Genomic DNA, 52,753 nt, shown 5'->3' with positions numbered 1-52,753 from the left:
ATTAGCAGCAATACAATATCTTGTCAATTTTAAGTGGCTTTTCCATATTATAATTAAGTGTTTTGTCTAGAGTGACTTTTTCTATTAGTGGCAGGTAGGATATTGCTTCGTGAATTTGTAACAACCACAACACATGGGTTTATTTGAAGATAGGAATCAAATGAGCATCAAAGTAATCATGGTTCATGTTTTATCGTTTGCCTTATGCTCTCACTTGTGACTCCAATCATCAAGGTTAAGCGCCAATGTAGTCACCATTGGCAAATAAGAAAATGATATGACATTTCAAAGAACATACCACAATGTTAATTCATCATGCATATATCCATACAACAATTCATAGGCTAACTCAATTTTGTCCTTAGTTAATATGACATCCGTCCATTCATCCATTTCTATGATTGATTCTGGCATCGATTGATATTCAACATATCTGTTTGTCTAAATTTGGCCTATACTTACTCACTAGAGGTGAGTGATGAGGCGATCACGGTGACAAGGATCATTGTGAGGGGTGTCATCTCAGACTCTAGTAAATCTGTGTTGATGAGTAGGTCATTGGGGGTGAATGTTAGGGTTCTACCGAGTAGCAAGCCAGCAGAGTGCACAAGAAGGATGCTAGGGTGGACTCATTGTTGAGGTGGCCGGTGCCTTGAGGTTTGGGTAGGCAAGTATGTAGGCTAGGAGAGCATGGGAGACACTAAGCATGGTGTGTTGAGCAGAACATGTTTACATGGAGGTTGTTTCAAGAATAGGCCAATATGGCACATGAGAATGTGTTAGATATCTAGAGTAACCTTAGGGAGAACAGGTAATGCTTTGGTGACAAGGTAGTGCTTGTAACCCAACACACTAACAACAGGAGATTTCCAAATATCACAATGTATTAAATCAAAAGGTTTACGCACACGAGTATTTGACATGCTAAAAGAAAGACATAGATGATGACCTAACTGATAGGCATGAGCATGACATATATGATCAAAGGTGTGTTTATTACAAGTAATAGCATTGGAATTGGTAGCTTGGACAAGGCCTCGTGACTGATATGACCGATATGACGGTACCAAAGAGTGGTGAAGGACGTGGTGGCGGTGAGGGAGGGAGTGTTGCTTGCTGGCAAAAAGAACAAGTAGAGGTCAAGGCCAAATGGGTCAAACTCAATTGGAACAATTGTTATTAGTGGTAAAATGACAAATAGAAATCAAGTTCTTAATAATGCTAGGTGCGACTAAATCATTAGAAAGAACCAGGGGTCATTATGCGCATGGAAAAGGAGGATGACCCAAAGGTAACAGAAAGCAAGGCCATGTTCCCAATAATGATAGATAAACTAAAGGACCAAATGAAGAAGGATGCACTATTAGTAGTGGCGTCAAGGACATGGTGTTGAAGTTGTTGATCAATGACTGCTGATCCCAAGAGCCACCCAACATTTCCATCTAAGAGGGATGGGACGGCTGCTAGAGAGGCGTAGCGGTGTAGGCAGGCGTTGAGATGGGCACACCCCCATAGACAAACCTAGGGGAGCACCGAGGTGGGCGGTGAGGCCCTGTGTGTCGCGTAGTAGGACAAAAACTCCTGGGGCACCATGGTGAACACCTCATATGGCTCGAATGTCTAGAAGGAAGGCGCGATGCCAACCTAGATGGGGCGCCGGTGCCATAGGGGTGTGGCCATAGCTAGATGGTGCTCTCCCAAGGGTTAGGGGTTAGGGCAAGCAGAGGCGTGGCTCTGAGATTGGTTCTCTAGAGTTATAACCCTAGGTACTAGGAGCAGTGGATTTTTCGCCATTTCTACAGTGCACGGTTGTTGGAGCACTGGTGGGAACCGCCACCAGGATTGCCACTTGGGCCACCGGGCGCACCACCCGGAACACTGCTAGGACCACCATTAGCAGATCCGTCTGGTGGGCACTAGGGAGCAGGAGGCGCAGCAATGAAGGTAGGCGGTGGAGAATCCTTGTTAGCGAAATTGATGTCCATCTCTTTGCGAAGGAGCAGGGTGTGGGCCTCCTCAAAGGTCGGGAAGGTGTTGCATCTTCAAGTTACAAATTGTATGACAAAACTTCCCATTAAGCCCATGAAGGAGGGTCAGTATCAGGATCCCCGAACTCGGTGAGGGCGCTGTCCATTATCTCGAATCAACGATAGAAGTCAGCAAATGGGCATTGCCCCCTACTTGATTGCATGGAACTCGATGAAGAGGAGGAGTGCGTGCTATTCACGCTAGCCAAAGAACTCAAATTCGAGGACCGACCTGATGATGCGGGCGTTCGGGTTGCGAAGCATCACCGTCTATTGAAGATCGCCGGTGATGGTACTGTAGATCCAGGTGGCGATGGTGCAGTGCATCTGCACCCACACCGAGTGGTCGAGGTTGGCTTCATTGGATAGGATGTGATCTGTGAGGGCGTACTTACTGAGGATGACGAGGAAGAGGGTGCGCCATTGGCTGTAGTTGCTGGCGGCGCGATCCAACGTCATAGGGTCAAGATGTTGAGGATGATGAAGGCCTATGCGTGCATAACGGTGTATTTGGTCTCGTAATTCGAGGGCGGCGACCTTGGCTTCGGCCTCGCGCTAGAGGCACAGATGTTTAGTGACAACCGTTGTAGTGGTGTCGAGATTGGGCAGCGTCATGGAGACCCGGCGTGATCTTTGCGGCGGGGGCACAAAAGAAGATGCGCACGCAATCGGCAAGATCAGATGGCAGCAGGAGGAGGATGCTGGCAAGAGGTGAGCGATGGTGAACTGGCCAGCGAGGGTCTTAGCGGTGGTGGTAGGGTTTGCAGAAGTGGTAAAGGCCGCAGGAGCGAAACATAGTCTCGTTTATACCAGGAGAGTATTAGGGTTTGAATAATTCTAAATTAACATTGATTAGTGACAATTATTGAGTATATATAGGGATGATGTAGAGCCTAAGTCGGCAGGCCCATGGACCATGGGCTTACACTCTAATGGGGATACTTATGATGTGAAGAGATGCCAAGGAATGGCTAGGAACGGAGATGAAAGACGACAAGTTTCCCCGATGAATGCCGAGTGATGGTGACGAAACGGAGATTGATGGCGACGCCAACGATAGACGAATATGATGGATGGCAAGCAGTGGTAGGTGTCGTGATGACGAACGATGACAGAGTGTTGGTGACGAACACCGAGTGACGCAGTGGGAAAGCCGAACAGACGCACTGATTTCCTTCACAACACCTGGATTGCAATCATGGTTGCAGACGTGGAGTCACCGCGCCTCACGTGCCCCGGCGCCCCAATCACCAATGGTGCTCTTTGAAAAGGTCGGTAATCAGAAACAATATAGCACTGACATGATGTGCAGCATGCCCTGCTGACAATTTGGGTGAGGATGAGGACGGGTCTCCGCAGTCCGTGAAGACGAAGACGAGGTCGACGCCGATGTTGACGACGAAGTTCGCCTTGGTGTTCAAGCACGCAGATGCAGTGGACGTGGCGCTAATGGTGGTGGGCTTAGTGGGCGCCATTGGCGACGGCATGTCCACGCCGGTGATGCTGGCCATCACCAGCCGCGTCTTCGACGACGCTGGCAGCGGCCCTGATCATCTCCAGCAGTTCGTCCCCAAGATGAATGAGGTGCGATCATCGAGTTCGTTCCATCTCTGATCTCCAATCTCCATCCAAATCCTAGCAGGCAATGTTAATTACATGAACAACAACACTGACGCATCCACCTGGTCTCTATGTTCAGAACGTGAGGTACACCCTCTACTTGGCTGCCGCACACGGGATCACGGCGTTCCTAGGTGAGCGTGCACAGCGCAAGCAAACATGCCGCCGACGGTCCGGCCGGCCGGCCGGCTGCTGGCGCTCAGCCTCTCACATCGTAGATTTTACCGCTCTTCTTCGTGCAGAGGGATACTGCTGGACGCGGACGGCGGAGCGGCAGGCAAAGCGGATGCGGCTGCGATACCTTCGGGCGGTGCTCCGGCAGGACGTGGAGTACTTCGACCTCAAGACCGGCGGCTCCACGTCGTCGGAGGTGATCACCAGCGTCTCCAACGACAGCCTCGCCGTGCAGGACGTGCTGAGCGAGAAGCTGCCCAACTTCTTGACGAACGTCGCCGCGTTCGTGGCCAGCTACGCCGTCGCGTTCCTCCTGATGTGGCGGCTCACGCTGGTGGCGCTGCCATCCGTGCTGCTGCTCATCATCCCCGGCTTCCTCTACAGCCGCGTCCTCATCAGCCTGGCGCGCCGGATCAGGGAGCTGCACACGCGCCCGGGCGCCATCGCCGAGCAGGCGATCTCGTCGGTGCGCACCGTCTACTCGTTCGTCGCGGAGAGATCCACCGCGGCGCGGTTCGCCGCCGCGCTGGACGAGTCGGTGCGGCTCGGGCTCAAGCAGGGGCTCGCCAAGGGCGTCGCCCTCGGCACCGGTGGCATCCGCATCGCCATCTTGGCCTTCACCGTCTGGTACGGCAGCCGCCTCGTCATGTACCATGGCTACAGAGGCGGCACCGTCTACAACGTCGCCCTCATCATCGTATTCGGAGGCGGGTACGTCGGCGAAGCTAGCTGTAAATTCTGTTTCGATGATACTAGAGACGCCGACACCATTGACGATCGAACCACTGCACGCAGAGCACTGGGGACGGCGCTGTCAAACATCAAGTACTTGTCAGAGGCGACCTCGGCGGCGGAGAGGATCATGGAGCTGATCAGGCGGGTGCCCAAGATAGACTCAGAGAGTAGCGCCGGCGACGTGCTGGACAACGTCGCCGGCGAGGTGGAGTTCAGGAACGTGGAGTTCTGCTACCCGTCGCGACCCAAGAGCCCCATCTTCGTCAACTTCAACCTGCACGTGCCGGCCGGGCGCACGGTGGCGCTGGTCGGCGAGAGTGGGTCAGGGAAGTCGACGGTGATCGCGCTGCTTGAGCGCTTCTACGACCCGTCGGCCGGGGAGGTGACCCTGGACGGCGTGGACATCCGGCGGCTGCGGCTCAAGTGGCTGCGCGCGCAGATGGGGCTCGTCAGCCAGGAGCCGGCGCTGTTCGCGACGTCGATCCGGGAGAACATCCTGCTCGGCAAGGAGGACGCCACGGAGGAGGAGGTCGTCGCCGCGGCAAACGCGGCCAACGCCCACAGCTTCATCTCGCAGTTGCCGCGGGGATACGACACGCAGGTAGCATCCTCTCCTTGATTGAACTAGCGCTTTCTCCTTTTTTTTATAAAAGCCTACTTTATTACCTTACGAAAAGCCAAAGCATTATTCATAGAATTTTGTATCTCTTATGTTACTTTATAATTATGTCCTAAACTATCATCTATCAAACTAACGACTAAAAATCGATAATTTATTTTTTTCAATATAAGTTATGATGTCTGTTGTGACCCTTAGTTTAACTTAAAAATCAACTGGTATCTCATTAACACGTCCAACAATAACAACAAAGTCTTTCACTCCCAAGCACGATAGGGTTGTCTAGAGTTAAAACCCAATATAAGCCTCATGGTTCAGGCACGTCAATATCTACTTTCGAAGCACTCTATCCAAATACAGATCTATAGGTATAACACAACCTTTCAGGTCTATTTTTATTGTCTATTAAAATAGTTGATAGTAATTTGAATTGAAAATTATTGTAGAGGTTATCCAAACACAAGTCTTACATGCTATAGTAATTTAGACTTAATGTTAAAACTATAACGTTAATGTGGCTCGCCATGTAACCGGATGATATATATCAAAGAAAAATTACAAATAAACAAGAAGAGTAGTTGCATCAAAGTCAATATTATTGCAAGCTATGCGTAAATAATGCACACAAAAAGTTAGAATGTTCACAAAGAAGGTGACGAGACCTATCATCATCTTTAAAGATGGGTAACCTTAGCATCTTTCCATTGTGACAAAAGCACACACTTATTGAGTAGAATGATCACTTCAAATTTCAAACAATCACATATTGAGCCAATATGCTTAATTTATTGAGGTTTTAATCATTGATTTTTTTTATAAAAAAAAGGCATATACGGGCCCTTGGCAACTTATATATTTAGTTCATGACAATGGGAAAGTAAATGCATATAAATTAGATATGTAAAACTCGTTAAAACAATATACCATTGAGCAAAAGTTTCAAGAGACAAACTGAACAGACATATCAATTTGCATATGTGTCTATATTACATAACTTCAAAATATACATATGCTTCTAACCAGGGGATGTCTTGACCATTTTTCAATAGTCGTGTATCGTGCAATGTATACACTTACTATTAAAAAAGTTTTTAAATGGAACAAAGAATGTTGTACAAACAAAAGTTTGTTGCGGCAATTAGCTAGCACCAAACATGCCGAAATTGCTAAAGTAATTAACAAAGTCAAATCTCTATATTCATGCCACAACAAACTTCGGTTAACCTTTTTGTTTCAAGAAACTACATATGGTTACAAGTGTTAGATCAACATGAAACGAGTTCATTTTATTTGTATACATTTTCCAAATCCTAGGAACATTGACCTTTCAATTAAATATAAGTTTTTTTTACTTGGACACTAATGAAATACATAATAAAAACAGGTAGGTGAGCGTGGAATCCAAATGTCTGGAGGGCAGAAGCAAAGGATTGCTATTGCTAGAGCAATCCTAAAGTCACCCAAGATCCTTCTCCTTGATGAAGCTACTAGTGCATTAGACACTAATTCAGAGCATGTGGTCCAGGAGGCACTTGACCTGGCCTCCATGGGTCGAACTACTATTATCATTGCACATCGGCTCTCTACCATACGAAATGCTCATTTGATTGCTTTCATGAAGTCTGGTGAGGTTAAGGAGTTGGGCTCCCATGATGACCTCATTGCCAATGAGAATGGCCTTTACTCAACTCTTGTCCACCTTCAACAGACCAGAGATCCAACTGAGACTACCGAGGTTTGTGAGACTAGGAATGCATATGTTATGTTGCAATCAAACAAGCAAAGTAGGGGTTTCTCTACAGCAAGTAGGTCGATCACAACAAGGTCAATGGGTGATACAAAAGACAATGGTAACATAGAGAATCCAAAGCTTCCTGTGCCATCCTTCAAGAGGCTACTAATGCTCAATGCACCAGAGTGGAAGCAGGGGTTGTTGGGGAGCTTTAGTGCAATTGTCTCTGGAGGCATACAACCTGCGTTTTGCTATATCATGGGCAGCATGATTTCGATCTACTTCTCTACAGATCATGAAGAGATCAAGGAGAAAACAAGGACTTATGCACTTATCTCCATCGGCCTTGCAATGCTCACGTTCATGGTTAATATTGGGCAACACTACAATTTTGCTTCCACGGGGGAATACCTCACCAAGAGGGTCAGAGAACAAATGCTCGCTAAATATCTCACTTTCGAGATTGGGTGGTTTGACCAAGATGACAACTCTAGTAGTTCCATATGCTCACGGCTTACCACTGATGCCAACATTGTAAGTACAAAATAAAGCTAGAAATATTTAGAAGAGAATAATACTTGACCAAACATAACATTTGTGTTGCAGGTGAGGTCGCTTGTGGGTGATCGAATGTCTCTAGTGATCCATACAGTTTCAGCTGTTCTAACTGCCTACATCATGGGTCTGGTGATTGCTTGGCGTTTAGCAATTTTGATGATTGCAGTGCAGCCATTTAGCATTATCTGCTATTATACTCGCTATGTCTTATTAAAGAGCATGTCTGAGAAATCAACACAAGCACAAGCTGAATGTAGTAAGCTAGCTGCTGAGGCCGTCTCTAATCTTCGAACCATAAGTGCTTTCTCATCCCAGAATCGCATCATGTGCCTATTTGACCAAGCACAAGAAGGCCCATGCAAGGAAAGCATAAGACAGTCCTGGTTTGCAGGTATTGGCCTTGGCACCTCCACAAGCCTTTTGAGATGCACATGGGCACTCACCTTCTGGTATACTGGCATACTCCTAGATGGGCACCACATTACTGCAAAGGCCTTTTTCCAAACCTTTCTAATTCTAATAAGCACAACATTGGTGATAGCAGATGCAGGCAGTATGACAGCAGATCTTGCTAAGGGTGCTGATGCAGTTGCTTCAGTGTTTGCCATTCTTGACAGGGAAACGAAAATAGATCCTGACAACCCTGAGGGATATAAACCAGAAAAGCTCAAAGGCGAAGTGGACATTAGAGGAGTTGATTTTGCATATCCATCAAGACCAGATGTGATCATCTTTAAGAGATTCTCCTTGAGCATCCAACCAGCTAAGTCAACAGCACTTGTTGGGCAAAGTGGTTCAGGCAAATCAACCATCATTGGGCTTATAGAGAGGTTCTATGACCCAACTAGTGGGGTAGTAGAGATCGATTGTAAAGACATCAAAGCATACAATCTTCGGTCCTTACGACAGCACATTGGGCTAGTTAGCCAAGAGCCAACACTGTTTGCAGGTACCATTAGAGAGAACATTGTGTATGGCACAGAAGCAGCTAGTGAGGAAGAAATTGAGAATGCGGCAAGGTCAGCAAATGCACATGGCTTCATTAGCAACCTCAAGGATGGATATGAGACAAGGTGTGGTGAGCAAGGTGTTCAATTGTCTGGAGGACAGAAGCAGCGCATTGCAATCGCTCGTGCAATATTGAAGAACCCTGCTATCTTGCTACTAGATGAAGCTACTAGTGCATTGGACAGCCAGTCTGAGAATGTGGTCCAAGAGGCATTGGACCGACTCATGGTCGGCAGGACAAGTATAGTGGTGGCACACAGGCTGAGCACTATTCAAAACTGCAACATGATTGTTGTGCTTGAGAAAGGAGTTGTTGTGGAGACAGGAACACATGCATCCCTCATGACCAAGGGTCCTGCCGGAACATACTTTGGATTAGTTAATTTGCAGCAAGGAGGCAACCAGGTGAACAACGCTATGGCTTTGCAAGAGAACCCATCAATTCCAGATTTGCAGCCTAAAATCACCACTTTGGATTAACCAGAGGAGGTGGCAAGAGTGATCGGCAAAAAATTAAAATATCACTCAACAATGAGCTATCTTCCTTTGATCAATTAATAGACATAGTATAGTAGTGTGTCAACCTTGTTATAGCTGTTGGTGGATATGTATTTGCAGTTGCAGCTCTGTGAAGAGGTCAAGGACAGCAGATTGTTGCATTTAATCTTATTTTTCTGCGACTTGTTTGATGAAATATGAACCCTCTTTGGCCAAACAGATTACTAGATATTTTAATTCCATGAACTCCATCAATATAACAGATAGCAAAATGGAAAGCTACAAGAGAAAAACACTGCCAAAGCAGCAAAAGTGGGGCAGAACTTTTCATTAAAAAAGTGGAGCAGAACTTGTTTCTTTCAAGTGTTACTGGCTTATGATTTGCAAGTGTGTCTCATGCAACGATCAACAAATTTAGGGAGATCAGGAGATCAACCATAATTAAGCGTACTCACGGCAAACATGCATTGATATGCGTGCAACTTCTAAGCTCTACTGGCAGTGCTTCTTTGCTGAAAATCTTCAAAGGAAGATTTAGCAAAGAGCAGACAATTCATGGAGCATTACCAAATTCCCATCAGCAACTCTACCAACCATCGATCCATGATATTTGAACCTCAACAGTGCAGTTGAATAGGTCAGATTAATTCTGAGAGCATCCCAACAGCTCCATACATGACTGGTATCAACAATCCACTACTATATATATATATATATATATATATATATGTTAGAATTAGGGTTTCATTAATGGGCTTACCCTAAACCAGGGTGGCCATATAATTATGGATACATGGGCCTCATGGGCCTAGCCTCATGGGCCTCATACACATATACTCTAACATCCCCCCGCAGTCTGAACTACCGTCGCAGCGGAGTTTACAGACTGGACACGAAAGAAAAGAAGTACAACACACGAGCCCCCCCACAGACACAACTAGCCACTGGTGATGTTGAGGCTGGTGCGGAACTCGGTGAAGGTCGAGGACGGGAGACCCTTGGTGAAGATGTCGGCGAACTGGGAGGTGGTCGGGACGTGGAGGACCCGAACATCGCCGACAGCGACCCGGTCCCGGACGAAGTGTAGATCAATCTCCACGTGCTTGGTCCTCTGGTGCTGCACAGGGTTGGTGGAGAGGTACACCGCACTGACGTTGTCGCAGTAGACCAGTGCGCTCCGGGAGAGAGGGCTGTGGAGCTCGGCGAGGAGCTGACGGAGCCAGGAAGCCTCGGCCACGCCGTTGGCGACAGCACGGTACTCCGCCTCGGCACTGGAGCGGGAGACGACCGGCTGGCGCTTGGACGACCAAGACACCAGGTTGCCGCCTAAGAAGACGGCGTAGCCAGAGGTGGAGCGGCGGGTGTCCGGGCACCCGGCCCAGTCGGCGTCGGTGTAGACGACGAGCTCGGTGGAGGGCGACCGTCGGTGAAGGAGAAGACCGAGGTCGACTGTGCCGCGGAGGTACCGTAGGATCCGCTTGAGAGCGGTGAGGTGTGGCTCCCTGGGATCATGCATATGAAGGCAGATCTGCTGAACTGCATAGGTGATATCCGGCCGGGTGAAGGTGAGGTACTGAAGTGCCCCGGCAAGACTCCGATATGCAGTAGGATCTGTCACTGGTATACCCTCAGCCTCTGAGATCTTGCCCTGTGTGTCAACTGGAGTGGAGCAGGGCTTGCAGTCAGTCATCCCAACTCTCTCCAGGATATCAAGAGTGTACTGCCGCTGGTGAAGGAGTAATCCAGCAGGGTGAGGCTGAACAGTGACCCCGAGGAAGTGATGTAGAGCACCCAGATCCTTCATGGCAAACTCCTGCTGAAGAGAGGCGATGATCCGCCGAAGGAGTGACTCAGTGGAGGCTGTGAGGACAATGTCATCAACATAGAGCAGCAGATAAGCAGTCTGAGTCCCATGGTGATAGATGAACAGAGAGGTATCTGACTTGGCCTCCACAAACCCCAGAGTCCGTAGAAAAGCAGCAAACCGATGGTTCCACGCCCGGGGGGCCTGCTTGAGGCCGTAGAGAGACTTGTTGAGCCGACACACCATGTCAGGACAAGCAGAGTCAACAAATCCCGCCGGCTGACTGCAGTAGACTGTCTCAGTAAGAACGCCATGCAGGAAGGCATTCTTGACGTCCAGCTGATGCACGGGCCATCCGCGCGTGAGAGCCAGTGAGAGCACCGTGCGGACGGTGGCCGGCTTCACCACCGGGCTGAAGGTCTCGTCGTAGTCGACACCGGGCCGCTGAGTGAAGCCCCGGAGAACCCAGCGAGCCTTGTACCGCTCAAGGGTGCCGTCAGCCCGGCGCTTGTGGGTCCAAATCCACTTGCCGGTGACGATGTTGGAGCCCGGCGGTCGTGGCACCAGATCCCATGTCTGGTTGGCGAGGAGGGCCGCGTACTCCTCTTCCATCGCGCGGCGCCAGTGAGGGTCCAGCAAGGCCTCGCGCACGGAAGAGGGTACCGGTGAGACCTGCGAGTCCCCGGGCATCGCCGCAAGAGCCCGGGGCTGCAGGGTCCCAGCCGCGTGTCGCGTCACCATCGGGTGAACATGACGCGGGTGTCGGTGAAGGAGCGGTGGGTGGTACACCGGCGTCGCGGCCCGAGTAGCTGGATGCCGCGGCGGCGGGGTCGGTGTCGCCGGCGGAGAAGACGTCGCCGGTGGCGCAGGTGACCCCGGCGGAGAGGGGGCCACCGGCGCCGCCGGAGGCAGCGGCGCCAGCCGGGCACGTCGCTGGTAGACGCGCACCGGCTGGGCGTAACGTGCCGGTGGTGGGGCCGGAGTCGGAGACGCCGGCCCGGGGCCCACGTCGGGAGCACGTCGCTGGTAGACACGCACCGGCTGGGCGAAGCGTACCGGTGGCGAAGGTGCCGACCCGGGACCCGCGTCAGGCGCAGGGGCCGGGCCGGAAGGTGGCACCTCGGGACCCGGGCAGGGTAGAGGCCCCGAGGTGTCACGGGCGACAGGCGACGTAGCAGTACCTGCAGGAAACACCGGAAACGGTGGCTGGACCACCGGGTCAGTAGGAAACACAGAGGAGAGGTCATGCTCCGAGGTGGAAGCAGGAGTGGCAGTGGTGGAAAAGGGGAAGATCGACTCGTCGAACACCACATGGCGAGATATGAGGACTCGACGAGAGGTAAGGTCGTAGCATCGGTACCCCTTGTGATCCGGGGAGTACCCAAGGAAGACACAGAGAGTCGAACGGGGTGCCAGCTTATGAGGAGCGGTGGCGGTGGTGTTGGGATAACACGCACACCCAAAGACTCGAAGGTGATCATAGCGAGGAGGGGTACCAAAGAGAGCGTGGTGAGGTGTGGGAGCTGGACAAGCAGCGGAAGGAAGGCGGTTAAGGAGGTAAGTGGAGGTGTGCAAGCTCTCGGCCCAGAAGCGAGCAGGAAGAGAGGCCTGGAGCAGGAGAGTGCGCACGGTGTCGTTGGTGGTGCGAATCATGCGCTCAGCCTTGCCGTTTTGAGAGGATGTATACGGGCAAGACATGCGCAACTGGACACCGTGAGAGAGAAAGAAGGCACGGGAGGCGGAGTTGTCGAACTCCCGACCATTGTCACACTGGATAGCCTTGATAGGGAGGCCAAACTGAGTGGACACCCAAGCGAAAAAGTGGACAAGCGCGGGGAAAGCATCAGACTTTGCACGTAAAGGAAAAGTCCAGGAATAATGAGAATACTCATCCACCACCACAAGATAGTACTTGTATCCAGAAATACTGATGACAGGAGAGGTCCATAAGTCACAATGTACAAGGTCAAAAATGCGGGCCGCATGAGAAGAAGAACTAGAAAAAGGAAGACGAACATGTCGGCCCAGTTGGCACGCATGACACAAATGCTCATCGTGAGCCCGAGTACATCGAATATCGGAACTACGACTAAGCTGCATCAAAGCATCACGTCCAGGATGGCCGAGACGCCGGTGCCAAGTAGTGGAGGTGGTGGTGGCGAAGGCAGCTGACAAAACCGGCGAAGGAGGCGAGGCAGATGCCGGAAAGCGAAGAGTGTAAAGGGGCCCCGTGCTGTCACATCGGAGCAGAGGACGCCGGGAAGCCAAATCCTTCACAGTAAGACCAGAAGAGTCAAACTCGACAGAACAAGAATTGTCAGCTGTAAAACGACGAATAGAAAGAAGATTGTGAACCATAGAAGGAGCAACAAGAACATCAGGAAGACGAAAGGAACCATGGGGGCCGGCAGCACCCACAGAGGTGACAGGAAGACAAGACCCATTAGCGACCATAATGGACGAAGGGAGAGATGGAGAAGGAGGGCGAACAGAAGAAAGTATACCGGGGTTAGGAGTGGTGTGGTAAGTAGCCCCAGAGTCGGCGACCCACTCCGGCCCGACTGGGGGTGTCAGGGCCATGGTGCTGAAGGAGTGCGCCAAGGCCGCCTGGTCCCAGCCAGCAGACCCGGGCAAGGTCGCCGGTGGAGTAGCCCACGAGTGCGCGGGGAACGGGGCCGCCCACGGGGTCACTGAGGGGAACCCCGGGGGAGCACCCGCAAGCATGGCCGCCGGCGGGCGAGGCTCGCCACCGGAAGCCTGGAACGGCCACATGGAGATGCGCCCTGACCATGGGTTGTTGTAGGATGGCCAGGGTGCACCCCGTGGAGGTGGCGGCGTCGTCGTGTTGCCCCCACGACCTGCTCCACGTCCCCCACCACGACGACGGCGGCCGCCCCGACCCCCCCCACCCCCGCTCGGCCCGGGGGGAAGGGGACCAAGAAGAGACGACTGTGGTGGGGTGGCGGGACGGGGCGGAGTGGCAGCGAGAGCAGTCGAGGAGGAGGACGAGGACCCCGAAGCGGAGGTGGACCCAGGCTGTAGGCCCTGAGTAAGCTCCTCCATGACAAGGTCGTCACGGACCTGCAGGAAGGTGGGGAAGGGCCGCTGCCTGGTGATCCACGTCCGGAGGTAGGAGTACCGGTCACTGAGCCCGCGGAGAACGTTGAGGACCAAGATGCGGTCCTCCACGGGCCAGCCGAGGTCGCCGAGGGAGTCCGCCATACCCTTCATCTGGCGGCAGTACTCGCTGACGGAGAGGTCTCCCTGGACGAAGGTGCGGAAGCTCGCGTCGAGCCGCAGAGCCCGGGCTTCGGCGTTGCCCAGGAACTGGCCCTCGAGCGCCAGCCAGGCCCCGCGAGCGCTCGGGGTGTTGCGGACGAGGTCGTGGAGATCCAGGGAGATCGTCCCCAGAATCCAGGAGAGGACGACGCTGTCGAGGCGAAGCCACGAGGGGGTCGGGACCGCCCCCGCGGCGTCGAGGAGGACGTGGTCGTCGAGGGCGTAGCGGCGGAGGGTGAGGAGGACCAAGTCCCTCCAGCGAGCGTAGGAGGGCGACTCGGGCTCGAGGACGACCGGGACGAGGAGGCGTATGTTCTGGACGCCCCCTGCCTGGTAGTGGAGCTGCACCACGTGGGGGTCGGTCGGATCGTGCCAGACGACCGGAGCTGATGCCGAGGACGTGGTCCCGACGTCAGGCGAGGCCGGAAGGCCGAGGAACTGCTCCGCGTCGGCAATCTGGCGGGCCAAGGCGTCGGCCGCGTCACGCTCGCGCTCCCAAGCGAGAGCGGCCTCACGCACGCGGGCCCGGCCCTCCGCAGCTGCAGCACGAGCAGTGGCGAGAGCGGCGAGGAGGGTGGAGTCCGGACGATGCATCACGGGCGGCGGAGGCGGTGCAGGGAAGGGAGCCGTGCCCACGGCAGGAAGCCCCCTGGACAGGGCGCCCCCGGCTGTGAGGAGTGTCCTGGGCAGAGTCTCCATGTCCAGGGGCATGCCAAGCCCTGCAGCAATGGCGGCAGCAGCTCCCCGGGCGTAGGCTGCTGCGCTCGAGCCGTCGTCTGCTGCAGGCGCGCGCTCCCCTCGCGCCGCACGCGCTGCAGCCGCGAGCGCTGCCGTGTCCGCGAGCGCTGGAGCATCCGGGCGCACGTCTGCGTCCGCGCGTGCTGCGTCCGCGCCCGCGCGCGCCTCTGCCGCCGCACGCGCCGCTGCGTCCGCGCCCGCGCGCGCCTCTGCCGCCGCACGCGCCGCGGCTTCCGCGGCAGCCGCCGGCTCCGCGCTCGCGACGGCCGCCAGGAGGAGAGGAGGGCGGGTCGCGGCCGGCAGGGGAGGTCGGGCGGCGGCGGCGGCGGCTTGGGCCCAAGTCGGGTAGGGCAGCGCCGGGAATTGCTGGAAATAGGGAGGAGGAGGAGAGGGAGGAGGGTCCCGGCCTGCCATGGCGGCGGCGGCGGCGCCCAGGCAGCTGGCCGGCCGGCGGCGGCGGCTGCTGGCCTGGAGGCGGCTGGGAAGGGGAGGAGGAGGAAAACCTAGGCTGATACCATGTTAGAATTAGGGTTTCATTAATGGGCTTACCCTAAACCAGGGTGGCCATATAATTATGGATACATGGGCCTCATGGGCCTAGCCTCATGGGCCTCATACACATATACTCTAACAATATATATATATATATATGCAACTAACCAAAGAGTGAAAATCAGTTACTCCGCGTTGTCGAACGTCAAGTACTTCGCGGAAGCGAGCGCAGCGGCCGCCGCGGCAAAGGCGGCCAACGCGCACAACTTCATCGCCCAGCTGCCGAAGGGCTATGACACGCAGGTACTGTGGTGGCTTTCCCTACACTTGTGCAGACGCTTCTTTGTCCTCCAAGTCCAAATCTAACAGTAGCTTCTTTTAATTGAACCTGAAAACAAAAGCGTAAAAGACAAAGTTGAATGGTTAAAACTGAAATGTAAGCAGATTTCGATTGACGATCAAAGAACAGTCCAAGAATAGTAGTGGCATCAAACTCCACAGTAATGCCGTGTAAATACTGAACAAATATTTTTTCTAAAAAAAATGTTCTCAAATGCTCACTTCTAACAATCTAATATCAATCCAAGATGTTTACTAATTCCTTTGCTTATATCAGCTAAATTTGATGTTCGTCCCCAACAAACAGAGGCATTGACAGCTTCTGTACTCGGTTTTTGAGGCAACCTAAATAGGGAAGGCAAATTTGTGTACATATGCCTAAACACTAGAATAATTGAGATAAATGATCAAAGTTGCCTTCAACATTGAAACGGCAGAAATACATGCCAGATATATATTATTCTGAATTTCTAACCAGGGGAGGTCTTGACCAGTTCGCAGTTTTTTTTTTGAAACGAACAGTTCGCAGTTTATAACAGTTGTTGATTATGTAATGTAGATGTTAGCTGCTATAAGCAAGTTTTTATAAAACACAAAAAAGAGGGAGACATACAAAGGAAAATTTTCAGATGAAAGTAATGCTCAATTCCTTATCTACTTACTACAGCAAACTTGAATTATGTTTTTTGAAACACGAAGTTACAGACTAACAGGTGTTAGCTCATCAAAAAAAAACTGTATCATTTTAATAATCAGTTGAAATAGCCCAAATCAATGACCTTGGAACTAGAATTTTCTCTAATTCTACAAAATGTATGCCATCCTTAGTAATTTGTCACACAAAATTATAGACTTTTACAGGTGTTGGCTCGTCGAGAAACTGTTTCGTTTTGATCTATTGAAATTGCCTAAATCAATGACCTTGGAACTAAGTTTTTCTTTATGAAATGTAAGCCATCCTTTAGTAATCTGACACTAACCATGTCTGGAACAAAAAACAGGTGGGTGAGCATGGTGTCCACATGTCTGGAGGGCAGAAACAAAGGATTGCAATTGCCAGAGCAATCATAAAGTCACCCAAGATCCTCCTCCTTGATGAAGCCACCCGTGCATTGGACACTAACTCAGAGCATGTTGTACAGGAGGCGCTTGACCTGGCCTCCCTGGGCCCAACTACTATTGTCATTGCACATCGGCTCTCCACCGTCCGAAATGCTCATTTGATTGCTGCCATGAAGTCTGGTGACATCGTGGTTTGTGGAGTTGGGCTCCCATGATGAGCTCACTGCAAATGAGAATGGTCTCTACTCATCTCTTGTCCAACTTCAACAAACCAGATATTCAAGGGAGGCTACAGAGGTCAGTGGAACTGAAAGTACATCTAATATGGGACAATACAGCAGCCACAATGTGAGAAGGAGACTCTCTGCAACTTGCTGCTCAAGCTCAAGGAGGTCAGCGGACAATGCAAAAGATGACTACGACATAGACAAACGAAAGATACCCGTGCCATTTTTTAGAAGGCTACTTATGCTTAATGCACCAGAGTGGAGGCAGGCACTGATAGGAGGCTCTAGTGCAATCGTGTTTGGCGGCATACAACCTGCGTACTCATACGCCATGGTCAGCATGATCTCTATCTACTTCTTGACAGATCATGAAGAGATCAAGGACAAAACAAGGACACATGCACTTTTCTTTGCCGCCCTTGCAGTGCTCACATTCCTGATCAATATTGGGCAGCATTACAACTTTGATGCTATGGGAGAATGCCTTACCAAGAGAATTAGGGAATATATGCTTGAGAAAATTCTCACTTTCGAGATTGGGTGGTTTGATCATGATGATAACTCAAGTGGTGTCATATGCTCACAGCTTGCCAAGGACACCAATGTTGTAAGTATAAATATTTTGATTGAAGCTTATGAGTATATAGAAAACAAGAGTAACTTACAGGACATAATATTTGTGCTGTAGGTGAGGTCACTAGTGGGTGATAGGAATAGGATGTCTCTGGTGATACAAACAATTTTTGCGGTTCTCATTGCCTGTATCATGGGTCTGATAATTGCCTGGCGTTTGGCCCTTGTGATGATAGCAGTCCAGCCTCTTATCATCATCTGCTTCTATGCCCGTCGTGTCTTACTAAAGACCATGTCAAAGCAATCTATACAGGCACAATCTGAATGTAGTAAGCTAGCAATTGAGGCTGTCTCTAATCTTCGCACCATCACTGCTTTCTCATCCCAGGAACGCATCTTGCGCCTCTTTGACCAAGCACAGGATGGACCACACAATGAAAGCATTCGGCAATCATGGTTTGCTGGTCTTGGCCTCGGCACGTCCATGAGTCTTTTGAGATGCACTACAGCCCTCGACTTCTGGTATGGTGGCAAGCTCATTGTTGAACATCACATTACTGCTAAGGCCCTCTACCAAACCTTCACAATTCTAGTAGGCACAGGACGTGTAATTGCAGATGCAGGTAGCGTGACAACAGACCTTGCTAAGGGTGCTGATGCAGTAGCTTCAGTGTTTGCTATTCTTGACCGGGAATCAGAAATTAACCCTGACAGCCCTGAGGGACACAAACCAGAGAAACTCATGGGTGAGGTCAACATTAAAGAAGTTGATTTTGCATACCCATCAAGGCCAAATGTGGTCATCTTCAAAGATTCAACTTAAGCATACAGCCAGGCATGTCGACAGCCCTTGTTGGGCAAAGTGGCTCAGGCAAATCAACAATCATTGGACTTATAGAGCGGTTCTACGAGCCACTAAAGGGGGTGGTAGAGGTCGATGGTAGAGACATCAAAACATACAATCTCCGAGCCCTGTGACGGCACATTGGCCTAGTCAGCCAGGAGCCAACATTATTTGCAGGTACCATTAGAGAGAACATTATGTATGGAACAGAAAGAGCAAGTGAGGCAGAAATTGAGAATGCAGCAAGGTCCGCCAATGCACATGACTTTATTAGCAACCTAAAGGAAGGATATAACACATGGTGTGGTGAGCGGGGTGTTCAGCTGTCAGGAGGTCAGAAGCAGCGTATTGCAATTGCCTGTGCAATCTTGAAGAACCCTGCTATCTTGCTACTGGATGAAGCAGCTACAAGTGCACTGGACAGCCAGTCAGAGAAGGTGGTGCAAGAAGCATTGGACTGAGTATCAATTGGCAGGACTAGTGTAGTTGTGGCACATAGGCTAAGCACTATCCAGAACTGTGATCAGATCACCGTGCTTGAGAAAGGAATTGTCGTGGAGACAGGTACACATGCATCCCTCATGGCCAAGGGTCATGCTGGAACATACTTTGGACTGGTTAATTTGCAAGAAGGAAGCGACCATCACTGAGATTTTGCATTTTGCATGATAACTAGGCACTACTTTCCAAATTTGCAGCCCCGTTCAAATAAGTCGCTGATTTGCAATAAACAGGCAAGCAAGAATGCTCGACAGACGACTGAAGGTTTTTTTTTCCCCCTTTACCATCGTGATATCACTAGTTCAGCACCTAGCAATGTGTAAAAGTTGTAGTTCCTCAGTAGTGCTATTTCATATGTATTGCAGTGATGCAAAGATCAGGTTATATGAGAGGACATGTACAATTTTCTGCTTAATGAAATACATGCCCTAGGGGACGGGCGTGATCGCAAAAGAGAGGACATGTACAAGGTTGAATTCTTATCATTCTGTGACTTTTGAAATTATGAAGCCTACTTGCTAAGCAAATAAGTAAATTTTTTAAACCACAAACTGAGTATCCCAGGTAGCAGAAGGGACACCAACAAGAAAATAAGTAACACAGAAAACAGTATCTAAGGAGAAGTTATGTTTCCATGTATTAATTGTAGTTTCTGGGTTTAAATCTGAATATGCAAGTATCACTACACTCTGAATGAACTGTATTTAAGCTGTTGGTGCGTCAAAAATACATTTCGACTCTTGACTCCTGCGGGTTGGTGCATTTTGGATGAGAAGCCTAAAAAGTGGCAATGGCAAATCATAAGCAAATAGCCTCTCAAGTTTGTGCCCTGAAAATCAGCAGTGACTCCATAGGCACAAGATGTCCAGATGGATAACCAGTTAAACAGGTAATTTATCAAAGTTCATTGCCAAAAATCATGTCCATGATTGGGGTCAGCAATTCACAACTGCATCTTTGCACGATTAAGATGTCCATGCGTCTATCTACTTGAGGAAGTTTTTTTTTACCAGTGGCATTATTTCTCAGGAGTTGGGATCTTAATACTAGTATGTATTTATGTAACCCTACAATTTCACTAAGGGCGCTACTGAAATCTGATGCTGCTCTGAATCTACTCGCACGGGAACTGAAAACAAGATAACTAGTACGTATTCTATTTGTTAGCGTAGTAGATATGGAGTCCGCACCTGTGCATCTCATGGGCGGAGCAAGAGATGAGGAGAGGTGCCGGTACGGCACCGGCGGACGAGTTGTCGGGCCCATGACGACGGTGGCGGCAGACGAGTCGAGTAGGGACTAGCTCACGCGCGTTGGCATCGACCGTCGAGGGATGGTGGAGAGCAATGGCACCTCACTCGCAGAGCAGCCGCCGACATGACACGGCAGCGACGGTTAGCCGCGGCGGCGGACTGACGCGGCGGAAACCGGCGTTAAACGACTCTGACGGGGCGACGAGTTCTGCAGCCATTTACAGATTCTAATTTTTGGGCTCTTGTGGAAGGGAGGCATGGTAAGGCCCATGGAAATTTGGCCCAATGGCGTATGTTAGCAAAAGAAAGCTACCGCAGGTACTGTGGTGGCTTCCTGTACACTTGTTGTCTTTCATGAATTGAATCTGAGTAAAATCCACCGCCGGTCCTTGAACTTGGCCGGCGGTGTCATCTAGGTCCCTAAACTTCTAAAGTGATATCTGTAAGTCTATAAATTTGGCAAACTGTGTCATCTAAATTCCTGAACTTTCAAGATAATCACCACAGGTCCCTAAACTTGGCCGGTGATGTCATTCTAGTCCCTGAACTTTCAAAGTGATCACCACAAGTCTCTAAACTTAGCAAGCGGTATCATCCCTATCCAAACATAGTCTAACCTACTGTATAAGCTAACGTGAATCCAACATATGTCAATTAATCAATCATTATTTATCTCATATTTATCAGGAAAAATATAAATTATATAAAAATAATTTACATGAATAAAAACAAATTAAAGTATTAAACTAATTTACAATAACAAATATATTAGGTTTAAACTAAAGTATAAAAATAGTAAAAATAATTAAATATTTATGTATCATTGATAGTATTACAAAATAATATTAAAATTCCTATAGTATTAAAAGTTTTCTCTATTAAAAGTTACTGCTAATTTTAGTATTATTTTAAAACATTTAATAATGTTATTATAGAAGTAACATTTAATAGTAGTATTATAGTATTAAAACTTTAATAGTAGTATTACGGTATTAAAATATTTAATAATAATGTGACAGTATTAATAACAGAGAAAAGTTAACCTTTAATAGTAGTATTATAGTATTAAAACTTTTAATAGTAGTATTATGGTATTAAAATATTTAATAATAATGTGATAGTATTAATAACAGAGAAAGTTACTTCTATAATAATACTATTAAAATTTTAAAAATAATACTAAAATTAGAAGTAACTTCTAATAGAGAAAACTTTTAATACTATATATAGGAAGTTTAATATTATTTTGTAATACTATCAATGATACATAAATATTTAATTAATTTTACTATTTTTATACTTCAATTTAAACCTAATATATTTGTTGGTGTAAATTATTTTAACACTTTAATTTATTTTTTATTGATATAAGTTATTTTATATAATTTATATTTTCTGATAAATATTAGATAAATAATGCTTAATTAATTGACACATAACAACTTATAGAGTAGGTTAGATCATATTTGGACAAGGATGATACCGCTTGCCAAGTTTAGGGACCTGCAGTCATCATCTTGAAAGTTCAGAGACTGAAATGACATCATCGGCCAAGTTTAAGGACATGCGGTGATTATCTTGAAAGTTCAGGGATCTAGATGACACCGTATGTCAAGTTTATAGACTCATAGATATCACTTTAGAAGTTTAGGGACCTAGATGACACCGCCAACCAAGTTCAGGGACCGGCGGTGGATTTTGCTCATTGAATCTGAAAATGAAAGAGTAAAAGACAAAGTTGAATGGTTGAAACTGAAATGTTGATGCAGATTTCGATTGACGATCAAAGAACAATCCAAGTGGCATCAAACTCAACAATGATGGCAATTATGTGTTAATACTGCACAAATTCTTTTTAAAAAAAGGAGTTCACAAAGGGTCACTCCCAACAATCTAATATCAATCCAAGATGTTTACTTATTCCTTTACTTATATCAGCTGAATTTGATGTTCATCCCTAGGAAACACAGCCCGGCCATTGACAGTACTCAGTTTTTTAGGCAACCTACATAGGGAAGGCAAATTTGTACTCGTATACCTTCAACATTGAAATAGAAGATAGATGATCGAAGTTACCTAAAAGAATCATGGCTGAAAGTACTATTTTCGTTAATTTATTGAGAAAAAAACATTATTAAATGATTGGTCAGCAGATAAGCTTAAGTGAACAAGACCAATGTACATACAACTCACATACCAGATTCATCTTGACCAGAGTCCATTTTCGTTTATCTTGGGCCTTGTTTAGTTCGCAAAAATTTTTAAGATTTCCCGTCACATCGAATCTTTGGTCGCATGCATGGAGTATTAAATATAGATAACAATAAAAATTAATTGCACAGTTTACCTGTAATTTGTGAGATGAATCTTTTGAGCCTAGTTACTCTATGATTAGACAATGTTTGTCAAATAAAAACGAAAATGCTATAGTAGCCAAAAACCAAAGTTTTTGTCAACTAAACAAGGCCTGGTGTAATGTTTCATGCCAGTCTTATCATAATTGAAAGAATTTGGATCCACATTCAGGTAGTCCTGCCTGACACACATAAAAAAGTGAAAAAAAAAACAAGGAAAAAGTTTCAAGATTCAGTATCAAATGGAAAGTCATATGTATTGTATCATTACAGTAGAACTCTTGTTTTTTTTCTTTTCAAACAATTCAAGTTGGTTACGATTAAACTTGTAACTCTGAGGCCATTACATTGTTATCAACCAATTTACTTGCCTTAAAGGAATCTTAGAACTCATTGTACGTAACATAAAAGTCAAATATCTTAATGAAAGGTGGCCTTGTAGAAAAGAAAAAGGCATATTGTATCATTAGTATTTTCTCACTAAGAAGTTTTAATCAAGCTCCATGGCTCCTGCTCTGCCCTTGCTTCAGTGTGAAGGACGGACCCCATGGCAATGGCAGTGGCAGACACCTTGACCGCCCAGCATGAGGTCTCGACTCCACCGCCACGGCTCCTCTCCACTTCCCCAGTCTCTAGGTCGGGGCACTCGCAATACAAGATTTTATCGTAGAGTTTAAGACAATTAATTACATATTATGTATAGTATGTGACAGTATATTTATTGAAAAAAGAGGTAGAAAAATAAGATTCTAAATCTTATTTAAACTCTAGATCCACATTGTTTGAGGTAATAAATAATTTAGACTCTGTAATAGAGTTTGCATTGTGAGTGCTCTCATGCCTCGGCGTCGTGGCGACGGTCTTGTTTAGTTGCCACCAAGGCCTTGTTTAGTTTCAAAAAATTTTGTAAAATAAGAATAGTATCACTTTCGTTTGTATTTGACAAATATTGTCCAATCACGAACTAACTAGGCTTAAAAGATTCGTCTCGTCAATTCCGACCAAACTGTGCAATTAGTTTTTATTTTCGTCTATATTTAATACTCCATGCATACGTCTAAAGATTTGATGTGACAGGAAATCTGAGAAATTTTGCAAAAAATTTTGGGAACTAAACAATACCCAAAAACCAAAAACTTTTTAAGATTTCCCGTCATATCGAATCTTGCAACACATGCATGAAGCACTAAATATAGATGAAAATAAAAACTAATTGCACAGTTTACTTGTAAATCACGAGATTAATCTTTTAAGCTTAGTTACTCCATATTAGACAATATTTATCAAATAAGGCCTTGTTTAGTTCCAAAAATTTTTGCAAAATAGGAATAGTACCACTTTCGTTTGTATTTGACAAATGTTATCCAATCATGTACTAACTAGACTCAAAAGATTCGTCTCGTCAATTCCGACCAAACTGTGCATTTAGTTTTTATTTTCATCTATATTTAATACTTCATGCATGCGTTTAAAGATTTGATGTGACGAGGAATCTGAAAAATTTTATAAAATTTTTTAGAACTAAACAAGGCCTAAAAACAAAAGTGCTACCGTTTCAAAAAAAAAAAAAAAAGCCTTTCGGAAGTAAACAAGCCCGAAATGCAAATACTCGCTCCCGCACGTCCACGCCGCCGACCCCTCGGCCCTCGGGCGGTCGGGCGTCCTCCTCGCCATCACGCCTCTGCCCCTCTCCGCAGGCCCCCGCCACGGAGCGCGTCCACCGTGGCCTCGACGGCGTCGAGCGCACCTTCACCATCAGCTACATCCCCAAGCCGGACTACGCCGTCCCCTACCTCGCCTCCGCCACCGCCCACCGCCTCCTCGCCCACGACGACATCTTCTGCGCCGCCTGCCTCGGCGTCATCGCCGCCCCGGCCCTGATGCCGCCGCCGGCTCCATGGTCGTCGAGTTCTAGTCCATCGTCGGTGTCGCCCGGGCCACGCTCCACTGCTTCTCGTCCCACACCGGCGCCTAGGTCACCACTCACCAAGGCCGTCCGCAGCCCGCTCCCGCACTGGATCTAGAATTTCGACGACGTCGTCTCCCACAGCGGCATGGGTCGACACCGCCGCGGGACTCGATCCTCGCCTGTGACCCCTTCGCCCACTCCCCACTTCCCCAGGCCCAGGGACGACGATGACGCTGACGCTGCTTCACGCTGCTCCTGCTACTACTGCTCCGAGAGAATGATCGCCTCCCACCGCGTCGTGCAGCTCAGCAACGACAGCTTTCGCTGCGTCCACATCGCCCCCGCCCGCCACGGCACCGCGCCCACCGTCACCGCGCGCACGACGCTCGCCAACCCGGAGACGACCGACTGGACGCTCGACTACCAGGCGTCCATCGCCGACATCTGAGCAGACACCACCTACAAGGCCACGGCCCACGGGGCTACCGCACAAGGAACCCGTCGTCGCGCTCATCCACCCCATCAACACCGACGTCCTGTACTGCTTCCTCGACGGCTACCTCTTCGGCGTCGACATGTGTGCCAGGAAGGTGGTCCAGTACGAGGCTCACGGGATGGCCCAAGACAGCGTCTCTTCCTCCTCTGTTCTCGGCTTCTCGCCTGCAAGCTGCCCCCCGCGCGCACAATGGCAATCGCAGTCCCAGGCTCCCAGCCCCAGGTATAAACACGAATCCGCCCCCAATTTTCATCATGCATGTTGTACAGCCTGCAGTGCTACACTGCTACCAGTTATTACCTGTTACAGATGCATATATCGCAAGTGATGCATTCCAGTTCTTATAAGAAATGTAATTAAGGCGAATCTTTTAGGGCCTGTTTGGTACAGCTCACAACAGCTTCATGAGCTGTTATGAGCTGTTTTTTTTGCCAAACACTTATTTCCAAAACAGCTTCATGGGTGAAGCTGTTTTTTCCCTCCTCTCACAAAGACATAAGTTGGATGAAGCTGGAAAAAAAAAAGTAGCTTATGCAGCTTCTCCCTCATTTCTCTCTCTCAACTATGCATGAAGTAGTTGGTAAAGCTATTTTGCTAAACACTTTCTCCAAAACAGCTCAGCTTCATCTAGAAAGTCACTCATGAAGCTATTTTCTAAAAAAACAGCTTTACTAGTGAAGTTGAGTTGTGCCAAACAAGCCCTTAATGTTGATGTTTAATACAGGAATGGCTAAAGGTCTAGTGGATGCTACGGCTTAGGAGTTGGGAGTTCCTGAACAAGGCAAACTGGAACGGTTTGCTTTTCTTCTTGGTGCAATTTTCTCAGACTTGAATTTGTTTCTCATCACATATAACGTCGCCATAGTTCAAATCAACTGTGCTTCTTACAGACATGCCAAGACAGTGTTAATAGATCTAGAATGCGGTATATATGGATCACACTTAGCTGAATTGTTTTTTTAGAAAGGCGGCACGAGCTTTGCCGTATTTTTATTAGACGAGGAAAAAGAAAAACAGAAAATATTTACAACAACTTACATAGCAACTCGACTTTAAACTACTATAGCACACATGCCAAAAACCAAAAGACTAACAAAAGGAAAAAAGTAACCGGTTCCAAACCACTGTATTGCACTAGCATAAACACCTACTCAACCATAGTGCTAGGTCTTGTTGCCATTTGGTATTGTTGAATTTCATCCTTGCACAGCTGGGCTACTTGGATCGGTTGCAGATGTTTTTGTTGGAAAGTTCTTCTATTGCGTTCCTTCCAGACGTTCCATCAAAAGTAGATCATGACACCATCTATCTTTCTACGTTCACTTCTATCAAACTTTGCTCGACATTTGCGCCAGTAACCATGTAAGGATCCATTCATTCCAACCGAGTTTAGCGCGTATAGATTGAGCCATTGTTTTAAATAAGACCAGACTTGCTTTGCGTAGGTGCAGTCTTTGCAAAGATGAGTTGGCGTTTCTGGATCCATTCCACATAGTTTGCAAATGGGATCATTTGCCCAATTACGTTTTATCAAGTTGTTGGCAGTTAGAATTTTCTTGTGCGGAAGTGTCCACGCAAAGAATCGGCATTTAGGTTTAGCTTGTGCTTTCCAAATTGGTGTCAATTTTAGCTTGCTGAAAGATCCTTCAAATTGGATGTTGTATTGGTTGTGTATTTCCCGTCTGCTGTCCATCTCCAACGAATTGTGTGCTCACTATTTTCCTCAAGTGTAGTTTCTTGTACTTGTTCCCCCCAATTTACATCACTAGTTGGATATGGATCATCATGCATGTTGTACAGCCTGCAGTGCTACACTGCTACCAGTTATTACCTGTTACAGATGCATATATCGCAAGTGATGCAAGTGATGCATTCCAGTTCTTATAAGAAATGTAATTAAGGTGAATCTTTTAATGTTGATGTTTAATACAGGAATGGCTAAAGGTCTAGTGGATGATACGGCTTAGGAGTTCCTGAACAAGGCAAACTGGAACGGTTTGCTTTTCTTCTTGGTGCAATTTTCTCAGACTTGAATTTGTTTCTCATCACATATAACGTCACCATTGTTTCTCATCACATATAACATCACATATAACTTGAACATGCTAAGACAGTGTTACTAGATCTAGAATGCGGTATATATGGATCACATTTAGCTGAATTGTTGTTGGACACTTTGTTGGTTTGAAGTTGGATAACCGTGGTGTATTTCCAGTTTCTTATGCTGTCAGTACGCAAGCAATGTATATTGTCATAACAAAATTTGTCATATCTTGACCAGTTGAATTCTTTTATTCCAATGCATATGCACTCATGTAGTTTACACTTTTGATGATTATTATGACATCTGTCCAGACATTTTTGGTACACTAATGATCTCTGACTTAACTGTTATTTACTTCCATGGATTGTCTGATGTCCATGATTCCAAATGTTCGGCATCACCGAGATATTTTTTTAAAAAAGAAAATCAAACTGTGGCATTAACTTAACATTCCTTTTGACCTGAATTCCTGTAGAAGTAGTTTTCTCGACATATTTGTTGAATTAAGATGTGTGGTAGCCGGTCCTAATAATAATGGCCTCTGTCGGCTAGGCTATGCTGCACACTCTCCATTCTCCAAATGGAAATTGCAACCTGGTGAGAAAGCTTTGGTACTAGCTAGAACATCTTTCTGCTTGGATTAGTTTTATTTTGTTTGAAAATGTGCTTGGATTGGTTTAAAGGATGATGCTTAGGCATGTACAGAAGTGATAATTGAAGTAGTACTTTTCTACATTGCACATTTTAATTGCTAATTTTGTTTTCAGCATCTATAGTCTCAGTGTCTTATTTTCGTCAGTCCTGTATATATATCAGTTCAGTGTAGTGAACCCCAAATATTCTATTCTCTAAAGGGATTATTATTTCCTGTGATTGAAGGTTTCGGTGGGGATGAACATGTCAATGCTTCAAATAATGAGTCCACAACAGCAGCATCAACTTGAAGTGCTGGGATTGGGAATACTGGCTGACCTTTTTGGCAGGTGAGGTTAAGTTGTTCATGGTGGTGATTGTGCCTAGGTCTTGTTTTCCTGCTGGAGGAAGGATGAATGCATAGTAGCAAGCCTCTTATACCTTATACACGGTTCTCCTCTGGTCTTGCAGGTTTAGGAAGCAATATGTGACCGACATCAAGTTACTACCAGAGGCGTGTTAGGATGTGGCATCACGTTCCATGGCGAGAACGCATGCTTGTGTGTTTAGTAGTAGTTTAGATAGTTTATCGCTCATGTCAGGTCGTCACGATGAACAATGGACATGTTATTCTTGGGAACTGGATCTCGTTCTGAGGCCTTGGATCGGTCGATGTCAGAGTGGTAGTATGGGAGGGTGTTTGGAACTGCTTCACGTTTTTTTTAGCTCCGTTCCACGTTTTTTAGCCAAACGGTTTCAACTCTATGCACTCAGTTCGAGAAAAAAGAGTGGAGCTGTGAGAGCACCTAAAGAAGTACTCCACAAACTCCAGTTTTTTATGGAGCTGTTCCACGGTGAAGTTTGTGGAGCAGTTCCTGGGACTGCTCCGCTCCACGTTTTTCAGCTTCGCTTCACGTTTTTTAGCCAAACGGTTTTAGCTCCACGCACTCAGTTCGAGGAAAAAGAGTGGAGTTGTGAGAGCATCTAAAGAGGTACTCCACAAACGTCAGTTTTTTGTGGAGCTGCTCCATGATGGAGTTTGTGGAGCAGTCCCAAACACCCCCTATATATGTGTTATCATACGGCCAGATAATTTCAGCTGCACGACAAATAGTATTTTGTCACTGGGGTGGATGGAACTGAATTGTGCTTAGGGTAGGCTGAAAAACAAGTTGACTGTTGTGTGATCTTTTGAATCCTAGAATGCTCGACGATTAAACTGTTTCGTGTTTTATTTTGCCAGGTTTATGTCATGTAGCTTGGTCGTCTACTTCTTGTGTGTCTGGCCTTGTTTAGTTCTAAAAAATTTTTAAGATTCTCCGTCACATAGAATCTTACGAGATATGCATAAAGTATTAAATATAGACGAAAATTTAAACTAATTACACAGTTTATCTATAAATCGTGAGATGAATCTTTTAATCCTAGTTAGTCTATAATTAAATAATAATTATCAAATAAAGCCGAAAGTGATACAGTAGCGAAACCTAAATTTTTTCGCGAACTAAACTAGGCCTAAATATCATGAGAATGAGAATGAATATCATAAGGGAGTGAATTGTTGGCCCGTCCCATCCCCGTCCCTTGGATGTTAGGACCTGTGTTTTTATTGGATGCGCCAACTAAATTTTAACTAGCTAAATTTAGTTGTTAAAGACTAGCTAAAGTTTAGATGAGTTTAGCTACTTTGATCAAGCTATGGCCAGCTAAAATTTAGATGAGTTTATTAGTCGGGGCATTCAAATACCCAGGTAAAATTTAACTAGAAGAACTTTTAGCTGGCTAAAATCTAGCTAAACTTTAGTTGGATGCATCAAACAGGCCCAGCTTAATTAGCTGCTCTAAGCGTTTGCTAATGTCTATGCCAATAATCCCCACCGTCCGGACGCCGTTTGACAAGAATGCCGATACCCGGCCGGCCCCCACCGTCAGCAGCTCAGCAGGAGCACCCAAACGGAACGGAAAAAGAGACGTGTCAAGTACGCTTCGTCCTCGACGTATCCTTCCTATATAAGCTGGCCGCCTGGCGTCCCTTCCCTTCATCTAATCCCCACCCGTCCAGTCCCTTCCATTCTCAAACAAGCCAGTGACCACCACCAAGCAAGCAACCATGGCGTCGTCGCCTCCCTCCGATGAATCTGATCCGTGGGTCATCCTCCGCACCGTGCCGCGCGTCGCCGTCCACACCTGGGACCGCGACCTCTCCTTCGACCTCGTCGACCCGCCGCGCCTCAGCTTCCTCACCGTCTCCACCCGCGTCTCCCCCGCGCGCCCGCGGGGCACCACCAGCAGCGTCATCAGGCTCCCCCGCATCGTCTCCGCCGACCTCTCCGCCAGCCTCTTCCTCACCCTCACGCCGACGCCGCACCCGACCGCGTCCAGTTCCAGCGCCGCAACGGACATCTGCTGCTTCGTCCTCGACGCCGCCTCTTCCACGTCCCACCGCGTCCCCGACCCTGCCCCCGGCTTCGCTCGGTCTCCGTTCGGCATCATCGCCGCGCCGGACGGCGCCAGCTTCATGGTCGTCGGCCTCCGGTGCCCGATCGGCAACGACAGGGGCTCGCTGCACTGCTTCTCGTCCCGGACTGGCGGCTGGGTCACCAAGGACGTCAACAACCCGCGCCCGCACCGCACCTGGACCTTCAGCGACGTCATCGCCCACGACGGCAAGCTCTGGTGGGTCGACTCCACCCCCTCCACCACCAAGGGGCTCCTCTACTGCGACCCCTTCGCCGACCAACCGAGCATGTCCTTCGTCCCCTTCCCGACCCACGTCACCGCCGTCGAAGCCAGAGCCAAAGCCACAGCCTACGACTACGTGCAGGTCGCCGACGGCAAGCTCCGCTGGGTCCATGTGTTATGTGATCTTGACGAGACGGTGGACGAGGCTCCGGTTCTGAATGGCGCGCCCCTCCTCTCCATCTATGCGCTCCTTGGTGGCGTCGACGGCGGCGGCGGCGGCTACCGGTTGGATTTCGAGTTGCTTCCGCACTGGCGCGGCGATTTCTCCTTCTGCTTCATCTGGGAGTCCGACACCTTCAAGGCGGCTGAGATGCCCAAGGTCGAGCAACCCGTGCTCGCGCTCATCGACCCCAACGACACCGACCTCCTCTACTTCTTCCTCGGCGGCTACATCTTCGGCTTCGACATCTTTAAGCGTGTGGTGCTGGGGTACGCACCGCACGGTATCGCCGATCCCCACGCCTCTTCTTCGTCCTCCCTTCTCGCTTGGAAGCTGCCGCCCGCGCTCGCCGCACCCGCTGCCCGCAGGTATGTATTGATGATCTGCTCAATTTCGTTCCGTCTCCGATCCGATCAATCAATTTCGTCACTGTTTCAGTTTCCCTTTTATTTCTGTCTCTGCTCTGCTCTTCTGTGCCTGTGCCTGTGCCTGTGCCTGTGCCTGTGCCGGTGCCGGTGCTGTGATATGCTGTATTAACTTGGATGATCGCTAGCTGTTGCCGCAGAATTGCTTGCTGAACGTGCACAAATATATCAGTTGTTTTGTGCTTTAATCGCACGCATGGTCATGCAGATGCAGGTAGATTCATACTCATGTCACCTTCATCTATACATGCCCTCTTAAACTAGACATTACTCCTAGCATTTCGTTTTATTTGGCTTTTCTCGAGTCCATGAAGGATGAAACTCCGATAGTCTGATCCATCCATGCGCCGCAGAATTGTGTTAGCTGGTTTTGTGTGTCACTGCCACGTATATGTCCAAAACGGGGCTGTTTGCTAGTTTAAAAATTTGTTCTCTCTTCTCTGTACGTGTGGGCCTAGTTTTGATCTGGAAATGTGATTATCCTTTTTTGAGGAACTATATATTGGTGTAACGTAGTACAACCTAATTAGTTGTTGCATGTTGTCTTCTAACTGATTCTGTATATGCACATGTTTTGAGTTGCTATATATTCACTGTCAAGTTCATCTGTTCTTAGAATGAAATAAAGACTTGGTTGAGTAGAGATTTTGAACTTTTGAAGATAGGTTCGAGTATAGAGCCTGCATAGATGCATATGTCCTGATCTCTCCTTCCACTACAAATATACATGGGCATTTCCCTTCGGAAAATGGGGTTTCTGATTCCTGAAACATCACTTGTTTAATTATTTTGAAAGTAGCAGTATAGGTATATACTGTACATACTTACATATGTCGCACAATGTTTTTGCCTGCTTATATGTAATCTAATTATAGTCATGATGCATGTAGATCATGTATGGTGCGGTACTAATTTGTAAGCTTCAGTCGAACTATCCAGGAAATAGCTAGTGTAGTGTAGGTTAAACTTATCTTCTCAAAAATAATAATATTACAAAAGCGTGATGTATATTCCTGCTTCTATGTGAAAGCTGCATGTAGATAGTGTATGACATGCATGATTGATTAGTAAATTTGATCATATACTGTAATGTCTTTGTTTTTACCTTCTATGCACATATTTGGAATTGTGAGGCCCTTTATATGTGTGGTCATTGGCATGCGGCATAAAACCATATTTTTGTGTCTTATTAGTCTTGGCCTTAAAATTTAAGAAATTCACCCATTTATGCTCGATGGTCTTATCTTGTAAAAAATCAAAGAAATGGGCTGAAGTCCTATTGGTATTGACTACTAACATGTGTTGTGGTATCCATCTGCTGTGGTGATTGAAGGTTTGGCGGCAGGCCTCTTAACAATGGTGGTGCAAATTAAGGAAGACTAAATCGTCTGCGGGCAGCCGGCTGGGTAGAGGATTAATCTGAGGACTGCAAAGTAAGAGTACATCTTCAATTGCTTGAAAGCACGCCAGGAGAGGATGCTATGATCTTTCTGATGATAATACGATGGATCGCTAGCTTGATGTTTCTTTATCTGTTTGTTAGATAGACGATGAGCAGTTTTGTGCAAAGGAACGCACGCACGCACGTTTGGGTTTAGTTTTTGAGATGAGGCAATGTACGTCGTACTGATAGATGATGCATGGTGCAGTTCCTGCTTTATTTCTTCGATAGTTCGATTGTGAGTCCTAGTAGAGTAGTAGAATATATATGCTATAGAGTGAGACAAGTCTGCCGGGCCAGGCCTGTCCATGCTTCGTGTTGGGTTGCATGGCCCATGCCAATCGTAGAAACATTTGCATGTCGCCTTTTCCACTTTCCCCTTCATGCATTTCGCACACGTCTTGCCACCCTAGTTATATTATAAAAAGAACTAAGAAAACTTACCGTGTTTAGTTACTCTCTATTTCATCGGATATTTGCACTTATATATAGAAGTATTAAATATAAATTAAAAAATAACTAAATATATATATTGCGACTATTATACAAGGCAAATATTTTAAGTCTAGGGATGTTTGGTTGCTAGCCATAGTTTACCACAACTAACTTTAGGCAAGTGTGGCAAGCCAAAAAAAGTGTGGCTAGCAAATTGGTTGCCATACTTTGCCATACCTAAAGAAATCTTGCCACACTTTTTAACTCTATGACATGTGGAGCCCAAAAGAATCATACCTAAACTTAGTTATCAACCAAACACTTGTCAACTTAGTCAAACTTGTCTAAAGTAAAGTGTGGCAAACTGTAGCTAGCAACCAAACAGCACTAATTCTATGGACGACACGCCGTGTTGGTTCGCGGCAGCAACTGTTAGCGGCGGCGGCGGCGGGCTGACGCGGCTGAAGTCGGCGTTAAATTACTCCGACACCTTCCGAAGCCGTTTATGGATTCTAATTTTTGGGCCCTTTGTGGAAGGAGGCATGGTAAAGGCCCATGGAAACTTGGCCCGATGGTGTATGTTGAGTGATCCAGCAATCGTAGCTCACGAGTTTTTTTATTATTTTAGCCAAAAAAAATACTAATGTCTTTATATAATAGTTCCTAAACTAAATTCTAGATACTATTTCTTTTAGCCGCGTCAAAGGCGACCTCGCCACTGTGGTCACGCTACATATATTGACACGCTGGCCGATATGGAACTGACACTGTTGAGTCACATCATCCTAGGCATGACTTTATAGCTGTGTACAATTTTTCGAATTTCTATGGAGTCCTCAAAAAAAAATCTTATAGCCTTTTTACATAGATACAAAAATCAAAGGCGAACCAATTTATTTGGAGTAGGTGTCATATTTTTGTAGTTTTAAAACTTTTTATTTCTAAAATTCTATATTTGAGTTTCTTGTCCATCCAAAACAAAGGGCTAAGGACCTCCAAAAATCTTTATAATTTTTCAGATAATGCTTAAAACTAGCGTGGATTGTTTTGCTTGTATATATCTGGCATTATATTTTTTATTATTTTGAAATTAAATTTATTTTTGGAATATGACATTTGAGTTTTTGGTAAAGCGTCTTATCACCAAAATGGTTTCCAGAAACCCTAAAAAAGTCATCTAAATTATTGGTCCTGAAAATAGTATTATGTTCGTGCTAAGAAACTTTGGATTTCCCGTCACGGCTTCGCTTCAACTTTGGCCTTGTTTACTTCCGTCCAAAATCCAAAAACTTTTCAAGATTTCCCGTCACATCGAATCTTTAGACGTATGCATAGAGTATTAAATATAAACGAAAATAAAAACTAATTACACAATTTGGGTGAAATTTACGATACGAATCTTTTGAACCTAGTTAGTCCACGATTGGACAATAATTATGACAAACAAACAAAAGTGCTACAGTGTCGCGAAAAAAATTCGTGAAGAAACTAAACAAGGCCTTTGCTGTAACCACTGTCGTCGTCCTAGACCCTCTATTGTGCGTGCCTCACAACCAAGCTGCACTCAAAAGGCTCCCACGCACTGTGTTGACAGGGCTTTGTGGTAGGCCCACATCCGGCCCTGAGGCCATGCATCGCCGTCAAGCAACCATGAGCCCCACCGCCACCGGCACAGATCCGGCCCAACAAAGTCTACATTCGGCCCGCCGTATAGGATCGCCATCTGCAACAGTGCTGCCGGCCTGCCGCTAGAAGCTCCACGCAGCTGTTGCACCAAATATATACGTACAAAATAAAAAGACACTAGTATTTATAATGTCAAATGAATATTATTAGATTAATTATGTTATATTTTTAATAATGAATATATTTGATGTATAAAAATGCTTATAGTCAAATTTAAAATTAGTGAACCGCTTGAATGTAAGACATGTATTTATTTTTGGAAGGAGATAAAAAAAATAAACAATTATTCTGGTGCCCCAACAGCAGCCACGGTTTGGGTTTGCTTGTCATGTTGTTGTCGATAGTCAAAATGTTCCTCTTTCTAAGTATCTTCAAGAGTCTGTTTTTTACTTGGTAAATCTTGTGATTTGTCAACTCTCAAAACAATATGAGGAGTAAAAAAATAGCCTCTTTCCAAGAGTTTGCTATTTTGGACTTGGCAAAATAAAAAAAAAAGAAGGCCTAGAAGATGGTTTTTTCCCCGGAGGCTACTGATTCCGTGCGCTTCTTCTCCTCCTCTTCGCACAAACGACACCGCCCGCCGCATCGTAGCTTCGTCGATCGGTTCCCTAACAACGTCAGACCTAGTGTGAACCCTAGAAGAACGATGACTACCCATAGTGGCGGCCTTGCCCTAGCAGATGCCAACTATCTTAACTGGACATGAAGATCGACGATGGGAAAAAGAGGGAACCACGTACCTAAACGTTGGACGGCCTGGCTTCGCGTCGAGGAGAAAGAAAGAACGGCGGCGACACGACCTTTTCTTCACGTGCACGGGGGAAAGAAAGGCGTGAAGGCTTGGTGCGCGTGGTGGAAGGAAATGCGGCGCTAGAAATCGCGATGGCAAGTTGATATGCCAAGTTGCTACTTTTGCCAAGTTGATTTACCCAACTATCAGAGGCATTTTTTTCTTGTTTTAAATGCCAAATTATTTTGCCAAACTTTGGTACTCTGCATTTGCTTTGAATGTGCAGCACGCGTGTTCTTCGCAAAGGGTAAACAGTTACCGTTGTCGAGATTGAATATATTTCACTCCGGTTCAAATTACAAGGTGTTTTAGTCTTTATTAGATATATTATTTTAACTATATATCTAAATACTAGATACATTGTATATTTAAATGTATAGTAAAATCTAAATGCTTAGAAAAACAAAAAAAACATCTTATAATTTGAATTACGGGGAGCAGTGGTGTACCGCAGACATATTATTTTAGCTTTATCGCAAACCGCAAAAACAAAATTAGGTGCATGTTTGTTGGAATCCATATCTCGTGCAGTTGGGCCGCCGTGGAGGACCACGCCGGGGCATCATTTGGGAGGCAGGGTCGTCGCCTCTCGTCGGCTGGCTGCTGGCTCATCATGTCGCTCCCATCGCAAGGAAGAGGTGCGAGTGCGACGGCAACGGCGCCACCCGCGGCGCCGGCCGTGCGCGCGCGTCCGCCGGGTCATCATGGCCACGCGCTCGCGGGCGTGTCGCATCATCGCCCATCATGCATGCGCGCCGGCGGTACAAGCGTTTATGACGGATCTCCATCGACCTTCCTACCTACTCCTGCGCGTGGCTGCGTGCATCACCCATTTCACCCGTGCTGTACCGTGCACGTAAGTTATTTATCATGGACCCAGCTAGCTAGTCACGGTTTAAACTTTTTAACCTTGATGGTGATGATGATTATGATAGCTCCTGGCCTCACTCATCTTGTCTAGCCTTGCCAGGTGAGCCATTTTGGGTTCTCCGCCTTGTGTTACACCTTGTTTAGTTCTTAAAAATTTTAAGTTACATCGAACCTTTAGTTACATGAATAAAACATTAAATATCAATAAAAAAACTAATTATATAATTTACATGTAATTTACGAGATGAAACTTTTAAACCTAATTAGTCCATGATTAGATAATAATTACCAAACACAAACAAAAGTGCTACAGTAGCCAAACATAAATTTTTTTGCGAACTAAACAAGGCTTTAGTTACACCTAAACATTAAAATTTTTTTTAAGATTCTTTGTCACATCAAATCTTGCGGTACATGTATAGAGCATTAAATATAGATAAAAAAAAATAACTAATCGCACAGTTTGTCTATAATTTGCGAGACAAATCTTTTAAGCCTACTTAGTTCATGATTAGACAATAATGGTTAAATACAAATAAAAGTACTACAGTAACAAAATCCAAAAAAAATCTAAACAAGACCTTAGCAAGGAAATTATTGCTCGCACAGGTCTCAAGGTATTTTTGGCTAGGGATGGAAAACAATCAGATTGTAGATGAGGTTTTATTTAGTTTCCTGGGTGAAAAGTTTTTAAGTAATGTAACACTTTGATTTGTATTTGACAATTATTATCTAACCATGGACTAACTAGGGTTAAAAGATTCGTCTCATAAATTACAGGCAAACTATATAATTGGTTATTTTTTATCTATATTTAATATTTTATACATGTGTCGCAAGATTCGATAAAATAAGAAATTTTAAGAAGTTTTTGGATTTTGGACCTAAGTGAAAAAGGGCTGAGCAAGGCCCAAGGATCAAGCATTCAAACACGTCCTGGACTCGCTTTGTTTGTTTGATTAATAAGCCATGACAGAAAGTATTTTTGGCTAATTTATTGTGAGAAAAAAAAATACTACTGAATGACTGGTAGAGTAAACCCCGATCAATGTGGGAGGGGCAAGCTGCCGAAGCACTTCATCACAAATCAAAAACTCCAAGAGCTCGCCACGGCCCACGGCCACGGGTGCAAGTGCAACTGCAGGTTGGCGTGACCCAATTAAATTAAGGAAATAGCCTGCACAGAGAAGCCATGAAGCGCGGCGAGCGTCTGTGGTTGGCTCGCTCCCGCGGGCCCGCGGCTCACACCTCTTGTTCTCGCAGGCAGCGTCAGGACAGGACCCATGCAGGCGAGCACGATGCCATTGCCAGTTGCCGCCCACGTTCGTGCGCGCGCGCTCTGCATACCATGATGCCCAGCCCAGTTGCCCACACGGAACGGGACAGCGGCGCGCCAGTCGCCCACCATGCCACCCACCAGCCCACCCGCCCGTAGCCGTAGGCCGCTGCACCTGCGCGCACACGCCACCGCTCGATGGCGAGCGACGGGAGCGGCAGGCGCAGGCGCAGCAGACGCTCGGCTGGATTCGTCGCGGAAAACACTGTAGTACGCAATAAACAGCACGGAGCCCCCTGAACAGCAGCAGACTGGCAGCCCTCACCCTCAGGCTGCCTGCACGCAGCACAGGCAACAGCACAGCCCACGAAGTCATGCACGAACCCCACGAGCCGAGTGTCCACATGAAGAGCAAAAAAAGAAAAAAAAAACACACACACACACACAGAGAGGGAGGAAACAGGGAAGCGGAAGGAGGAAGCGATAAGGAAAAGTGACGAGAGTGAAACAGTACATGCAGGATTAAAGTAGTAAATCGTGCTGCTTTGTGCGCGGTATGCTCGGTGATTGCTTATTAACAGCCTTGACTTAATCTGTGGCTTAGTCGTGGATATCGCTAATAGTCATGAGTGATGATAAGTTAGTGTTAATGTGTTATCATCTTCTAAAGAAAAAAAAACTTCTTAAAAAATGTGTGGACGGTGACGTCTAAGAGACTAAGGTGAATTAGGTAACTTGACAACGAATGGATAGAGAGTGAAACAATACATGCGAGATTAAAGAAGTACAGTAGTAGTAAGTCGTGCTGCTTTTTGTGCGTGTATGGACGGTCCGTGATTGCTTAACAGCCTTAACTTAATCTGCGGCGTAATCATGGATGATATCGCTAATACTGATGAGTGATGATAAGAAAGTGTTATCATCTTCTTCCAAAAAAAAAAACTTCAAAAAAGAAAGTGTTGTCATCTCTCGATCGATGACTATACAAGTGTATATGAAGCTTTTGGTCTGTTCAACTGCTACAATGCTCTGTAAGAAGAGACAAAACATTAGAGTGTGAATGAATGAATGTATCCAGAGTTGGATTTTCCCGTCTTAGACTGAAAAGTTTTCGCAACTGTAGCATTTTCGTTTTTATTTGATAAACATTATCCAATCATGGAGTAACTACGCTTAAAAGATTCATCTTGTGATTTACAGATAAACTGTGCAATTAGTTTTTATTTTCACCTATATTTAATACTACATGCATGTGCCGTAAGATTCGATGTGATGGGGAATCTTGAAAAGATTTTGGTTTTGGGGTGAACTAAACAAGACCTTACTTGTCCATGAGTGCACGTTGTAAAAATAATTCCTCTCATCAGCAAAAACGGGGTTCGAAGATTATCTTTGGTGAACGTAGTTGAGATCTTTGACCTTTAAAACAATGCTCTAGAGGAGCTCATATACCCCCGAATGGTCCAAGATACTTCATGCTACGGTATCCTATAATGGTATCAAAAATACATCTTAGGGCCTTGTTTAGTTCTAAAAAATTTTGTAAAATTTTTCAGATTCCTCGTCACATCGAATCTTTAGACGTATGCATGAAGTATTAAATATAGATAAAAATAAAAACTAATTACACAGTTTGGTCGGAATTGACGAGACGAATCTTTTGAGCCTGATTAGTTTATGATTGGACAATATTTGTCAAATACAAACGAAACTAGTACTATTCACATTTTGCAAAATATTTTGTAAGTAAACAAGGCCTTTAGTTCGCAAAAATTTTCAAGATTCTCCGGACATCGAATCTTTGGTCGCATGCATGGAGCATTAAATATAGACGAAAATAAAAACTAATTGCACAGTTTACCTATAATTTGTGAGATGAATCTTTTGAGCCTAGTTACTCCGTGATTGACAATATTTGTAATAAAAACAAAAATGCTACAATAGCTAAAAACCAAAATTTTTGCGAACTAAACAAGGCCTTATATAAGCCTAGATAAAAAAAATGAAGCTTGTTAGCTCGCTCAGCTCGTGGCTGGCTCGGCTCAGCTTGTTATCGTAACGAGCCGAGCTAAGATTTTACTTGTTAGCTATAACGAGCTAACTCAAGCTAGCTCGCGAGCTGCTCGTGAGCTAAACGGGCTACAATTTCAGAGAAAAGTCATTATAGCTTATATTAGTTTTGTATTACTTCATGTGTTACAGGTTATAAATGGTTGATATGTTAGCTCGTATGAATATTTTGTTTGACTTAAGATTATTATATATATTATTTTTATTATTATTACTATTTTTAAACTTTAGATAAATACTAATATTTTTATACCTGCCTCGCAAGTTTAACGAGCCAACTCGAGCTCATAACGAGCCGAGCTAGCTCGTTATCCTAACGAGCTAAAGACTTGTTTAGTTTACTCCAAAATCTAAAAACTTTTTAAGATTTATTGTCACACTAAATCTTGCGGCACATGCATGAAGCATTAAGTATATATAAAAAATAAGTAATTGCACAATTTGCTTGTAATTTGCAAGACGAATCTTTTGAGCCTAGTTAGTCTATGGTTAGACAATAATTGTCAAATGCAAACAAAAGTGTTACAATGTCAAAATCTAAAAAGTTTTTGATCTAAACAAGGCCTAAAACGAACCGAGCCGAGCCAAGCCAGCTCGGCTTATTATCCAGCCTTAATCTTATAGGTACGTCGTCTAAGAGCAAGTATTATAATACAGCCAGCAGCTGACTGTAAGATTTCTTTACAGCCTTCTTGCAGCCCACTCATATAATGGTTAGCTCATCACTATTAATACGTGGCCCACTTGTCTATCTCACAGACTTTCTTGGTTTTTGTGTCTGAGCCGACCGTAAGCTTACAGCCCGCTTTTACTCTCTCTCTTCTTCTCTCACCTCCACCTCAGCATTTAGCTGGCTTACAGCCTGCTATAATACTTGTTGTAATGTCTATCACTGCAATCTAGAAAATTATAATAACTCACATCAGAACTTGAATCCTAATAAATTGGTTCCGAGAATCAGCCACGAGTAATTATTTTGTTTACTCACCGCCAAGGACGAGTACTTTGTTTAGCTCTCGAGTGGATGTTAGCAATCAGCTTTGCCGTGCATTGCCAGAGTCTCTTCTGCTTCAAGTTAAGTGAATGTTAAAGCCTTAAAAAGGGACCAATGTGTCATAAGGAAATGATGATGCGATATGCACGAACCTAATAGTGTACGTCTTCCCTTTATTAAATGGGGTTTCATGATGCCCATTGTACGCTGCAACATTGTTTGTAGCTATAACAACTAGAAGAAGAAGAAGGAAAAACTATGGTTAACAGTACCAAGGATTTTCTAAGATGATGACTGATGAGCGAAGTAACTACTTTGTTTTATGGGACAATCTATAATTTTAACCTTACTTCATCCAATGGTTCTTTTGAAATGACCGAGCAAGGGAGCTACCAATTATATTGACAAAGAAGAAGGCTCGAATTAGGTAATAACAGCCACAGAAGCTATAACTATGGAAAAGACAATCTACCACGAGTAACTAAGACGACTCTAGTAACAACTAAATGGACCATGATGTATAAGAGAGTGAGGTGAATTAGGTAACTTTAAAACTAATGACATCTAAAAACGTGCTTATCAAAACTTATGCAAGATATCTATCTAAATATATAATTAAGTTTTAGCTAAGTGTTTTGGTATTTATTTATCGATGGTCTTGCTTTGGTCCACAAATTCTTCCTCTTTGGAATCAAAACACTAAAAGGAAGACATCAGTAGCACAAGAGAGGATCAATTTATTTGTTATCATTGATGCCAATTGAAGGCACAAAAAAAGATAAGGAGCTAGATCATAAAACTTTGACTCTCATACTACACTATATATATATATAGGTTGAGCTCTCCCTAAATGTATGTAAACATATGGTGGAAGACAAAGCATATGCAGGACGTGGCTATAAAGAGCGTTAATAGGGAATTTAATCTATATAATGCAAAGAGAGCAAAGTAGATACCAAATGAACAACTTCAATTTGATATTGAATTTTAGTTTGATACCAATTGTGTGTTGATTTCCAATTGAAGTTTTTTAGATCCATGCTAATTTTTCGATACTTCATTCTCCTTACAATGAGACTACAAATACGATAGACTTTAACTATTGTCGGTCTCAAAGATCATAAACTATAGAGTAACCTTACCTTAAAAATGTGCATACAAGTATTGAATACTTGTAGGAGAAATAAACTTAGACTTTTGAGGTCTAATTATCACTAAAAGTAAAAGATAATCTGATACTACTCCAAAGTAATAATCGGAGGAAGGTTTCTATGACTTATACTTTGCACAAAAGATATAAATTGAATGAAATAGATGTGCCGATCCTAAACTAATAAACCATGTAGGTTGCCCAAGGGTAAGAGTGAAACATAAAAAAAAACCTATCATGTAATTTATCAAGTGAATGTATAACAAGAACTTCAAACCTGGACATGCAAACCTAGACAAGAATAGGAACTAGATGCTGGTTGAATAGCATGAATTTAAATCACATTTTGGGTTAGCTTGAACTGCTTTTCTCAAACATAAACTTGTTCCATCATATGATACATTTATTTGAAGAATGTATCTTTAATTTATGGCTTTGTTGAATATGCTATTAAGCTTTATTTAGATAAGCATTATGAAAATGCATTACTATGTCTAGCAAAACACGGCGGTGATGCCATGATCATCGTCGTCGGCGGATGAAACAATTTACCCAAGGGCTTTTTATCACTGTAGTAGTTATCAAACTTTACTTAAAAACCTTTAGATTGTCGAGTTTTCTATGAGACAGTTAAATTTACTTACTAAGATATTTAGGCCTTGTTTTACTGCATGTATGTTTATTTTGATCCATACGTATTGGGGGTGAAAAATCAACTAATTTTCATTATAATTTACTGTAATACATATGAGGCTTTGTTTAGTTCCAAAAAAATTTTGCAAAACAGGTACTGTAGCACTTTCGTTTGTTTGTGACAAATATTGTCCAATCATAGACTAACTGGGCTCAAAAGATTCATCTCATCAATTCCGACCAAATTATGCAATTAGTTTTTATTTTCGTCTCTATTTAATACTCCTTACATGCGTCTAAAGATTCGATGTGACGGGAAATCTGAAAAATTTTGCAAAATTTTTTGGGAAGTAAACAAGGCCTGAATTGAGGTGACTAGAGATAACATCATGTCTGTTTAGCATGCCTTCAGCCGGCAAAGAAAGCTCAAAGCTGCATCAAAAGAAAGAAAAGCAAAGCTATAAAAAACAATTTAAATTAAATCGTAAAAAAGACATGTCTACAGGCGAAGAAAAGAGAAGAAGAAGAGGAGGGGGAAAAAAGGAAAAGAAAAGAAAAGAAGGAAGATTGAGAAGAAAAAGGCAAGGCGGGCAGGGATGGTGGTGGTGGTGGTGGGAGGCGAGCCGCGAGCGGGTGGGGGGTGGGGTGCGCGTCGTGGGCGGTGGCAGCGCAAACAAGCAAGCCTTCCAATTAACTCCTTCCCACCTTCCCCCTCCTCCTCCTCCTCCTCCTCCCTACAATTCCGATTCTCCGATCCCCGTTCCTGTCCCACACACACCCTCGCGCTCGGGCGGCTAATCCGGCGGCATGCGGCGCGGCGGCGGCGTGGCGGCGGCGGCGGAGGCGGACGGTGACGTGGAGTCACGGTTCCGCGGCGTGCGGAAGCGGCCGTGGGGCCGCTACGCCGCGGAGATCCGTGACCCGGCGAAGAAGGCCCGCGTCTGGCTCGGCACATTCGACTCCGCCGAGGACGCCGCTCGCGCCTACGACGCCGCTGCGCGGATGCTGCGCGGGCCCAAGGCCAGGACCAACTTCCCGCTCCCCGCCGCAGCCGCCCACCACCACCTTCACATGCCCGCCGCCGCCGCCGCAGCAGCAGCGCCGTACACGACGTATCCCAACGCCACGGGCGTCTCGACGCCGCCGGTCGCTAGGCCGGCTTGCAGCAGCCTAAGCTCCACCGTGGAGTCCTTCGGCGGCGCGCGGCCGCGGCCCGTGCTCCCGCCGCGGCCTCTTCCGCCGCCGATCCCCGACGGCGACTGCCGCAGCGACTGCGGCTCCTCGGCCTCGGTCGTCGACGACGACTGCACGGACGCGGCGGCCTCTCCGTCGTGCCCGGTCCCGCTCCCGTTCGACCTCAACCTTCCCCCTGGCGGCGGCGGCTGCGGAGCCGGCGTCGGGTTGTACGCTGATGAGGAGGATGAGCTCAGGCTCACGGCGCTGCGGCTGTGACGTCGAGCTCAATTGAGCGAGCCGCTGCTTAGAGAAAGAGGAAAAGGAGAAAAATATTTGGTTCTTCCCTTCTCTCGTAGCCGACACCAACTCTCCCCTCCACTACGATGTTGTTGTTGTTGTTTACTTGATCTGACGATGATTACTATTTGCCTGAATCTTGGTTGACTTATCTGCATGCTTGCCTGCTTGTTTTCGGGCGATTGAGGATTATCGCCAAATCTTGCAGCAGCTGTTGTACTGTAATATAGCAACATTTTACTTCCTTCCTCTTGTGAGGAAAGAGACAGACAAAGTAACTTATTTCAATCTTTAGCTACATTTCCCTTCCATGGTTTTACTTTTTACTCTTCAAGTATCACTTGTTTGGGTTTGAGGAACTGAAAGAAAAAAAAATCATTCAAAAGGAATGGCCAAAATGTTGAGATCAAAGTTCTGTTGAACAAATGAAGTTCAACCACGTTTCAACTTCTATATATATATTTTTTCATTCTCATATACCGTGAACAAATTTACTTTGCTTCTCTTTGAAAACCATAAACTTACTTTACTATCCTAAATTCCTAGTGCTTGTGCTGCTAACTTGTCATTTACAGTGGTCCATGATATCAGTTTGTATTACTCCTAATGCACTGTAGCAGTTCCCCATAATAGAATAAATGTTGATTTTTATGTTTAGGTTGATGCTTCTATTTGTGTCACTGAAAGTAAATTTAGTGGCTAACTTTTGATTTCTGAAGCTGCAAACAACATTGGCTATAGATAGTGGATCTGTTGGAAACTTCATAAAATAACAATTTGCATCAATAATTTGGAATATGGTTACACATTAAGCATTAGCTGAAAACATAAAAAGTCACGCTGAAAGTAGAAGATTCTACTTGGTGCTGTAACTTCAGCTTTACTGCCTCATGGCACGTCTGACACATTCATATAAAGCATCAAGATGAAAGTTATTTGCAGGATCAACTACTACAACTATCAAAGCATTGCTAATAGCATCAAGTGGGGTGGCATAACATAAAAAGCGGAAGGTATTTGGATATACTTTCAGCAGTTTCTTCTGTTTGTTTTTTATATTTACTAACGAATTTAACAAATGTTCTTACATTTCAGGTTAGGTTTGTTCTGTCATTTGTACATCAGAGGATGGTGCCTCAATGGTAGTCATATTCCTTCTCTTATGGTTTGGAAGCAGGAACAAATGTTGTGACCCATGTAGATATTGTTTGGTTACCTAGTCATGCGATAGTATATTTGCTTGGAGTGACATTTTAATTGCAAAGACTAAAGCTGCAAGTGATCTTTATGTGTTTACATCTTGTACACAAAAATTTTAGTTTTCAACAAAAGAAATATGGCTTCAGTCTTGCTTGATACACAAATAATTATAGAATGCAAGTAGGTAGTGATATTATCTTGATCTGACTTTCACTTATACTGGGATAAGACAAAACTGCACCGTCTCCTTTCTACTCCCTCTATTCCAAAATTCTAAGCACTTTAGCTATGTCCTAAGTCAAACTTCTCTACTCTGACCACTTTTTTTAGAAAAATGCACCAACATCTACAAAATTAAATTAGCATCGTTAAATTCTCCATGAAATATGTCTTTGTAGATGTTATGATATATATTTTCTAAAAAGAATGTTCAGAACTAGAGAATAACTCTAGACAAAGCAAAAGTGGCCTCTAATTTGGATAAGAGGTAGTATAGTATTATTAACCCTGTGAGTATCTTCGTTTATGTGAAATTTGGCATTTAGGCATCTCCTAGATGGCATGCTCTGGCTATCACACCATGGCAAGCAAAACTGTCCTATTGCTGACCCAGTAATCCTGGTAGTATTCGGCCAGTGGACCTTACCATGATGAATTCAACCAATGAAGAGTAAGTATAAACCTATGCATTCAATTAATTCATTTCCACTTCGACCAACAGTACCAAGGGTATTGTTAGCTGTCAGCACGTGACTATAGCCTCTTGATGACTGGTGCTGACTCTGGGGAGTGAAGTGTATTGCATAAATATGGAATGTAAGCAAAACATATGACAATATGACAAAGGCTGCCTAGTTGTATTGAAGGCAAGGAAATATGACATTGTTTTCTTAAATGTTATGCTATTGGATTGTGATAGTGATGGTGGTTAAGACTATAGTAATGTACACCCAGGTTCATGATTGTTTGGAGAATGGACTTTCTTAAGTTTAGCATCTCTTCTCAGAATAATTTTTTTCTTTCTCGATTGGTGTTGTTTTCATGCCATTTATAAATATTGTACTCATTGAAATAATATGCTGAAGATAAACTTTTTTCTTTTGAGAATATTATAAATAACCATTACTATGACATTTTTCTGGCAGCTTCTGCTTGCATGCTGCTTGATAATTACTTCTGGAGCCCCTGCCCTGAGCACACCATGATGGTGCCCTCATGCGATCAGATTGTAAATTGCAATGCCCTCTGCTAATTTGCTGGGGGTAGAGGGCCAATCGGTGAAAGCAAGAAGCCAAGAATACCATGGAACTTGTTTTTCAGAGGCACTCGTTTGTTGAGTCTTAAACAAGGAGCTATGTTGTCACTTGAAAGCAGTTTCTCCTTGTTAATATCCAGAGTAAAGGTGCAAAGACAATGTAAACATTACCCCATTACTATTGAAGGGCTGAAGAATTTGTAAGATAAGTTATAATTACTTATTGATTTATTGAAAAGTAGAGCAGCTTATACATCTGGTTTGCTTGTTTCATTACTTCGATCAGAATTGTACTATGCAGTTGATTTTTTCTGAATAATGACGCAGTCATATTTTAGTTACTAGTCGCTACTCATTAAGATTATTGCTTTTCTTATTAAAATTATAATGTCTTAAAAGTAATTTAATGGTACATGTGTTTTTTTATGATGGTGTTGGTGTCTTGCTTCTGCGGTTGATCTAGATGGTTATCTCAGTAACTTGAGTTTTTTTTTTCTGAATAATGATGCAACCATATTTTAATCACCAATCACTAGTCGTTAATTTTATATCTTTTCTCATTAATATTAATAATGTCTTACATTAATTTAATGGTACCTACCCTTTTTTCTGATGCTGTTGGCGTTTTGCTTCCACTGTTGATCTATATGGTTATCTCGGTGATTTGTGAGCTCGATGTAGATGGTCATGAAAAAATGTATTTTGCCATGTCTTGTCTTAGCTGAGCTTTCCTGAACGGACCAATCATTGTCTTTCCTACAAATCATTACTCTTATATTGATTTTGTTTATTTCTTTGACCTGTGATTTCATCATAATAGGTGTTATTTTTTTATAATATAGATAGGTTGTTGGCAATTTTTTTTTTGTTTATGTTTTACCTTTTCAATTTATGAGCTGGTTTTGCTTGTTAGTTCAGGATTTTGTCAAACGCAAATATATTTTGTGTTTGTCTTCCAGGCCTTGTTTAGTTCCGAAAAGATTTCGGATTTCGACACTGTAGCACTTTCGTTTGTTTGTGGCAAATATTATCCAATCATAGACTAACTAGGCTCAAAAGATTCATCTCGTGATTTACAGACAAACTGTGTAATTAGTTTTTATTTTTATCTATATCTAATGCTTCATGCATGTGCCCCAAGATTTGATGTGACGGAGAATCTTGAAAAGTTTTTGGATTTCGGAGTGAACTAAACAGTTTGATCCTTTCCCCATCAAAATCTGTTTGGGCATTAATTTGATTGGCCACCTGTTCCAGTAGGCCCAACAACTTCGTTGTCCACTTGTGGGGTTACGATTCAGCACAGCAAAAAAAAAAAAACTATCTATTATCGATTCAGCACTGCAAAAAAAAATCTGTTATCCATGGTTTGCGGTAGCCTGAATTTTCAGGGAGTGGCCATCCTGAATTCCTGATGACCATCTTATGCTGGGCCTTCTATGTTTGGGAACAAGTGCATTTGTAGTATCTGTTACTTATTATTAGCTATATTCTCAAGGGAAAACAGCAAATAGAAAAAGAACTGATGGCATACCATGGTGGATGAATGATGTCGCATCATTATATATCAGAGCACATTAGCTACTATGGCGCTAAAGGCTAGCTGCCAAAGATTCCGGAAATTTTGCCTGCACCACCGCGCCTTTCCCATTTGGTTATGTGGAGAGTAGGCTGGTTCCATTAATCATTGATGGCCTGGTGATTAGGTTACTGACTAAAATCGTTAAACTATGTTCTCTGCTCCTTTGTTTCAGCTGCGGCAGATCTTGCGGTCTGATGTCTGCCGATCAACATGCAGATGCAGGGGGGACAGGGGCAGGCAACAAGGGCAAGCGAGAGCGTCTCCCGTCTCCGCCCCCATGTGCCTTGGTCCGCGCCGGTGGTTGCGGCGGACGCACCCACATCCTGTTCGCTCTGCAGCTGACAAGGAGATGTGTGTGCTTGACGGTTCCGTAAACTTGTTGTTGCACCCACCGTCGTCGTCAAGAAAGAAGAACCCGTGGGTTGGCCGGGTCTCCCTTGGCCTTTTGATGAGCCAGCTTGGTAGGCGTCTGTTGTATGTGCGCTGCACTTGAGCAATTTGCCGGTGACAGAAACAGATAGAAATCCCAGGTGAAGATGTATATTGTGATGGGCGTAGCGTAGGTTAATTTGCAGAGATCCCAGGTGAAGATGGGAGCAGAGCAGAGGAGGTCAAGGACGCAGAGGCCGGAGCGGCAAGGCCAGTGCCAGCTGCCACGAGCCCACGAGCACGCAAGGATACGACGCGGCGGCAGCGGCCAACCACTGTCCAGGTAGGTAGGCAGGGGCAGGCGGGCGCGAGGCGGTGTTAAAAGTTGAGGCCTGACTGAGCTGTCTCCTCTCCTTCCTCCGCTCCGCGTCGTCGCATACAGACAGATACACCGACGCGCTGCCACGCTGTTCCGCAACGCCGCCGCTGTTGGCAAAGGTTGTTGCTGCTGCTGCTAGCTGTGGGGGCGGCCCCGTCGTGCGTGGCTGGCTGGCTGGTGGCTGCTCCGGCGGCCGGTTGGCCGGTTGGGGGCGCCTCTAATTAGGGGGTGCTGCTCAGTTGTCGTCGATAGCTCCTCTCCTCCCAGCTGCGTCCGCAACCAAAGTCCAAGCATAAAGGCGTCTCCTCGGCAGACTCCGACCGCTGCCCTGCCCTGGACATCCATCGTCGTCGTGCCACACCGCCCCCGCCTTCTTCTCCTTCTTCCTCCGGCCAGCCGGCCGCCCGCCGCGTAAGGAGGAGCGGCGCACGGAGGAGGAGGAGGAGGACCGGAGGTGGTGGGTGGAGGAACAACAACCAGCAGGGCCCGGCCGGCCTCGTCTGTCCGTCCGTCCGTCGTCGTCGTCGTCGTCGTCTTCCTCTCCGGCCAATCCTTCTCCAGGCCGAGGCGCGCACGCACACAACAACAACGACAACATGGCTGCTGTAAGTAACATTCCTTCCCCATGGATTACGCACCTCAATTGTGTGGCATTAATTGGCATGCACTGGGACGACGGCTGCTCCGGCATCCGGCATCGGCATGACAGGGCAGCATGGTCACGCGCGCGTGTTAAGTTTTCATTACTACTACTAGTACTAGTACTCCATGCATGCCTGCTGCTTCAGGTTCGTTATTATTATTCGTATATGTGTCGTAAATGTGTTTTTATTACTAGTACTACTACTGTGCTACGCTGCATGATGATCACATTGGTATCATTGCTCCTTTCCTGCCCGGAACCCTCTGCCCATGTCCATGTGCCCCCACGTTGTTTGTTGATGATGACTGCCACCTTCCCCTCTAACCGCGACGGCGCCATCATACAATTCTAGAATTGGCGGCATTTGCTGGCAACATGCATGCATCCATCATCAATGCGAGGTTAGTTTTGGTTTCATGGTGGTCAGTGGTTCACTGCTGACTTTGCTCAGTCACCAGGATTCGTGGTTCCCTGCATGACGCATCCAATCCCAAATTCAATCATCCCTCGCTATCTGAACATGTGACTTTCCCAGGCGGCGCCGGCACATGGCGTGTGATCCCGTGGACGACTCGCGCTCGCGTAGTCCGATCCTCACGGTCGTCACGGGCCACCATCACACTCACACCCATGTGCCGCGCGCCCTTCCCTTGCTTCTTCGGACTGCCGTTGGTGGGAACGGGAGGGCGACTTGGCACCATGGATCCGTCACCGACGATCGATCGGTTGCATGCATCGACACGAGTGAGTGGAGTGCGTACCCTATGCTTGGACGCTTTGAGTTCCAGCTAAGCGAGTACTCTAGATTGTTTGCGATGCACGATTCAGAGTGCGCGGGGGCAGGGGTACATGATTTGTATGACTGATACTGTTTGCTAACTGATAGGGCGTTGTTTAGTTCACTCCAAAAACCAAAAACTTATCCGTCACATCAGTTTGCATGTAAACCACGAGACAAATATTTTAAGCCTAATTACTCTATAATTAGATAATGTTTATCAAATAAAAATAAAAGTACTACGGTGTCAAAATCTAAAAACTTTTTAGATCTAAATAAGCCTCAAGCGAACAGGTTGTAGCTGTCTCGTTGTGACGTGCCACTGCTCGCACGCATGTATTATTTTCGTCGTCGGTGTTAAGCTGCAGGGAGCTGTCCATGCACTGTCCTGTCATGTGCTGTTCTCTTGGTGTTTAAAGGCAAATGCTGCTAGTACCAGTAGTTGGTTAACTAACACGTACTAGTACAACTTCCATTTTCACGTAGCCAGACTTACTTCTTCGTGTTTTCCTTTTTTCGTTAAAATTCAAATTCGTAGATAAAAAAAAATTGTGATGACATTGGCATGGAAAAGTTGTGTTTTACTTAAAGTGCCCAATCTTCTACGGAGTACGTAATTTGCAGCAACTGTTCACTGAGACTCGTGCGTGACTGAACTGAATGCAGGCCGGGCAGCACGCCGTGGTGCCCAAGTTCGGCTCCTGGGACGCCGAGAACATCGGCTACACCGTCTTCTTCGAGAAGGTGCGCGACAACAAGGCCCCGCCGGCGCCCGCTCCCAAACCTTCCGCTTCCGGCGCTGGCAATGGAGGCTACGACTTCGACCCCTACGAGCACTACGAGAGCCTCAGCAGGAAGGTGCCGTCACGCCCGCCAAGCTCGCACGGCGGTGCTGCCAGTGCCAGGGCGGCCGGTGCCGCCTACGACTTCGACCCGTACGACCACTACGACAGCCTCAGCAGCAGCAGGAACGTGCCTTCCCGCCCGCCGAGCTCGCACGGCCACGGCCATGGCCATGGCCACGCGCCTGCTCCTCCTGCTGCTGGCTACGACGTCGACCCCTACGAGCACTACGACAATCTCAGCGCCAGGAACGTGCCGTCACGCCCGCCGAGCTCGCACGGCCACGTCCACGGCCACGCGCCGGTGCCGCAGCCGCACCACCGGTACCACCGCCGGACCGGGAGCAACGGCAGCAACGCGGCGTCCGAGGCCAGCAGCCGCGGCAGCAAGTTCTCGCCGCCCAGGCCGTACCAGCCCAGGTACAGCAGCAACAGCAACAGCGACACCAGCTTCCCGCAAGGCGGCGGCCACGGCCATGGCGCCCAATACCACCACCACCACCACCACCACAACAACAATCAGCACCACCACGGTGCTGCGCCGAGGGCAGCGTCTGCCTCGCCGTCGCCGCCGCGCCACCACCACCAGCCGCCCCCGCCGCGGCGCCCGAAACCGTCGGCCGTGCCGAGGTTCGGTGTGTGGGACGAGCGCAACGCGGCCATGGCGGCGCAGGGCTTCACGGTGCAGTTCGAGAAGGTGAAGCGCCACCGAGAGGAGGCCAGGACCGGCCCCGCGCCGCCGCCCGTGCAACCGCCGAAGCTGCTGTCGCCCGACGACAACGCAGCGGCGGCGGCGCCGCGCGCGCGGCGTCACGGGAAGTCGAAGGCCGACAAGAGGTCCTTCGTGTCCAGGATGTACAGGTGCCTGTTCCCAAGGGTCAGAGAGTGACGAGTGATCCGACGACCGACGGTAATTACCACCACTCTGCCGTAGTATACGTGTTCTCTGACAGAGATTGTATACTACTTCAAATTTGTTCGTTCTTTGTTTCATTTATATATACTTTATGTATATATGTATGTATAAACTCGAGGCATTAGTCGAGTCACCCAATCACATGGAAACAAAGAGTTTGCTGGGTACGGGCCTGATCTTGACTTCTTTCATTGCATACGCCTATACGCAGATGTATTTTCTTGGTATTATTATTAGTTCGAAGCAGACCTATATTGAAACAAGTTGTAGAGATGATGTAACGGAGTGCATCAGCAAACACGGCTATACTACTGAACTCTTTGGACTGTGCCAGATCTAAGTTGTACATGACGTAACGGAGTGCATCAGCAAACACGGCTCATACTACTGTGCCAGCCCGCGTCCCCTGTGATGCCCGTTGGTGGGCGGCCAGTTTTTTCTGTTGAAAAATACTAGGGGTACTAGAGCTTTTGGAGAACACTAGGGGATAGGATCGTATGTTCATTCTTTCACGGTGGAACACGCTAGGCAAGTGATTCATATATATATATATATATATATATATATATATATATAGTCGGACTTCTCATTCGATCCTCCAACATGTTCGCTGATTCTTTTCTTCAACAAACATACAACTTCCACAAAAAGAACAACCAAATGGCGCGCATTTAAGAAAGAATCTCTCTGCAGCCGTGCTCCTAATTGTCATCGTGGCCGCTGGTATGTACTATATACTACACATGTATGAACTGTTGAAAATATAAGTGTCTGTTCTAGCAGCTTAAGTTTTGACATTGAATTGGCTGATGTGTGTGTGTCTCTCTCTCTATATATATATACACACACGGCAGCGCTATTATACACCCTAGGTGTAGAATATTATTCTATACCGCAAGCCAAATCTGAATAGAAAAAATACTGAGCAATACTGAAACGCGTTCAGTATCATCTAATACTACACTCAGGACCACGAAATACTGAACAATACTGAAACGCGGATACTGAACGATACTGAATTCTGCTCAGTATAACAGTTTGGTGTAGAATAGTATTCTACACCTAGGATGTAGAATAGCACTTTTATATATATATATATATATATATATATATATAGTTTTGATT

General features: G+C 45.9%; 4 protein-coding genes, 2 long non-coding RNA genes and 1 pseudogene across 9 annotated transcripts; 6 read left to right on the top strand and 1 right to left on the bottom strand.

Moving 5' to 3' along the window:
* LOC8079442 (putative multidrug resistance protein) lies at nucleotides 3,354-9,188 on the top strand. Its single transcript, XM_021460509.1, has 6 exons — nucleotides 3,354-3,611; nucleotides 3,727-3,781; nucleotides 3,890-4,532; nucleotides 4,617-5,157; nucleotides 6,560-7,441; nucleotides 7,514-9,188. Exons 1-6 carry the CDS (start codon nucleotides 3,417-3,419, stop codon nucleotides 8,951-8,953), a joined length of 3,756 nt encoding a protein of 1,251 aa, XP_021316184.1. The 5' UTR covers nucleotides 3,354-3,416; the 3' UTR covers nucleotides 8,954-9,188.
* LOC110435127 lies at nucleotides 15,375-18,996 on the top strand (annotated as a pseudogene).
* LOC110435128 lies at nucleotides 15,458-20,365 on the bottom strand. The gene is made up of 2 exons (XR_002452805.1): nucleotides 20,021-20,365; nucleotides 15,458-15,672 (listed from the first exon to the last, which is right to left on the bottom strand). It is a non-coding gene; the product is annotated as an uncharacterized LOC110435128 (long non-coding RNA).
* LOC110434595 lies at nucleotides 24,103-28,270 on the top strand. Of its 3 annotated transcripts, none has more exons than XR_002452133.1 (5): nucleotides 24,103-25,064; nucleotides 25,567-25,636; nucleotides 26,775-26,854; nucleotides 27,766-27,869; nucleotides 27,991-28,270. It is a non-coding gene; the product is annotated as an uncharacterized LOC110434595 (long non-coding RNA). The 3 variants fall into 3 exon arrangements; XR_002452132.1 differs by having other exon boundaries at nucleotides 25,567-25,653; XR_002452134.1 differs by lacking the exon at nucleotides 25,567-25,636 and having other exon boundaries at nucleotides 24,111-25,064.
* Nucleotides 29,582-32,645, top strand: LOC8079440. The gene is made up of 2 exons (XM_002453398.2): nucleotides 29,582-30,789; nucleotides 32,180-32,645. Exons 1-2 carry the CDS (start codon nucleotides 29,630-29,632, stop codon nucleotides 32,217-32,219), a joined length of 1,200 nt encoding a protein of 399 aa, XP_002453443.2. The 5' UTR covers nucleotides 29,582-29,629; the 3' UTR covers nucleotides 32,220-32,645.
* Nucleotides 42,764-46,265, top strand: LOC8077658 (ethylene-responsive transcription factor 3). 2 transcript variants are annotated; one of them, XM_021460458.1, is made up of 3 exons: nucleotides 42,764-44,677; nucleotides 44,760-44,806; nucleotides 46,010-46,265. In XM_021460458.1, the coding sequence occupies exon 1, from the start codon at nucleotides 42,999-43,001 to the stop codon at nucleotides 43,641-43,643; it is 645 nt and encodes a 214-aa protein (XP_021316133.1). In that variant the 5' UTR covers nucleotides 42,764-42,998; the 3' UTR covers nucleotides 43,644-44,677; nucleotides 44,760-44,806; nucleotides 46,010-46,265. The 2 variants fall into 2 exon arrangements, with proteins under 2 accessions (XP_021316133.1, XP_002453442.1); XM_002453397.2 differs by having other exon boundaries at nucleotides 44,760-46,265.
* On the top strand, nucleotides 47,665-51,961 carry LOC110434361 (IQ motif and SEC7 domain-containing protein 2-like). The gene is made up of 2 exons (XM_021458242.1): nucleotides 47,665-49,054; nucleotides 50,537-51,961. Exons 1-2 carry the CDS (start codon nucleotides 49,046-49,048, stop codon nucleotides 51,599-51,601), a joined length of 1,074 nt encoding a protein of 357 aa, XP_021313917.1. The 5' UTR covers nucleotides 47,665-49,045; the 3' UTR covers nucleotides 51,602-51,961.

This window comes from Sorghum bicolor, chromosome 4, assembly GCF_000003195.3.
Source record: "Sorghum bicolor cultivar BTx623 chromosome 4, Sorghum_bicolor_NCBIv3, whole genome shotgun sequence".
Taxonomy (NCBI): Eukaryota; Viridiplantae; Streptophyta; class Magnoliopsida; order Poales; family Poaceae; genus Sorghum; species Sorghum bicolor.
Note: the sequence above shows the minus strand (reverse complement) of the source record. Positions and strands in the feature narration are given on the sequence as shown.

What these genes read in the sequence shown, in the direction of transcription:
- LOC8079440 (XM_002453398.2), top strand. Translation starts at nt 29,630, where the DNA reads ATGGCGTCGTCGCCTCCCTCCGATGAATCTGATCCGTGGGTCATCCTC. An exon ending in GCCGCACCCGCTGCCCGCAG is followed by an intron (nt 30,790 to 32,179) that starts GTATGTATTGAT and finishes TGGTGATTGAAG; the next exon opens with GTTTGGCGGCAGGCCTCTTA.
- LOC8077658 (XM_021460458.1), top strand. Translation starts at nt 42,999, where the DNA reads ATGCGGCGCGGCGGCGGCGTGGCGGCGGCGGCGGAGGCGGACGGTGAC.
- LOC8079442 (XM_021460509.1), top strand. Translation starts at nt 3,417, where the DNA reads ATGTTGACGACGAAGTTCGCCTTGGTGTTCAAGCACGCAGATGCAGTG. An exon ending in TCGTCCCCAAGATGAATGAG is followed by an intron (nt 3,612 to 3,726) that starts GTGCGATCATCG and finishes CTCTATGTTCAG; the next exon opens with AACGTGAGGTACACCCTCTA. An exon ending in TTACCACTGATGCCAACATT is followed by an intron (nt 7,442 to 7,513) that starts GTAAGTACAAAA and finishes TTTGTGTTGCAG; the next exon opens with GTGAGGTCGCTTGTGGGTGA.